Source organism: Phoenix dactylifera, unplaced genomic scaffold, assembly GCF_009389715.1.
Source record: "Phoenix dactylifera cultivar Barhee BC4 unplaced genomic scaffold, palm_55x_up_171113_PBpolish2nd_filt_p 000599F, whole genome shotgun sequence".
NCBI lineage: Eukaryota > Viridiplantae > Streptophyta > Magnoliopsida > Arecales > Arecaceae > Phoenix > Phoenix dactylifera.
The window spans coordinates 192,884-264,972 of NW_024067996.1; the positions used below are offsets into that span (position 1 = coordinate 192,884).

Consider the following 72,089-nt stretch of genomic DNA (forward strand, 5'->3'; position numbering starts at 1 on the left):
TTTTTTAATTATATTTTTCTAGCGTCTCAAATCACATCCATGTCTCATGCCATTAAATTCACTGGGTTGCATGGCGCTACCATGCAATGCCGTGCGCACCCCTCCATTTCTCAAGCGCAACGACAATGGCGTGGGGTCTCGCAACTCCGCGTGCCCTTTGCCGCGTTCCTCGCCTCGGGGTTCATCGAGACCCTTTCACAAGCTCGTTTACAAAGTATAAACTATAATTACGTGAGCATCGTATAAACTAATTAGTAGTGAGTGGTGACTTTGGATGGAGAGTCCCACCAACAACTATTCAACATTTTCTTCTTTTTTTTTTTAGTGAGCTTTCCACTTAGCATTTTGTTAATGGTGGTCCTGTTTAATCATACTGCAAACAGCACTTACTGCCCGTGAGCACAACAAACTCAAGAGCAGACCATTAATCACCTCAAATCACTATTAAAAATATAAAAAAGTGGATCTAGTGCACCAGGTCCTTCATCATTTGGCTAGTCGGCTTCCACAGGAAAAGAACTAGAATTCGGCTGGTCCATGTAATACCTGAGCTCATTGGGAAATGACTAGATCTCCATGGTGGAGTTGAACTCCACAAACCCCTCAGTTATTTTTTCTTAGGAGGAGGTATCCAAAGCTAAGAAGGTAACATGTAGAAATAGGCTCGCATCTTTTTTTTTTTTTTTTCAGTTGACTGCTCCCTGACCATCGGTCGCTACGATGCCTGTACGTCGGTCTTGCTAATGTTGTCATGGAGACATTGGGCAACCTCACGCTCAGAAAGCCCAAAGATTTCCACAGACTTGGACTTGGAACCATGAAACTAAATGGAGAGATGTTACTGAATTGGCTTTTGTATACGAGGAATAGTAAAATCGGCCAAAGGTAAACTGTTTCAATACTACGTATCCCTCCCTTCATAGAATGTCCTGATTTATATGGTAATAGTTCTCTTGAATCCAAAGAAATTTTCTATGCTTCAAATTTTGAATTAGCGCCGTTGCAAGCTTAGATGTTCTTAGAGTGGCTTAGCCAATGGGAAGTTACCAGGCTGCCAACTGCCTCTTAGCTAAAGATACCTGTCAGTCTTTTAGCGAGGGCTATAAAAAGCCTGTACCATGAACACTAATGACAAAAGAAGAGCCAAACTTATCAGCAGACGTACAAATGGACATCTCACCCTTCAGAAAGAACAATCCAACAATCTTTCATTTTCCTCTGTTAAAGGCACCGCTCGCTTACCAGCTTTACCACAGGAAGGGACCAAGACATTATAGCAGATACTGTGGAACCCACTTGTCAACAATAATATTATGTACAAATATATATATATATATATATATATATATATATATATATATATATATATATATATATATATAGAATTGAATCATGAACATAGTCTAGGGACTGATCTCGAGCTACCAGGACTGGATACCTCAGTCTTCATGATCTTTGCCATCTGCGTTCGCATTTTTTTGCAAATCTTCTCCAATTCCATTACCCTGCATTGCATTCCTTGCAGATGGGCTTTGAGCTTCTCATTCTCCATTGGCAAATTGAGCTTCTTTGCATAAAGAATGATCTGCTCACCATCGTCACATTGATTTTTCTCATACTCATTTCCCTTGAGAGGAGAACTGAAAGATTTTAAGTGGTTGGTGTCTTCGAGTAGGCTCTTGAGCTTCAATTGTTGAGAAATTAGTGCTTGGACTGCTGTCCTCTTAGGAACTTTTGAGTTCCATGCAAGATGCTTGCAGGATTCCACTGAAAGCTTCTCGCAGTTTATGGCACAACATATATTCATCTTCTCTTCCTCAGATAATTGAGCATGAACCTGAGTATATATCAAAGGATAATGGACGCAGCAGAGAGAAAAACTTCAGATCAAATATTTGAAGTGGCAACCAAAAGTTTTTGAAGAATTAAAATTAGTTCATTATTAACTAAAATTCTAGAATTCCCCTTGAATCTATCCAATTGGACTAGTAATAGTGAGAGCTCAGAGTATTAGCCTTACTATTTTTGTTTGGTTTTTAATTTGAATCACCTAGAACATAAATTGGAAGAACTTATGTGAACACTGAGATGAAAATTTTGATCACATAAATGACTCACCTCAAGGTAAATGACGATTGCTTGGTACATGGCATCATGAGAATCTCTTGCAGCATCAGGTAGGGCTATAGTTAGTGCAATGAACTTTGGGGGCTTCAAACATGAGTCAGGAGCAACTTCTGCTAGGTATAAGTCAATTAAGCTCCCCACCTGCTTCAATCTAGTTACAGATGCTTGGCCTCCAGCACTAAGAAAAGATTTCACAAACCTTAAGACTAGATTTACATCATAAATACTTTCCATCCCAGCTGGGGCTGGCACAAGTAAATTGTCCAATGTTGCTTGATCAAGCTGACTTCCTATCATACTCTCCAATCTGCTCCTGCAACACTTGCTTAGATTCAGAGATGATGAGATCCGAAGAATTCCAAACAAGCTCTTGCAGGACACTGAGCTTCTATCAAGAGAGTAGAGCAAGTCGACCACAACTTCAGCGCATTTCTTCTTCTCATCAGAGGTGGCATTGGAAAATTTACATTTGATGTAGTAAAAGAGGAACCTACTGACCGTCGCATGATCTACTTTCTGAGAAACCATGCTCTTGATTATTTTCTTGATAGAGTCGGAGTTCAAAACCACAAGATCTTCAAACCACCAAACTCGGTAATTGCTGTTTTTAGTGCTAACGGTACTCCTTGTATCACATGAAAAGCGGAAAGTGAAGCTCTCCGGAGAGGAACCTGTAGGACTTGTATCACTGGCTGTCGTGATTCTTCCTACTAGAGTCTCTAATATTTTATCAACGATCCCCGAGGAGTTGGCTGCAGGGAAGAAATCTTGGCACTGTTTCAAGGCATTCACGATCTCGGACCACGTCCAATAAAGAATTCCCTCAAGAGATTTTTCAGTCAGCTCGATCAAGTTTGGGGAGGAAGAGACATCCTCGCTCATCTCCATAAACTGAGCTATGCAGTGGAGAACGCAGGTATTAGTGGGAGTTATCTGAATTCCGCCATTACTGTAGCAGAACCTGGTCATGAGCTCAAATGCCTCAGGCCCTCCTGGCAAGTCATGGAATATTACTTTCAGAACCTTAGTCGCTGCTGCATCTGATGGTTTGTTAAATAACTTCCTCAGCCTACCAGAGAATGATGAAAGGATTTCCTGCAAAGGGCCACAGAGTTATAACTCATATGAACAAAGTTATCCACCCAAATATAACAAAGGCTTTGTGTAGAAGGATATGATATGTGGTAACGTTTAGCAATTAGTATATTAAATTGTTATGAAAAGAGTTGAATGGTAATAATAGATCTTCTGATAGAACTATGGTAATAACAAATCGAATTCTTCTGATGAAGTTTAACTGTTTAAGGACACATCGAGGAAGTTATAGAAAAAAGAATTACCAAAAGATCCAAGATAGGTGTAGATAGCCATCTAAGGAAAAAAATTGCCGAAAATTGTTAGTAAAGTAGAAGAGGGGATTGGCATGAAATGCAAAACAATTCAGAACATCCCTAATCCCCTTCAAAGAATTGGAAATTTTTTTCGAAGACAGCCACCAAAAGCATTGAATTCATGAAGGAAGCTAAAGCCCATTACTAGAAGGTGTGCAGTAGCTATAGGCATTTACTAGAAGACAATGAAATAAGGAGAACAAGAAGGCAAAATCATTCCTTCATACATGGTAAGGAAGCAATGACACCACCCATGAGGCCAACTTTAATTGGACAGAGAGGTGGGACTGGAAAGGGAGATAAATGAGTACAACATTTAATCCTCGCATGAAGAGGTCTTAAATGAGAGCAAAAAAGAACCAAAGTCATTAAAACATATGCTCATAACTTGTGATAAAGCAATAGAAGCTATCAAAAAGAGGTAGCAGAACACAGAAGCAAACATTCCATAAGAAGAGAGGGTGAAGTTGATTGGCCAACAGAAGATGATACAGTGAAGAAAACCAAAGATGGCACCCAAAACAAAAAAAATGTCTGCAAGAGTAGAAATTGGATGAGACCAAAAGATGGTTGAAACGAAGGACAAAATTAAGAAGAGAATCTGATCGATTTCTCCATTAGCAGTTAAAAACAGTTCAAAAACTACCAAAAAATGACAAACCTCAAATTTCCCAAACAGTGGCCATTAGCCACCAAAAATAACCAAAGTAGCAAACAAGAAGACTTAAAATACCATTCTATTCATAGGAATGAAACCTTAAAGACAACAGTACATCAAACAAGGAATCGAGCAAAGATGAAAGAAAGAGACACTCCAAACCTTCAAAGAAAAGAACTTTTGGATTAAATCCTTTTTGACTGCCCCTTAAAAGTAAAAATCGCGTCTTTCTTTAATCAGGAAGAAACAGGGAATAACTTACATATCTGTGGCGAATGAAGTAAAGCCAATTCAGGAACTTGATCAAAATCCTAAATTTTCTTGAAGGTACTATGAAAAAAAACAAAGAGAAATATTTGGAAATACAGATACCAAATTATCCATTAGTACTGGTAGGAGAAAGAACTTACCTTACTCACTAAGAAGATCTCTTCCCCATTGACATCCACTTCAAGGTCACAAGTCACCTTCATTGCCTCCAAAAACAAATTTCACCCCAGAAGGGCTTCAAAAACAGTGATCTTTGGAACAGGTAACCAAACTCCAACTTCTAAGACCAATCTCTAGGACTGAAAAAGGATACAATGATGGAGATGGGAAAGGAGATGGAGGGAAAAGGAAACCCACAAAGCCAAATTCTCAGAAGGGCAACAAGACAAAGGGAAGGCAGAGCCCTTCTGGCTGGTCAAATGGAAGGGAAGAGAAGGGAAAGAAAAGAAAAGAAAAGAGAAAAGAAGTCACATTTTCTGAGACACCAAGGCCCAGAAGACAGATAGGAAGAGTGGGGAGAGAGGGTAGTAGTGTTGGGGAAGCGACCAATAGAGTTGGTGAGGAGAATCCTAACGTCTCTGGTAGTCTTTTCCAACTCCTAGTAAGTTTATAGAATGCTCTGTTCGGACCCCAAGCTTTGAGCTCAAGGAGACTCTTTCCTATGGCCTCTCTCCAGTCTTAAGCTCTCACCCATCTCAAGCCTTCTCACTGCCAAATCCCAGTTCTTCCTCATGCAATAAACAAATATAACCAGCCCAACAAACATCTTTCTTAGAAAGTGCCATGCTTTCCCATGTGAATAATTACCTGCCCAAAATGCCCCTCAAAATGGAGAGGAGAGAGAAGGATGACATCTTAATTTAAATTTTTTAAAAAATTATATAAGTTTATGAAAAAATTATATCCATATGGCCTTGCGCGCCACCAATCACAACCTCGAGATCCCATGAGACACTTATCTTGATTCTTGATATATTGCTATAGAAAAAGGTGGCTGGGATTCATGGCGTGCACAACTATGTGGTGTATGCTAATATAAAATATAATTTCTCCCATTTATATTGAAGTTGGTATCTGCGGATAACATCACTCCTTGGGACATCTCTTGGGTGGTTGTTTCCCGTGCGATTGTGATGTGCCCTGGTTTCATCTCCCCTTTCTCTTGAATCTTTTAGTAGCGACCTGAAATGAAACCATGGGTCATGTTTGAAGGTGTGACTCCATCCATTTTAGAAGACCGGCTTAGGTCTTAGAATCCAAAGGAAGTTGGATTACCGAATGGACCATGCGCGACTGGTTTGAAACAAAAGAAGCAACCTGACCTTAATCGACTCCACAACTCAATAGAGTCGGTTTGCCGTAAAGACCTTAATCTATTTATTAGGTAAACTCTGAAGATCGGAGATGGTGGCACTTTGAAATGTTTGAAACAGCACATGCTAAACGTGGCACATGGTGCTCCCCTTAGCCTTGGTGCGTTATTATATATATATATATATATATATATATGCTAAACAGGTAAGTCATTAGTGAAGCTTTCCTATTTCCCGTGGCTGGCTTTTCTACCCCTTCATAGCTAGCTTAGTTCTCACTAAATTTCTGTTTCCTTAAAGCATTAACTTGCTTACATAGGATGTAAATCATAAGAAAATTAACCCCAAAGCAAGCAAACCTACATGCATGCACTTGATGATATTATCCCATATAAATACTGATTTCAGCCAAGCTCTTCAATCCCTTGATAATTCAGCATGAGTGGAAACTTCAGAAGGGTTCCATTTCTTTTCTCAGAACAGAGAACCTATTTCTTTGAATTCACTTGAAAGGGGCCACTATTATTAAGCAACAAAAATTAAAAAGGACTATCCAAAATTGTCAAGCATTGTAAGCAGACGCAATTGAGAATCCAACTCCATTAATTTTAGCTCGACCATGTGGGCTTTACTTCATGATTCATCCTGTTGTAAGTCCAAATTCTTCAGAGGAGTAACAAATCATATTTTAGTATTCCTAACGACTAACGAGGCCTTCTTAGGTCCCCTTCTCTATTTAATGTTTATATTGAATGTTAGTTGTTAGGGGCATCAACCATGACCTAACTTGCATTCTATAACTTGTCTCAATAACTGATCGCTTAATTACTTCCCAATAATATATATCAAGCCATGCGTACAGGCCCGAGCTTGAATGGTGCGAGTGGTGGTGAAATGGTGGGTGGATATTTTGCCACGGCATGCTTGAGACGGAATAGACGTTGTGCATGGTAATGAGCCCTTGTAACGACCATTCCAGTCAAAAATTCAGAACAAACATTAAACATAAAAAAAAATTGCAAAAAAAATAATAATTGTGGAAAAAAAATTAATTTATTTAAAAAATACCGACCAAAATAATAAGTTCACTCTCTAGATGCTCCACATATAGAGTTTTTTCTCTTACCACAAAAGGCATCTCGGCAAACTCTCTTTGTTTATAAAATCATATTATCTCTCCCACTATAAGAAAATATTAATATCTCACACCAACTAAAAAGCAAACTCAAATATATTAAGTCTAAAGTTAAGCCTAACTAAAATGAACCTGCACTAAAAAACAAACTTTTCCAACTAGTATTGGAATGGAAAACAAAGATAAAGAGAATCCTAGTACAAATACAATAAGCAATAGACTTCCAACAAATTAGAATTCAAATTGCAAAAACTATTTCTATTTATCTGTTTATAATTGAAAACTACAAATACAATTGTACATGTTTAGTTGTTTGATGTTGAAAAATATATGGCAATTTTGCAAGTAATTTGGTAATGTTGCAATTTTGGAAATAATGAACCGTTTACCATTTCTAATAGTAATCATGTTATTTTTATAACTATAATAAGAAAGATAATATTATTACTAAATTATTATTCAATTATATATAACAAAAATTACTATAACAATTATATCACAATAAAATAATTTGATATTATAAAAATTAGATATATTTTTATAGTCCTAAATATATATTTATAATATATATTATTATAAATTGCTAGTAATCATCATATAATAGAAATTATAATATGATTATAAATGTTATATAGACAGATTAATCTAATAAGAATCATGCAATAATAAATAAATAAGTATATTATGATCATACTATTGTTAATGTTATAACAATAATTCTTGTAGTGACATAGCATCACAAAACTTATTCAATATTAGAATAAATATACATCAATATACTAATAAATTTATATTTTATAAGATATTTACTATAATAATAATATTTATATTAATGAAATAATTAATATATATTTAATATACTAAAATATACAATATTAAAATTCAACAATTGAGAATGGTGAGGGGAATCCTTTCAAGGCTGCTTCAAATTGCAACTAATCTTCTAGTTGGAAATGTGGCCAATTTTATTTGTAGTTTCAATTACAAAATTTGGGTTCCTTTTTGCAATTCAAATGCAGCATGAGTTGTAGTTGGAGATACCCAAGTAATCGCTTTGGGCACTTGCAATTTAATTGCAACATTTACAACTAGAATCTGCCTAAGTACAGGTAAATATACAACCTCTTATTCTAATTAGGTACCAAAACTTCTTGCATCCTTGGCACCTATCTTCCTAGGCACCATGTAGTGTATGTTGTGAGAGAGCAAGTGGAACATATAAATCAAAATACCTAAACTAGCAGATGAAGATGTGGGTTTGGATCCACTCCATAGGTCATATTAGGGGTGGCAATCTAAAGGTTAAGTTCAACTCAGGTTGATATCATAGATCAAGGCCTATAGGACTTGATCAAACCCGACCTAACTAGCCAGTACATCAAGAATGCCTAACCCAAACCTAACCCACAGCCAACAGGCTAACTCTTTGACTTGGTCTGATCTCATTTTGAATGGTTAGACTAATTATTTTCAAAGGTTTTGGACAAAATTATCCTACCTCCATCTAAGTCTAGGCAATTGGACCTCTTGTGGGAACTTCTTTTGCCCATACGACCTTTGAGGAATCAGATGTGTTGGTCTGGAAATTTAGCAGAAGTGTAATATTCTCTGTAAAGCTCTCTATAAATTCATCCACAATGGTGGTACCTTTCGTCCATTCTACAAGGCTATCTGGAAAGCGACAATATCAGAAAAGACAGATGGTTGTGGTTAGTTTTAAAGAACAAATCGCATACAGAAAATATGTTGGCCAAGAAGATTGGACAGTTAGTTCAGGATGCCCTTTATGCAAATCGAGATCAAAGAACAGAACTCATCATTTTACCAAGTGCTCTTTCATTAATAGCATTTAGTGCTCTCTCAAAATCTATCTCAATTTGAAAGGTTGGCCTCCAAGTCTTGAAATCCTTTGCACTTCATGGAAAACCAAGAAAATTCACTCCTACATCAGAAGAGCATGGGATCAACTAGTAATCGCTCTTTATTGGCAGATTTGGGGCGATAAAAACTCCTACGTAATTCTTAGAAGGAGATCTTCAGTTCATACAGTGTTGTGTAGAATTCTACACACCTTCAAGCTTTGGGAGTCCATCTGCTCAGCCGAGCAGCTCAATGATCACAATAAAATCTTGTCCACCATATCTCCCTTATTACTAACCCCACAATGTACCCCTTTTGTGCTCCTTCTCTATGGTCTCCCTTTCTTTTGATTTTGTATCTAATCTTTTCCATCAATAAATGTGGCAAAAGTACTTTAATTCCTCTGTTTCTTATCAAAATTTTAAAAAAATTAAAAAAATAAAAAAAATATAAATCATATATTTCTAAATAAATACATCACATATGTATACATCTCTAACTCAATAAGTTGAGGGGTCCTACCCTAAAGTTCGAGACCTGACCCATTGGCCATCTATGATTGGTTAAACTGTACCCCGCAAACCCAATGTGCCAAGTAAGACAACTTGGGTCCACATTGGATAAAAGAGGTTGGTCAAAAATTGCCACCCCTAGGTCATATGGCCAACCTAGCATCAACCATTGTCCATTGACACATAGTTACCTTGATAATAGGTTGTATCCCCCTTTCACTTTCAAAAGGAAAGAGAATAAAGAAAAAAAACTATTGAAGTATTTCTTAAAATCAATTTTCCTCCGCACATCATACAATTGAACTTTTAGGGTTGTATTACGTTACCTTGATAATTGTCCGTCTTCCCTCCATGAAACAAAATAGGTTTGGAGAAACTTTCTTCCAATAGAGGAAGACGATTTTTTGTTTGCTCCTTCATTACTCATGGTACTATAAATAGTATAGACCGTACACGGTATTCATGTCTTGCCGCCCCATCTTTTCTCATGTCTAAATGTGAGAATTAGGCCCACCTTCGGTTTGAACGAATGGTACATCAATGGTGGGCGACAATAATTGATAATTGATGGAGGCATCTAAAAGTTGGAGAATGAATTAAACATTGTTAAATAGCTTGTGATTCATGAAATTGCAATAATATCCATTAGAGCATATGAAAGTTTCTTGACGTACGTATTGCTGGCCTAGCAACTCACCATTTCTACTCTAATTGAAGCTAAGGCTGTTGGCTGGCCATTAGTCTATACCATATATTAAGATAAGCATGCTATATATTAAGACAAGCATCAATGGACACGCCCAAATGAAGAATACAAGAATGAAGAGGACATAACAATCCACCACCTCTGTGAGAGAAAAAAACAACCGATAAACATAGTAATAAAGCGTTTATTTGGATGGCATCACTCCTCGCCACTGGGACAGAGATGGGCCTTCGACTTCAAGTGGAGCCAGCCCTCAGATAGATGGGATTGGCATACAGAAGAAAGATGAGGATTAGTCCTTTCAGAAGGAGGAGAAGAGTATGGTAATAGAGATGCCTTACCAGTCACAGTACAAGGAGGATATAATCCCATCTGTTACTAGGAACTAGTAATGCTACAGGGCCCAAATGTTCAGCCACAGCATTTCTTTCAGCACTGGCTGCTGCATGGAATTAGGAGTCATGGGGTAGAAAATCTTCTGTTCAGAGGGTTGGATCTTGCAGCATTTCTGCTCAGAAGTAGCACCACACAGTTGATGTTGTGCGGGAATATTTAAAGATGAGCAGTGCTTGTGTAACGCGTGCATTGACTGCTATTTTGAAAGTGCTCCTAATGCTCCCAATGTCTAAACTTCAGCAGGTTGTGGGCCAAGAGGAGATGCATGTAGATGTGAAATTTTAATTATCACTTATTAAGTGGGTCATGCATTTAATGATCTGCCTCGTTCAATGATTCGGTTCAATATATTTGAAGAAAAAAATTAGAAATTTTGTATAAAGTTTGTGGTGGAAGCAGAAATTTTGTTTCGTTTTAGAAAAGTATAATAGAGATGATATTGTGGGACTAGAATTTTGTTGAGAGACGATGATATTTCTTATACTCTAATTTTTTTTAATTATAATGGAATCTCTACTTTATTTTCACCTATGGATATAGGTCAGAACTATGTGAATCTATGCGTATTGTATTTTTTCTTTCTTTTTATCTTTTTGGACATCTTTAGTTTTCTTTGTTTTCATCTAGATCGTTCCAACATTAGTTTCGTATAATGGTTTTTTCTTTTTTTGAAAAAAAAATGTAACATGTTTTCTTTTCTTAAAGGGAATATCATTTTTTTTTCATAGAGAAGTAACATGCCCATGCCTCTTGTGCAGCGTTTTAATAATGCTGTAAGTGGTATTCCCAAATAACCGGCCTTTTGTGGAGCTGCCTGTCGACTTTCATCATTACAGAAATAACCCCCATTATTTCTCATTTCGGACTAGCTTTGTTTATTTGGAAATAAAAGAATAGGCATTATTACATCCAACCTTATTTGTTGTTCTAGTAAAAAAGTGTCCACTGGATTAAAATAATTTTTTAGCTGATATTGAAACTTGAATTTTAACTTAATTTGTCACATAGTTGAACAATGAAAATAACAATTATTATTTTTTATAAATATTGATTATTATAATAAGTCGATAGTGAAAAAACAACTTATATAATTAAATCACTTGTCCAGAAACATCTCTTCGATTGGATTTCAACAAGAAAATGGTGTGGACTGAGCCCAAATTTGCACTAACAACTCTAGTTGAGGTCAAATAATTGAAGTTCCATGGCATTTGTCTTGAAAAATAGGTCACAAGATCCTTAGAAGCACATACAGACCCTTAACAAGCAAATCCCTAAGAACTGCCGATTGGACTTGTTTTACCCATTTTCACCTCTCGCCAATGCTTGCTATTTATTTTTTTAAAGAAAAATTGATGCGACAAGCACCATCATGTAACTATGAAAATTAGATGCTGCAAGCATAGAAGGCCACAGACAAGGAATAAAAAGAATATATATGAAAAAAAAGAAAGAGGAAGAAAGGGGAAAGGGAGGAAATGGGAAGGAACAATGAAATAAAGAAAAGGGCTTGCCCCAGCCCCACCCTAGCAATCTGGCCCAAATCCGACCCTATGGAAAGGCCCAAGCCTGAAATCCCCGCTACCATTGCCCAGTGCAAGCTTTTGTTCCTTTCTTTTCTTTTCTTTTCTTTTCTTTTTTTTTTTTTTCCTTTTTTTTTTCTTTTTTCCTTTTTTTTCTTCTTTTGCTAAACGAATGATTATACAGTTTTAGTACAAATATATCCAAAAAATTAGAGAACAAATAAGTCACGGAGTACTCTAGGCAACTCTCTCTCTCTCCAACCTACAGAGTTCTTTTGAAGTGATCAGCCACATACGAGGGCTACCCAATCTGCAACCCAATTAGTCTATCTATAAATATGTTTGGCTTGGAATGCCGTGCTGCCACTAACCATAGTTCTGAGGTCTCGAAGCAAGGGGTGGCACCTACCCATACCGCCCGATGCCCCTGCTTTTGTTGCTTCTTCGCCGGCAACGTCTCATGTGGACCGTCTCATGGACTCAGGAAAGAGAGCTTTTATTTTCCAAATTATAGGAATATGGTTATCATCCATAGAACAATCCCGCCTCATTCTTTGGTTGAAGACTTCACTCACTATAATCCTCTACTTAAATCCTAGATTCCAGCAGCATAAGATATCATCTCCCCTGTCCGACCAATGGAGTTTGCTCAATTTGATCGGCGATCGGGGGCGGGAAGCATTGATGGACTAGATCTTTATTCCACCCACCCTCTCTTGCTATGAAGTTAACACTTGGCTTGGATTCAAGCAAATCAATATTACAACATGAGGGCATCTGATAGAATGTCCTACAAGAGAACCAAGGTTCAGTTTCATAATTAATTTAATTGCCTTGACCAATAGACCAAATAAAACCATCACAAATCAATTTTGAAGCCATGCAAATCTCCTTCCAAACTATTGACGCACCCTTGGGCATTACATTAGATCTCCAATCTCTTTTAAAATAGTATTATGTGAGGACTCATGTGGATGTGTGTTTAATCCCATATTGACTATGCACTGGATAGATCTTGGATATTTATGCAAAGCCAAAAAATCCAAATAATATCTTCTAACTAGCTTTTTTGGATGAAGACATACGGCATATTTCTATTAGAACTAACTATGGGCTAATCTCAGTGTTTATGATTATATTCAAAAAGATTTGAACCTTTAGCCTGACGAGGATTTTAGAGCTTAAATCGGAGAAGTATGTGAGGACCCATATAAGTATATATTTAATTCTATATCGACTATATACTTAGTAGATTTTGGATACTTATATAGGAAGACAAGGCAAACAGGTTCCATCAATTATACCCTCCAGCTAGCTTTTTTTTTTAAAAAAAACTTGGGCCAAAGGCAAACAGGTTCCATGACTATTCTTCCAGCTATCTTACTTAACAAAGCCTCCCACCATTTCTCCGTACGTGGTATTCCTAAACACTACAGGCCCTTGGGTTTACAACTATCCTCCAAGGCCAGCGTATGTAAGGTCCTATTGGCATCATGATTGTTCTCGGCCAGCTGAAGGAGAAGAGTTGGTCCAACGTTATTACAAGACCAAGGCTTGCGCTGTTAATTAGTTGGTTCTTCGTTTCTGAGCCTTTGAGACTGAAAGGAGCTGGCTCCTTGTCATGCCTACACACATCATGAAAGAGCAAAGACTTGGTTCTCTTGCTCCATGCTAGTCCAACATAAAGGACAGTTGGAGTTCTCTTTAAAGAGCATGTCACTCTTTGATTATTGGTAAGCGTAAGTGGAGTGACCAAAATGATGACTATGATTAACCTGGATATCTTAAGGTAATGAGACTGTTTTGTTGGGTTTTGTGCACTTGGAACCTCTCATTTGAATGGTCAAAAATCATTCATGCTTCAATAAGAAGGGCAAACAGCCATTATGATAAAACCTCTCATTACTTTGGCCTAAAATCAAAAAGAAAGAAGAAAAGTAAAAAGAAAATTACTACAAGTTATTTATTGTTACACTGGACAATACCGAGACATGCATGGTAATCAATTAGAGGCGCTTGAATGCCTCGTTATGGCCATACAAAATTGCCTTGTTACCGGTTCCTAATTCTTACTAGTTTATAAGCTTCTTTTGTCAAATATTCTTGAGTCATGTCAAAATGTGGTACCAAAAGAGGCAGGCAAACAACATAAGTCATTGCATTGCATTATGTAATGTTGGATACTTTCTTCTCATTTAATTCTTTCTGCATAATATTAACCAAGCCTTTTTCATTTGATCTAGTACCGAAGAGATTGCTAGAATCCTATACCTTCACAGATAGTTTAAGAACATGAAGACAACATCACACACCACCACATGAAACAATGGAGTATCCAAATTATATATGCATGGTTATTCCCACCGGAGATCGGTGTTATCTTATATCATTGAGGGATGCCAATTAACAGATCCAAGTCCTCTTGGCCTTCCAGAGATGTGCCAGTAGGCTAAATTTGTTTTGTATAAGCTTAAATTTTCCTGTCCAGACCTCGCATGTTGTATTAACCAAGCTGTTCGAATTTGGCCTGACCGAACTGTGCTTGATGCCTAGGTGGAACACTGGGAACGTTGAGCTACCAACACTGCCATGACTTTGGAGAAGCCACCGCCGTTTCTCTCAAAAAAGAGGACAAGTTCGCATGGTGGTGCAATTGTTGTGCTGCATGACATGCAGCATGAGAAATGAACACACTACATGAATGAATATATCGGAGTTCGAAGCTACTTGTCATGCCTTTGTCGCTTGGTAGTAGCTAAGGCAACATTGCACCTTGACCATATTCAAAATTCTCAATAGGTCCTGTTAAAACAAGGGGGGAAGATGAAATTTATGTATCTTGTATTTCCCGTTACAACAACGATATGTACGTCAATATATAGCCTAGCAATGCGGCCAATAAGAAAAGTATATCGGGACTAATAAGGTAATTTTAATCATATTTGGACTAATAGAGTAACAGACCCCAAGCAATGACTCAACCCGAAAATAATTTAAATTAGGATTTAATCTAAGATTGGCCTGTTGGCATTCCCTGTATCTTTGTTTGAGCTAACCTTGGAGCAAACTTCAAAAGGGTGTGCCCCTTGAGGCTGTCATAGGCTCAATTGCCTGTACTCCGGCCCAAACTTTGCCCATTTACCTAGCAACACACAAGTGTATGCTATTAGTCCCAAGTTTTGGCCCAGCCTATCTAAATGTTAGGATTAAAAGTTACAAACAGGGGGTCGCTTGGATTGTAGGAGACTTTTCATGGCATCCGCCACTGGCTAAGATATCATAGAAACGGTGTTGAAGAACATATGGGGGAAACATAATAGTTTTGAGCCATTCCCATGCGATCCCTCTTAAGAGGGACTAAGTATAAATATTATTCATTTTTCTCCCTGAGGAACATGAGTGGAACAGTCGTTTGCATCAGGAGCTGCTAATAACCAAGTTTGCTTGATCTAGAGCTGAAATGGCCGAAAAATGGGCCTAAGTTTGTGGATCAGCTCAATTAAAACCTATCATTCTATAAAAATAGGCCTAAGCTTTTTAATCTAGGGTGCAAATGAGTCAAACAACTCACGAGCTCTTTGACCGCGACTCGGACCCAGACTCGACCCGACTTGACTACTACCAAGCTCGAGTTGTTTGAACTGTTTTTTGAGTTAAGCTTGAGTAGCAAAATACTCGGCTCAAAGCTTGCGGGCTTAGTCGAGTATATTTATTTTTAATAGCATTATATTTTATTCATAATATATTATTAATTTAATAGTTTAAAATATATTATTACATTATATTTTATTTTAACTATATTTTTTTAATTAAGATCAAGGTTTGAATTCAAGCTCGAGTACAGCTTAGTTTATATTTGAGTTAAACCAAATCAATCTCAAGTATTGTTTTTTTTTTTTTTTTGATTAAGTTGAATTCGAGCTTGGATTTAAGACTCAATCAATCTTGAGTCGAGTTTTGAGCCTGAGCACTTTAAGTTGAGTTGATTTCAAGCCTCTAGCTATTCAACTTAGCTATATATGCTCAATTGCACCCCTAGTTTAGCCATCACACATACACATATAGGAATATGTGCACTCAAATTATATTTCCTCACCGGTTACCAGGCGGCATCAGGTAGAGTGGTATCTGATCTCGGCCCTCATCTTGGGCCTACTGGTTCGGTTAAGTGACGCAGGCTCAATTAAGGTTTGTGGCCATAAAGAAAGCTCTCTCCTTTCTTTCTTCTCGGCAGTGTCTAGTGTTTGAAGCACATTCTTTTTAGGAAAAGAGGTAACATAAGTTATTGCTTCATCTTTCTTTTCAAAAAATAAAGTAAGATATGTCCACCGACTCTATCAAGGTGCCGCCGATCTAATTTCCACTTGCAATCCATCTTCTTCCAAACAAATTTTATTAAGGAAGTGGGCAGAGAAGGTTGGTGTGAAAACCTCCAAACTGTAAAGCATCTTGCACGTCTTCTCTTTCCGTCTTACATTATTGGCTTGACTTACCCCCCATCAGCTAACAAAAAGGTTCATGAGAGGGCCATCAAGCTCCTCCACTCTTTGTTGCATCTATAATTAAAGAGGCTACCAATAAAGAGGGAAGGTTCATGAAGAGTGTTGCATTCCTAGAAAGAAGGTTAGCAGATGCTGGCGTTGCATCCATGACCTCTAAAAGTTTCTTATGTGATTGTGTGAAGCTATATATGCTTTGAGATGAATGGAACTGCCCTCAGGTTGATGGGATAGACACAGCATTAGTTTCCAAGCACTTGATCAATCACTTTTCTGAGTCATGACAATGTTAATGGAACATTTAGCACATGTAGATGCTCTTATGATGGCATCCTCATCAGCTATCTAGCCAATTAGGCTTATGATCAGAAGTAAAGCAGAGAGAATGGAGCTTTAAAAGTTCTTGACTTGAGTGACGTTCATTCAGTAAGAGAAGTCTCCTAAAAGTCGCAACCTTGAGCACATGCCCTTGCCGTGAGAAAATGGACGAACATCATATATATTATCATTGGGTAAAAGATTGTTTCAGAATTTCACATCCAACCACTATGCCACCACTTTGCCAAAGATGGCTCCTGGCCATAATATAATGGGCAACTTGTGTTTACGTGATAATGACCACAACGACCTTTACAATTCCTGTACAAAACTAAGTTGTGTAAGACCAGCAATGCCACTAACACAAAGCCTTTTTTTTTTTTTTTATTCCAGTGAACAAATATATCTTCGCAGGCAGGCACCAGTGTCCTTCCAGGAGCTTGCTCATGGCTTCATCTTATGCATGCATGCTTCCCCGTTCTATGGATGAGAAAAATATATATTGGAGGTGCTAGTAGAAGAAATTGCACGATAAGGGCAAAATCTATATAGATCTTAGGAAGTGCTTACTGCACAAAGATCGATGCTCTGGGCAAGTAAGCAGCTATGATGAGTAGTCTGAGGTAGAAGCATCCCTTAACTATGTATTAGAAAATAAGCAAAAGAGACATCACCTTTTTAGAACGATGGTGGCAATGCTTCCTCATATCATGAAAATGATGGAAGAACTACTCATGTTAAACACTTTCAGTCATTAAACCAGAGAGATGGGAGCTTCATGTTGGAAAGAATAGATAAGAAGCTAGCTGGTTGGAAGAGGAAGACACTCACACTAGCAGGAAGATTAACTCTTATAAACTCAGTGCTTCATGCTACCCCAATTTTCTCTGGGGTAGTCAAGGAAACCAATCCAAGATTAAACATCTGGCCAACTGGGAATTTGTGTGCCGCCCAAAAAACTTGGAGTTAACTTTGATTTCTGGAGAACTTTGTTCTTTTTCAAGGCAAGGTTTCCACAATTTCCACTCCACTATCAACACATCTGGACCTTATGGAGAACAGGACTCAAAAGGAGATGTAAACATGAAGGTTCACCGGAGTTTAGCGCAATTTCAGATCTCAAGAGTCACCATTAATTGTAGCTAATGGTAGACCTACGTTTTGCATAAGGTTTTGTCATGGCTTCTGACTTGGTCTCCCAGGTCCCCCATTCCTTGTCTTTTTCATTGGATGGTAAGCGATCGTGGGACCCACGGTCATTAACCTCAGCCCGTACTATACTACAAAGCTGTGAAGCTCTTTCACGTAGTCATGTCATCTTAATTTAATAAAATTTTGGGGGAAGTGCTCCTTCCCTCAAAAAAAAAAAAAACGGAACGTCCCGAGACCAAAGGAGGAGGCCCCTCTCTCGGCTCACCAGTCGCAACTCACATATTTCATGTTCTAAATCAAAAAAGAAAAAGAAAAGAAAAACTGGGGAACGTCACAACAAATGTAATCATGCGTAGCCTCTTTGTGACAGCCTCATTGTGCTACAATTTTATGAGAACCCATGCACATATATATTTAGTACTATATTTATTATTTGCTGAAGAGATCTTAAATACTTATACACGACTAAGAAGCTCAAATAATACTTTCTGTTTAGCTATTTTGGGTAAGGTCCTGTGTTGTTACAAATGATATCAAAACAAACTCAGTTCATAGTCTACCTGGACTAGGAGACACTGCACCACGGTTAATGGAGGTTAACTACGGATTTATAGTGATACATGTGATTAGATTTAAATAGATTTAAACTCTTAGCCTGACGAGAACGTCAGGACTTAAACAGAAAAAGTATGTGAGGATCCGTACGGGCGTGTGTTTAGTCCCACATCAGTTATTCGCTAAGGAGATCTTGTGTACTTATATAGGACTAAGGAGCCTAAATAATACCTTCTAGCTAGCTATTTCGAGTGAGATCCTGAGTTGTTACAAGTTTTAGGACTTGATTGGTTCCAGTGGCTTGGTTAAATGTGATCTCTTATGGTTTGATGGATTAAAATTCTAGAAACACGCAGACACCACTTTATAGACTTAGAAGCAAAGATTTTGTACATGTGGCTGACCATCTTATTGGAGATTATGATCAGCTCCTTTTCCCTGGAACCTTCTCCATTTCTGTCCGCCACTTGTACCCTCCCACTAACCCAAACTATTACCAAAATCCACTGGTAGTGGCATTGCAATGTCTCTGATGGCTACCCAGACCTTGTCCAGAATTTCCTAGAAAATTGGAAGATCAACTGGGTCACATTACTACATGTCCTCAAACCCATCTTTAAACATGATATGAGCTTACCGGATTCTCGGATAAGCATCTAAGAGCCATCTAGTCAACTAGAAGCAATAATATAAGCTAGCATCTGCGGATGTGCTAAATTCTTCTTAAGGTTTCTTATGGTCAACTATGTCCCTAACCAAGCTTCCATAGCTTACAAGGTTTGTGCTATTTAATAATGTTTTGATTATAGTTAGTGGCACTAATTCTTTTTAAGATGATACACTGAAGTACTGTTCCTACCTGTCAACTGTCATAGGATGAGATCGAGGCAAAAACCATGGAGCTTGTGACACTCGTAGCCATTTGATGAGGCTTGATGAATAAAAGCAATACTCAGCTAGCGTACCCAAGGGAAAGGGTCACTTACATAACCCTCATTTTCAGGGAGTGACAGTTTTTAATTAATATTAAAGCTCCAATAATTTAGATGAAATGATGAAGGCAATTACACCGGAAGCTATGGCCAATCAATGAAAAGTTTGTTTGGCCATGTTACTTGGTTTAATTAATTGAGTGCGATGAACGTGGGCTGCTCTTAATAAAGACAGGATAAATAATAGGCCACAAAGTTTGTCTGATTATGGTGAAAGGCATAGCAAATCCATACTGATATCCATGAGGTCCTTTTCGATATCAGATGCAATTGTTTTTTACTTTGAATGTCATCTTCTAATCTCCAACTGTGTGGTGCGAGCACAATCACACACTGCAATCCATGAACCTAAGAATCTCCATGGCCACTGCTAGGTTTGACTATTTGCACAGTTAAACTCACGATTCAGTACTGCTTCCATGTTCGTATATAGGTTGATGTGCCTGGGAGCCGGCCACAGCTCATATAAAAAGCTGGCCAACCAAAGCTCTCCACGAAGCCTCTTAACTGACACTAGGGTTTGCCACATGGTAAGCTTAGAAGTACACAAACGAATCTTCAAATATCCAAAGTTCCACGGTTGGCAACACCTTAGCCATGATCCTTGGCGGTTTCCAACACCACACCAGCAAAACATGTGGGAGGTGATACGTGTGTGAAACGCTCGTGCCTAATTGTCAAAACATGCGGTGGCCTGCTAATCACAACCGACCCATGTGTCCGAATTTTTTAGCACCGGACATTGGCCCTTGTCTATACAATCCACTCTCTAGGGGACCTTCCAGGTAAGTACTTTTGTGCCCTAACAGACCATCATATTGATTATCCCGAAAATCTTTTTTGTTTCCTAAACATCATCCTGCCTTAGGTATTAGAAGATTCTCTGTCGGATACTCTCCAGCAAAAAACTTCTTTGTGTTTGTTGTTTTAGATTAGAGCTCGATCACAAACTAGGACCCCAGATGTAACCATCAATCCTAAGGCAGGCCTCGAATAGACTGCAACTTTTTACAACTCGAATACCTCACTGTCGAGTCCTCCAACATCTTCCTCCGCTCGGTGCCTAGGCCAAGCCAGTCCTCAGTAGCAACATAGGTGGACTTCTTTCAAAAAATTGTTTATTGGTGGACCTACAATCTGCCAAATGCTTAGCCATAGGAGTAGTTAAAATGTCTGAACATGAAAATTCCTACTACAAAAATCCTTAGAAGATACCGGTTTTGATAAATAAGCTTTATATAACCCATCATATGTGTTATCATTTTTTTTTCTCAAAGAGATGCATAACCTAGTTGGCTGTTGATCGATTAGGTAAAACTTGATTCGTAATTTTCATATGCAACTATCTTACAAAATTCGCCAATCATGCATATTTTGAGGCCTACAAGAGGACGTCTCTCCCCGGTGATAGGAGCATAGAGGTTATCGATGTGGCCTTTGGCAAAGGACGTCTCTGACTTCCTGTTGTCGATCTAGAGGTTCATGACCTCTAGAAGGCAGCCGAGCACCTCGATGGCCATGGCGATGTTGAGCTCCACATCTCCTCACTGTGCATCGATTGCTTTGCCCATTGTTCTGGTGGTGCGCATAGGCCAGAGTCACCAAAGATGGTGAACCGATGGCAAGGATCATCCTGAGGGCCTCAGAGACCAGTTCATGGAAGGACAAACTTTCTCATAGCAAATCAACAGCATGACTTCTAGAGGAGCACACATGGACATGGAGCTCGTAAGGAGGATCAAGAGCTCTCACGTTTCTTATAAGATTACGTAGAAGGTCTTATTTAGATTTTTTGTATAAATATCCAAGATCTACTCAATCATATCCGATGTAGAACTAATTAAATGTTTGTATAGATCCATTAGTTATTACAGATGGTATTGGATTACTTGAGCTGATCACGTGTTAATTATGGTGCCTGTAATTGGATTTATGATACTTGTTACTAAATTTGAATAAATTTAGAACCTTAGCCTGAATGCTAGGGCTTAAAATGTCAGTAGCATATGAGAATCCATGCATACATGTGGTTAGTCCTATATCTGCTATACAGTGAGTAGTTCTTAAATGCTTATATCGGACCAAAAAATTCAAATAATACTATCCACCTAACCTATTTGGGTGAGCTCCATGGTTGTTATATTTTCAAGTTGTTATCACTCAAAAAAAACAAACTCATATATACGTTGTTATCCTAGAGTTCAAGCACTTTCATCCGAGGAGGTATGGAGATCGTCGGTGGATCCGCCCTATCCCGAGGGCCGGTTTGGTGCGGCTTGGCTAGTGCAGCCTGCATTTGCCTTCTAAGTATGCGGTATATCCCAATCTGCTCATGAGCAACCCCATTAAAATATGCACATCATCCCAAGGTCTCCGGGATAATTTAGGAACAACAGCATAAACATGGGCATATCGTACGCTGACTTAACAATAATGGACGGCGGGGTAACAGTGATTCAAACTAAAAAGAACTAATTAAGATGTAATTTTCTCAATAGTGTATTATTTAAATGCAATTAATCCTACAGAGTGGATGCCGGCGAAGGTAGGCACGTCTTTAAATTTCCGAAATACCCTGGCCAGGCGCATTACGAGCGAGGGCATTTTGGTCAAACACATGGTCAACGAGGAGTCGAGGGATTCTCCATATAAGAGAGCACTCGGGAAACAAAATTCCGAGCTTCGTTCCGGGAGGCGGTGTCTTGCTCTACCCGGCCAGGGCCAACAATGGCAAATCTGTAAATATGCAGTAAACTCCTGTCACTGCGAGAAAACAAGAAAAAGGAGAGTGATGAGGCTTCTGGAGTTCGTCCCCTGTGGCCGTCCCGCGGCTCTGCCGGAGGACTCTCCGCCGAGCCCGAGGCTGACGGAGGAGGCGCCGCCGCCGAGCCCACGGCTGACGGAGGAGGCAGCGGCACCGCCGCTTTCCCCGACGACTTGCGCTTATGCTGAGAAGCCCCGGCGGAGACCCTCACACGGGTCGGCGTCGCCGTGGAGGCCGTCGCTCGTCGCTATCTCCGAGGACGGCACGACGGTGGCGACGGCGGGGGTCGCCGCGAAGGGTGCGGGTCGGGGCGGTGGAACGCGGATGTCGAGGGCCAAATCGACGGGGAGGGTTTTTGCTCGCAAGGAACGAGACGACTTCCGGTATATATCTCTCTCTCTTTCTCTCTGTAACCGGATAAGGAAGCCGGCGAGTAGAACAGCGGGCCGCGCGCCCGTGTGCTAGTAGTGCCCGCCACGTGGCCGCACGGCATGGTCGTGGCGTACGAGATCGGATGACGTGGAGCTACCAGGGCCGATGCCGCCTCGTCGGTGTTCCGGCCAGGGTAAGCCAAAAGCGTACCATAGAAATTCCATGTGGACATCCGAAGGGAGGAGGAGATCTCCTTTCCCTTCGTGGCCCGCTTTGAGATTCCCATTTCACACTATTTTTTGGCTTTCGGAGATATCGATAGAATGAATCAAGTTCTTTTGTTTTTTTGTTCCTTGTTTTTTTCGCGTGGCGATTCTCCAAGCCGAGAGTGGGTTGCATTGGGCATCCATCTGTTCAACGGAGTCATCTCTCTCTCTCTCGGTCTCTTTTATTAAATTTTTAAACCGGTGGAGGTTGCGACCAACCAGATGGTCACACCCACAGAGAGGAAAGAACTGGTCGAAACAACTTGCTTACTTTTGCCGTGCCAGCGTCTTTATTGTACAAAACAGCACACAGCCTTATATCAGTCGGGAAAACCAAATGGATGAGAGGGAGAGAGGGTGCGTTGGGTGGTATGGATGTGGCTTTATGTGGTATTTCTATCCACACCAAATGCTGTTTTCTAGCCTCTTAACCTTGCCAATTTCTCCTTAGGCATTTTTAGCTATGCACCAAGCCAATTATTTTGTTTTCTATGTGCCAACCACCAAGAAGAGTACATCTTAAATAAGGTCCGCGAAAAGAAGACAAGATGATTACTATGGTACATATGGTACAGGATATAATTTCTTCTAATTTAACGTAGCCTGTTAGACTTATAATCTGCCGATTTTATAACACTCCTCTGACTTTAGCATGCATGAGCAGTAGGTGACTTCATAATTGCAATACCGATGGCTGATTCCAGAGTCCATGCTGAAATTTATATTCAACGTGAAGTGCTAGCGGCACTGGCGTATTTTATTCTTTATTCATTCACTTCTCACCAGGGCATGAGTAGGCCTACTTCTAGGCTGAGAATAGTCAAAATTTTTATAGGTTTGGCCTGAGAATCCTGGTTAGACGATAAACTCTGGCTTGCACGCTAATCCATATGCATGATTACGTCCAAGTGGGGCTTCCACTTCGATTTGTTGGCAATCGAGTCCAAAGGGTAGCTTTGGACCCGATGCGTTGCATGTTTTTGACCCGGCCATGCCCAATAATTTGATGTGTGAGGGTAGACCTCGTCTTCCAGTGCTTCTTGTGAGCTGTAATTCGGCTGGCCACCCTCCATCTTTTATTGACAAGACGTTTGGCCTGTTCCTCTAGAGTTCGCCGGATTGGTCTAAAAATTCTCTTTCAAGTGAATAGAAGAACTTAGATAAAAATTTTTGGTTTTGCAGGCACTATGGAGTTCCCACGGTCATGCCTTCGTTTTCTCCCGCTGCCTTCTTGTTCTGAAGCTCTCCGTTTGAAGAACTAGAAGCAAAATGTCTTGTGCTTTCTTGACGTAAATGGAAAATTGTGACTTATGTGTTGTTTCTTAATAATGCAAATTTGTAGTGCTTCTGTGCATAATTCAATTGTTTTATAAGTCTACTTTTTGCTTATTTGCTTGCTGTGCAATATTGAAAGTTAGCTGCTTGGAATTCCCTGAGGGCATAAAGCCACAATATATAATAAATGGTTGCAAGCCCTTCAGTTCGGAAGACATGTCACTAAGGTCTTGGAGACTGTTGTCAGTTTAAGATTTAATTGTTTTCCATCTCTTCTATAGAATTCTAAATCTGCCAAAATATATATAATTTCTGTTAATGGATTAACAGAACTGCCTTCGGCCCTCATATTACCAGAAAATGCTGGTATGAATAACAGGCTTGAAGAAGCGGAAATCATATGTTTAAGGTCAAAATAATGGCTTAAAGCTTTCCCCTTTTCCACATCTTTAAGGAAACAAACCCCTGCCATGTTTTGAACGAATGCATTACCCTACTCTATAAATGCCATAGCAGCCTCAGAGGAAATAATCAGCTGATCAAAAGAGGTAAAGGAAAAACGCAACTTGCAGGCTTCGATTCCAAGTTGCAAACACCAATATAGAAGAAAGAGACATCAAAAAAACAAAAAAAAATATATCAACGTATGAAAATATGTCGAGAATTATCCCCAATAAAGAAATGTTTATGTAAAGCAGCTTGCAAGTCCTGGGCCCAAGAAGAAACTAGGACCCCCAGTTAGGAAGGAGGAAACCAAGAAGTAAAGAAACAACAATTCTAAGCATATCAGGTGACATGTTTTTTGGACCATCATCGTCAATGTAAACGGCTGAAATACCTCGTACACATTCTGGGCCAAATCTTTTAGGATTTTGATTAATGTCAGCAATGCACAATAATCTTCAAATTTCTCAGTTCAGCATCAGTTTCTATAAGACACAACTCTGTCATCAAAAAGATCAAAGCAACAGATTGAAAGATTTCTTCATTATCCATCTCCCTTGGTGAGAATGATGATGTAAAAACAGATTCTCTGGGGTCAAATAAAATCTGCAGCTTGGATCTTGCCTCTCAGAAGGCAACCCACCTAACCTCCCAGGGTTAATGAAAGAGAGAAGAACAAACAAGACCCATAATATCTGAAGATAGAATACCAGCAGCAGGTTGCCAGTGTTTTGCAGTAGGAATGAATTCCCGTGGACCACCCATTCTCTGATTCAAAAGAGATCAATAGCCATTCAACTGTCTTTGGGGGGGCCCGGAGTAATCTGTCAAACGGGAAAAGGGCACCTGAGTCCGGCTGGGAAGGTTCCTCTGGCCAGTGAAGCGGTTCTCAGGCCTGCAATCAGACACTGGCTTTGTGAAAGCTTGAGCAAGCTCCAACGCAGAGGCTGCTTTCCCAAAACGAGGCCCTGCGACATCAGGCTCCGGTTCCTCAACAGGCTTGCGCCAGCTGCCAGGATCTGGGCGTGGTTGTTCCAGTGGCTTTTCAATCTCTCTAGTTGTCCTCCAGCTGTTGTTCCTCCATGAACTCCTCTGCACATCCACTTTCTCGACATCAGGCCGATGGTCTTTTCTCTCAAGATCCCTTCCGGCCCTTTGTACAAGGGTAAAGGTCTCAGACCTTCCACCAGGCCGGGTGGTAGGACCGGGCTCCAGCTTTGGGTCAGTCTTCAGAAGGTCATTTTTAACCCTAAAAGACACCAGTAGACAAAGTCAGTTAGGATGCATTTAAACAATGTGATAAGATAAAAACTTCACGAAGGTGGCTAACTTGATACACTCCTAATTTAGCAACAACATTTAACTTTCGGACTATAACATGTTAGGAAAATACAAAAAGAACAGAAAAGTAGGCATTTTTCAGGTAACCAAAAACATTAACATTCTTTAAGGATAGAATACGCAAAGCAATTATTTCAATTTCAATCATAGAAAGTCCCCCAATGAAAGGAAAGAAAGCTAATAACAGATAGAGAATATTGACAGAATTTAACAAACTTATTTAAGCATACAAACATGAACCCGCATCTCAAACATGGCCATACTAGTTAAAGAAATAATAGACTTAAAAATAGACTATTTACATTAAAAATTCTAAAACTACAATTTTCTAAATGTCATTTACCATTCCTACTCCAAATTTAGAGTAAATAGGTATTTCCCTCTCCGGCAAAGTAGGTTGTACAATATAAATTGCACTTATATGCATCTAGGAATGCAGGTTAATTACTGATTTACAACCCATCAGTGCAGCAACATTTAATTGGAATTATCTCATATTAACTTTCTAGACAAGGTTCACCGTACCAGTCCACGCCATTTTATATAACATACTGATACCCAACCAACACTTGGTGCAAAGGTATATCGAGTCTACATACACCGAACCAACCCTCATACCAGACTAACGACATTATACCAGCATGGTACCAGTACGAGATCTGGTACCGAGACGATTAACCTTGTTCTAAACTCTAGAACAATAACTACAAAGACTATTACAGATTATAAAAGTACATAGCAAGTAAGATGCTTTTGTCAACGATTCCATAAAAGCACTTCCTGTGTTCTTTGAGCTAATAATGCATAGGTTATTCAAACCAATTGGAAAAAAAAAAATCGCATGTCATAACCAGCATTTAGCCATTGAAAACACTCAATACCTGTTAGCTGGTACAGTCATGTCAAGATCATTAGCAGCAAAAGCATTGACCCCGCGCTCCTTCAAAACCTGCAATAGATTCACCACCACAAATATATTCAGAAAAAAAAGCAAACATTAAAAACAAGGCATTTAGTGGGTGTGTGTCAATGCTGGGACAAAGAAGAAGCTCTCTTTTCACCATTTTAAATATGTTGGGGAGGGCAGAAACTTACAATTTCTCGCGGGCGAGCACCACCAAACACAGTTTGCCTACAGCAAGAAATAGACTACAAAATCGTTAAGCAGATGAATAACATTCCACATTTTCAAACAGTCATCATAAGTCATTTGGTTCACACTCCATAAGCCATTGAGCATTCTACATGGAATAACATGTGCTTGTGTGTGGGGGATGGGGGGAGGGGGGGAGAGAAATTTATGGCCTATTCTTCTAAGTTCTTCTTTTTTGATGGACCTATTCTTGGTAGGTTCAAAGTTGCAATAGGACATCTATCACAAGTTTTAATATGTCACAACTTGCAGCATATTAGAGCACATTGATTACAAAAGATTGTTAGCGGAAAACCTTTGAGTTGAATGGCTATAGGGACATGAAAATTTTTCATTTTCTGTATATAGCAGAGTCACTAAAATTTAGGATTTCAGCACATATGCACACAAATGCGTGCAAAAATAATCAGCATACACTCTTTTGGGAACTTCAGAGCACATGGATCAACTTACATATACATGCATGTGCAAACGCAGATACCAGCATAGTTACTGGTAATGAACACAAACAAAGACACAGCAGAAGTGAGAAGACATTAGAATGAATGCATGAATGAATAGATATGAACAAATGAATAAATGCATTTGGAACAGCAGATAATTGCCATGTTATTAACCCCTAATACATTAAAATAAAGTTAGCCGATCTTCAAGTGACAGATCAATTTTATAATTAAAAGAAACTGAAGATAACATCTGAAAGACCGGGACCTGCATATGAAACAAGAAGAAAGCATCATACATCCAAATTCATGTTTTATCACTTGGTATGTCCTTAGACCTGGCTTTGAAAGGTTACTTCCAAATTGAATCAAATAAAAGGAGGGGAAATTCAGATTAGCTATTTCCAGCATCTCCTTATTGTTTGAATTTGAAACCACCATAATCCACTTCAAGGATTGAGTGCTTTTCCTCTCCCATTCAAGAACTTAATGTGGTCAAGCCAGTGATACCAAGATCAGATAAATTAAGTGATCAATATTCCAACAAATGAATGATTCTCAAGTTCTTCAATCTCAAGTTAGTCAATCAATGGAAATAAGCAGGTTGAAGCATCAACCTCCATTCTCAATGGTCAATACCGCTTCCACCTAGTCCACAATGAATCCACACAAAAGATTTAAGGACTCGGCATGGGAACATAGACTCTAACTGCCTAAACAGACGCGCTACAAATCAGACAAAAAAGATGTATTAGAAACTTCCAACATACACAGAGATGGATAACTTATTTATACGATATATTCTTGAAAACTTGCAAAGTTAAGGCCCTTGCAAATTGACATGACTACATCATAATCTCAATTAACATATTATCATTGGTGCTTTGAAAGAATTTTATTTTCCATCACGGACTTGTTCCTTGTCAAACTTAGAATTTTAAGTGACAACCTCTTCTTCAAATGAGACACATTTATAAAAGATCTCTCTCATATCAATTAAAGAATCTTTGGGAGAATATATTGTCCTTCTAATATATGAAAACACACCGAGACACATGTAATGGTAAAAACCAGTAAGGGCGCATATCAAATTTTAGTTTATCAAAATTTATACTGCAGCACATCAAAGATCTTCAAATCCTCAACCATCTCATTCTTCCTACTCCAATTCTTTGATAAATATGTTACCCTTCAATTCCAATCCATAATATACATGACTACAAACTTCAGCGTGAACATGACTTACCTTGTATCTTACAAAACATTGTTAGAATGTAAGAGGACCTGGAAATCCTGTGAGAAAAATGGTTAAAAACTTCTTGGCTTCTAATGTTGTTGTGCTGGGGGGATCCAGGAATCAAAATTTGACAATCCTTCATCCTTTATTCTGAGATCAAATTCCGGAAGAGGGGGGGGGGGGGGGGGATCAACTCTTGGTTCAGTTGCAATTCAGTTGGTTCTGCTGGGGGTTGTTTGACATTGAAAAGAAGGGGATTCCGAGGTTCTCTGCTACCATGCAGTGGTTTGATAGAATGCTTAATCTTAGTTGGATTTTCACAGCATATGGACCTGCTGCTCATGGCCTCAAGAAATTATTCTGGAGAGAATTAAGGCAAATAAGATCCACCTCTTGTGGGCCCTGGATTGTGGCTGGTGACTTTAATGCTATATACAAGATGCAGGAAAGAAATGGACTAACACAAGCCAAAAAGATCTCAAAAGCCTTCCTCTCCTTTATCAGATTGAATCAGATGCTGGACCTTCCACTTAAGGGACACGATTTCACCTCGTGTAAGCATAGAGAGTCCCCGATCATGGAAAAGTTAGATTCTAGATCTCCACTAAATGGGATGACATATGTCCGCATACCTTTGAGGTCGCCCTTCCTAATCCCTGCTCTGATCATGTTCTCACCAAGCTATCTTTTGCAGTCCTGTTCAAAACCAAAAGTCTCTATTTTACAGAAGTTGGTTAACACATTATGAGATTTCAGATGTGGTCTCTCGGGCTTGGAACTCTTCTGGCTTCTTTGAGCATGCAGCTGTTAACCTAGTTCTTAAATTCAAGGCCAATGCTGTCTATTAAAGAGGGCATGGGATTGTCTTCTGACACCGACAAACTGGAGCATGTAGAGAGAAAGAACAACCGAGCGTTCAAATTCAAGGCCAATGCTGTCAACGAAGTGAGAAAGCAATGCCTTTTCTTGCTTCCAAGATGGATGTCATGCCATGAAGGAGGCTATCAAATACCTGTACAAGAGTCATGTCCATGATAAATATCAAAGGCCTGGTCTGGATCCCAAAGAGTTAAGACTTCAACCGAAACACTGCATTAACTTCGAGCCCCTATAACTTGTTGGATAAATAGGATCACCCAATTAACTTAGTTCTCCTTCTGGGGCACCAGGTTGCCTCACAAAAACTCTACATACTAAAACAGCTGTATAAATATGTAGATATTTAAACAACTCAATAAAAGAAAGATGAAAATTCTCCCATTTTATATTAAAAAAAATACAACAGCCCATATCCAAAGGAAATTTGATTCGATCACCTCTACTGATTGGAATGGAGCTGAGATCGTTGGTAAAAATGAAATTAAGAAGGTCCTCATAGAATTCTTCAAAAATATTTTCTATGTGCTCATGGTCCCTCCCCTTGACTCGGACTGAAATTGCGTCTATCCCCAGCCCCAATTGGTTCTCAGCAAGCTTGAATAGCCTCTCTCATTGGAGGAAATAAAACAAGCAGTTTTCAGCTTCAAAGATGACAAAAACCCAGGTCCAGATGGCTTCTCCATATGCTTTTTCCAGCATTTTTGAGATCTAATCAAGGATGACAGTTTCCACCTCTTCCAGCAAAGTTTTGATCATAACATTGATCTTGCAAGAATCAACTACACTATCCTCACCTTAGTTCCTAAAAAGGAGGCGGCAAAAACTCCATCTAACTTCAGGCCAATCAGTCTTATTCATAGCTACGCAAAACTAATATCAAAAGTACTTGCTTACCGGCTTCAACCCTTCTTGAAGGAGCTAATGGACGCTACTCGATCAGCCTACATCAAAGGAAGGTCAATTATGGACAATATTCTTTGTGCTAATGAAATCCTTCATCATACTAGGAGAGCAGAACGGGGTTATCTGCAAGCTAGACTTCTCAAAAGCCTTTGACAAAGTTGCTCCCAGTTATCTTCTTAGATTGCTTTAGCATAAAAATTTTCCACCAAGATGGAATTGTTGGTTGGAGAACCTCCTTTGGAACAAGGTTGCAATCAATGTAGATGGTGAGACAGGGGATTGGATCTTTTGCAGAAGGTGACTACGGCAAGATGACCCTCTCTCATTTCCTATTTATTCTATCAGTTGACCCTCTTTGCAGAATGCTTAATGCCGCAGCCTCAGCTAAGATTTTTGAAGGTTTGGGGAATTCTTGAATTTGTGGCGGGACAAAAATTCTTCAGTATGTAGATGATACATTAGTCTTTGCTTGGGCAAGAAAAGATTATATGGGTGTGTTGAAGACCATCCTCTACTGTTTTAAGCAAATCTCGGTGCTATCTATCGATTATCAAAAGAGTTCAATTTTTACTATTGCTCATAGCTCATCCCTCGGGGGTGGACTGTGCTTGCTGGCTTAACTGTCCATTGTGCCTCTCCTACTCAAATACCTTGCTCTACCACTGAGCAGAGGAGAACCTTCGAAAGAAGATTGGATGATTTGGTGTAGAGGATTGAGAACAGGCTCGCATCTTGGAAGAGTAAATATCTTTCTTCTAGGGAGCATCTCACCTTAATCAACTTGGTGCTCAATTTTATCCCTCTGTACTTCATGTCCCTGTTTAAGGTACCTGCTTAGGTCATCTAGAAGATCGATTGCTACAGAAGATCTTTCCTTTGGAGAGGCTCCTCTTCCTTAGGTTCTCTTGTAAAATTAACTAGAAAACTGTTTGTCAAAAAGGACTTGGTGTTAAGGGCATTGGCCACATGAACCCTTCACTACTTGCTAAATGGGGCTGGAGATTCCTTTCAAATGACCCAAGCTTATGGAGAAGGTAGATACCATTTGCATATCATAAGAAGGTTAGACTTTCTATGTGTTGGAAGCCTTTTCAGAAGATGCTCTAGCCTTTGGCATGACATTGTTACTGACCATCCGGCGTTTTGGAAGAGAACTAAATTCCAGATTGAAAATGGTCAAGGCACCCGTTTTGGAAAGAGAGCTAGATTTGCAACACACCATTACAAACTATCTTCTTCTTGTACAAAAACAGCTGCAGGAAGAATGGCACAGTTGCACACACTCTCAACTCAAGGTCAGGTATCTGGAGGATCAGGTTACCAATCTGCCCCACATTTGAGGTACACACATAATTTTGTTAGCTATCCTCTTTATTGCCTTTGGTTACATTGAATTCGGATGATGATCAATTGCTGTGGAAAATGAATGTTAAAGGAGTCTTCTCCACTGCATCTCTTTACCAATTCTTACTTACCAGAGAAATCAAATGCAGTTTCGCTTCATCTCTGTAGAGTTTACACGTGCCTCAAAAAATTAAATGGTTTCTTTGGCTTAGCTAGAAGAAAAGATCAATAACAAGAGTTTGCTTCAAAGGAAGCCAGGACAAAGCCTTGGGGGCTATGTACTCTGTCAACATGCATCTGAAACAGATGATTGTCTTTTTCGTAGCTGAGATTTCTTTGCTACTATTTGGAAGGCCATATGTCATTTGCTCCGTGTGCTGCATCCACAATCCTCCTTTGAAAATCTTTGCCTCATTTGAAGACAAAAAAAAAAAAAAAATCTAAACCTATTCAACCTGTTATTCTTATGCTACTTGCAGCTTTCGCCTGAGTTTGCTGGAGAGAAAGAAATGCGAGAATTTTATAAACAATTGATCTCTGTAGCTTCTGATGACCTCCAATGCTTCAATGATTGGTCAGCTCTTTGTAATCCTAATCAGATGCCTGCCTTTGGAGAGGTTTGGTCAAAAATGAACAACTTGCCGAATATGCTGTCTTAAATTGGCATGATCAAAGCTTCAGCCATGGCCAAAGAAAAACTTGTCTTCACAGTCCTCCATCTGTAAACCTTTTCTTCAGTTTGCTGATTTTTTCTATGTTGTAAATATTTACACTTTTGCTAATACAGGCCGGCTGAAGTTTTTTCCACCTCCCTTTCAATCAAAAAGAGTACCTAAAAATTACAAGTACAAGCAATATGTGCTAGGTGAGCTATGGAGGATGATCTAGCAGCCACTGTGAATCACACCCCTTGGTACATGATACTTGGGGCATGATGACTTGTACTGGCTGTTGAATCTATTGGGACCCATGTGGGCATCATTGATACATGTGAATGCAGGCATCTTCAAGAATCAAAAAGAAAAAAGATTCATCATTAAGATCCTTATGCTTCTATCTTTCCAAAATGCCTAGCAACAAAGGCAAATAGGTTTAGCGAGTTTTTTCCAAACACTTACAAATCTCAAAGAATATATTAACAGCCCAATCTTTAAGCTTCAGGTGATATTCAAAATGATGCAGCCATGAGGCTTTGTCAAGAGGTAAAGGGAAGCCTTGCTGCCACAAGTTGTAAACAGCTAAACCACATTATTTCTTCTACCCTTGTATATCTTTAAACAAAAAAAGAAAAGAAAAAAGAACTGTCCAACATTAATTACCTGAGCAACTAAATATAAACCAAACATTTTACAAAGATTGAGCTAACTATTAGGATATCAAATCTAAATCCATTAAGAATTCATTTGAACAAGTCTCATATCAGCCACACAGCCACATATGACATTATGTTTTAGTATTCGGAAAAGCTTATCGACATCATCAAGTTGCAGCTTTATGCAATTACTTTTATCTTTTAAGACACCCAAAGCATCTCTCCCATATTTATAAAATGTGTGACATGTTCTTACTCCATGGTTTTCTTCCTAAAATAGGGGGCAATAAATCATAAATTGAATTGACATCCCCTAGACAATTTAATCCATATTCCAAAGTTAATAACAGGAAATAATTAAACTATAACTCTTCAAATTGAATATGTTTGAGGACTTATCCAAGTAGATCCCAAGGAGACTTCCTTATGAAACAATGATATCTACTTAAGTCATAAACCCTCACAAAGAAAGCAGCCCGCATATCCATTTTCTAAGCAAAGCTTTACTCATAGTTCTCAGTTTTAGGATTCTCCTCCAAACTCCTCAGGTGCATAATCTTTCCTTGTTCTGAGATATTTCCATACTGAAATACTGCATCGAAGTCTCCACAATTGATGAAAGCATCTAGAAAGGAGACATCTAGTAGCAAAATGCTATGGAGCAAAGCCATCAGTCAGTAGCAACTTACCGCATAAAGAGAAGATTACCTATCCAACCTTCAAGTCTCATCTTAACTTTAGCCCAACAGTTCAGCTTAGCAAGTATAAAGGGAAGCCCCAAATAGGTGATGGAAGAATTCCGCAATATAGCATATCGGTTGAAAACCTATATAATTCTGTTCAAGGCTGATTCACAATGGAAATTCAATGTATTTTGCATTCAGAATAGATGAACTTAAGAGTACTAGAATAATATTTTAATGCAACTTCAATCATCGCTGGCTTAATAATAGATCAACATATCTTCAGCCTTCAACAAATTGAATGTTAGTCACTCTTTCTTCCATTTATCCTTCCTGTCTATGGATCCTTAGCCACCAGCATGAAGCCGACTTAATCATCAATTTGAGAATTTTGGAGGACATAAGAAGCAGATTAATGAAAATCAATTTCTATGTTTTACTTCCATTATATTCAAGATGCCATCAGCTTTTCATGTGTGTCATAAGATAGACATTGACCAATTAAGCCTACTAGCAGAATTGGCCCAAGTTTTTACCTCATCTCCAATGCTAAGATCATTGTGCATCAAATAGCAAAGAAATCTCAGTAACCAGAGCAGACACCATCCATGACTGCAAAAACTAGTAAGCAAAGAGAACAACTTAAGCAGACACGAGTAAAGCAAGATTTTTAACCTTGTTCGTTCAGCACTTTCATCTGACTGCTCAACAGGCAGGAAGCGGGGTTTCGGATTCAATCTTGGACGTTCAACTGCTTTACTCCCATCATCAGCCCCAGCAGAGGCCGCTTTCAGTGGATTTGTAGTTGGATGCATTTCATGAACGCTTTCAATCTGCACTGAGCTCACAGGTGGCTGATATCCCTGCATGATTGACCAGATAATAAGCAACACCCGTAATCAAACAAGACTATATTTAAACTACTTGAAAAAGAACCAATCTATTGAATGATTTGAGGAAGTGGGTAACTCAAATTTTAATGAGATCCAATCCGAAAGGGCACCAGGAGTAGGTAACTTTACCAAGTTACTATTATTAAAGAATTCAAACAACAGAATACCTGATTGTCAGCAATTCCCAGTGTCTCAGAGGAAGGCTCCGAAGGCTTCGTCCTGGGGAGTAGCTTCAGCTTCGGACGCTCCGATACTTCCACCAATCCTTGCTGATGCAACTGCGACCCACTGAATCTCCCCTCGCGGGACGTTGAACGAGCCCCTTCATCGTATAAGTTAGCTGCATTCCTCTCCACCTCTGGATAAACTGGAGATCTCACCCGCTCCTGGTCCCTCGCCCCATCAGTACAATATCCCATTAAAGCTCTTTCCTTGGCTTCAGGGTATTCCGTGGACCTCATCCTCTCTTTCTCGTAGTCCCGATCTCCAACACCAACGATTCGGACGCTCTCACCAAACCTCCGGTCGAAAACTTCCGTCTCCTGCAATCTGATGGCCTCACCCTCAGGCGGCTTCGACTGCCACCGTCCCGAAGACATCTTCTCGACCGCACTTGCCTGCGCGAGTCTCGAGGCGGGCCACATCGTGGTGGTGGAATGGGTGGGCAGCGGCTCGCTCACAGGTTCCTTCCTCGCAGCCCAAGCATTCGGAGGGGGACCAACGTTGCTGCCGGAAGACGGGGGGAACCCAGAGACAGGGGCGGCGGCATCCGGGCTCGAGATCGGGCGCTTCTGGTCCGCTGTGGCGGTGGGCCGGATGGGGTCGACGGCTGCGGGGCGGCGGGGGGCGGAGGAGGCGTCGAAGGGCTTGCGTTCGTCCTCGTCGAAGTGGCGGCCGATGTTAGCGGGATGGGAAAGAAACACGGGCGGCCGCTCGTCGAAGGCTCGGGTGCCACCGCCGGCGGATCCGGGTCGGGAGCGTTGGTGGTCGGACTTCCCGGCGGCGCCGACCGCGGCAGGGCCCCAGGGGGCAAGCCGATCCGGAGGCCTCACGGAGCTGCAAGAAAAGAAGATAAGAAAAGGATCAGAGAATTAGGTTTTGGGGAATTGGGAATGCAGGGTTGGGAAGTAAGAGGGTGTTCCCGAGAAGGGCTCGAGGTGGGGAGGGGAATTATGAGGAGGAGGAAGAGAAGAGTACACGCCGGGGGCGGACGGCAGTGGGAGGTTGGAAGGGATGGATCCGCCATGGAAGTCTTTGAGCGTCATCGTCGTCGATCCGCTGAAAGATTTCTTCTTGGACATTTTCTTTCTTTTTTGTTTGCCTTCTTTTCCCCTCTCTCCTTGTTTTTTGTTTTCGTTAATCTTTTTTCCCTTCTTTCTTCCTCTTCTTCTCGCCTCTTGGCAGGAGGAGGAGGTGAGGAAGGGGACTCGGAGGCGGCGGGGATGAGTTCTCGAGCTTTGTGATGGAGATGGCTCTGAGACGCGCCGAGAAAAGAAAAATTAGCGGGTTACAAGCGTTGCAATTTATCGTCCAAACCATCGATCCGATCGAACTATCTATTTTAAACAGATTTAGGTTTGATATAAATAAATTTAGATCAATCAAACTATCTAAATTTATTTATTAACTAGCTTGAATTCAGATTTAAACTTTCGGCTATTTAATTTATTTTTTATTTATTTAATAATTATCTAATCTATTTAAAATTTATCTAATTTGTTTGAAATCTATTTAATCCGATTTTCTTAATCTCTTTAAATCTATTTAACCCGTTAAAAATCTAGCTAATCAGTTTAATCTGTTTAATTGTTTGATAAATGGGTTGCATAAGTTAGGGTGTATTAACTATAGATTAGTTTTATGGTAGAAAAAATAAATAAATTTAATGCCATGTAAAGATTTTTATATAAGTATCCGAGACATAGTATTATTTCAGTGTATTTTATCCTTTATAAAATATTTCTGAAATAGTTGAGTTGAAAAAGAACTGTGAGAGAAATGAATTTATTGTATGAATTTTTTTCCGCTTGAATGAATCTCATTAAATTATGCTGTCATGGACATGGCAAATGCGTGTGGTTTCTTACAACACGTTACCTATAGGCCGCCATTCTCATGTTGCAACACTTTCTTCTCTTCTAAACTATTGATATCTTGTTATTTGTTTTATCATAGCTTTCACCATTGAAAAGGGATATGAAAACTTGTTCTTATGATGACTGGAAGAAAGCATATGATAAACTAATAAACTGCGATGAGAGGTAATTTGATGACTCTAAGAAATTAAGAATGAAAGGTGTAGATAAGCAACGATTTGTTGAAGTTGTAAATGCATAAAGGATACTCTGAATTGTCATGGAAATGTGCACTGGACAAATCATAAATATCAGGATTATTTGCAGTGCAACAGTCGAATTTCCCATCATGGTGGCCCTAAATCAGGGTTTGGCACTTAAATTTCTGTCACTTTATTTGCTATAGGTATTCTATAAGTTTACCGTACTTTTTTTGCGATTTGCACATGATTTAGTGTTAATCTATTAGATAAGGTTAAATGGTAAATAGAAACTCCACATAAAAAGCCTTAAAGGATGAGGACCTAAAAGCACTAAAATGAAGAGAGAAAGAGAGAAATGAAGATGATGCTCGATCATTGATAGGCTCATGGTGTTACGTGAAATTTTTAACATAATGACCATACCCACAATGTCGAGCTGATGTGTGCTAAAATTAGGAATGTAGGAATTTATATCAGGGGAAGGTGGGAAAGTTGCACCAGTTCAGGACGATGTGACAACCGAGTATTGAGAAGGCCATGGCAAGTAAGAGGTGCTTGAATTTGTAAAGGATGGTCTAAGTACAACCTATTGTAATGTTATTGGTGGTAGTGAGAGCTAAATAGCTCATAGCAGACAAAACTCGCAAATTAAGTTCATCAAGCTATCTCCGAAGGGTTGGAACAAGAGTTGATGGTTAAGATTGAACTCATCATCTTGTTTAATAGTGTTGGTGGAAAAATGGACTACCCCACAAATGCAATTATAGCACCCAAATCCGTCCGCCCTCGAGCTCATCAAGTGATCGGGCTCTTCCGCCCTCGAGCTCATCCAAGTGCTCGGGCTCTTCCGCTCTCGAGCTCATCTAAGTGATCGAGCTTATAGGCCGAGCCGAGCACAGAAGGCCGAGACCAGAAGGCCGAGACCAGAGAGCCGAGACCAGAAGGCCGAGACCAGAAGGCCGAGACCAGAGAGCGCCGACCAGAAAGGCAACCCCGCCGAGCCCATGCCTTAGCCAAATATCCAATCTCCGCCTAACCCTCCAAAGGATCTGACAACTAAATACATGACTCCACTTCAATCTGCCACCATCCCCAAGCCATCAAGGCATAAGATCTCTGCAGGTATTCGGCACGACCTGCCATTAATGCATGAGACTCCCTCAAGTCTCCGATGCACCCAGTCATTTAATGAGCACGGCCCAAGACGATCTCCGGATCACTGAACCATCAGAGCGTATGGCTCTCCCTGACCGCCGGTTCATTCGGTAATAAATGCACTTACCATCCACGGACCCCAGGCCCACCACAGCCGGCGGTTCAACCACTCCAACAGGTCCGATCGACCGTGACAACTCCCTGATTCCGGTCCGATTCGGTCCCGTTCTCCACTACACCATTAATGGGCCAAATCGTGCCCAATTATTACAAAAGAGGACAAACCTCCTGTCACCTCCCAGGTAACAAAAATCCTTCTATAAAAGGAAACCTGGGGGGAAAAGGAGGGGGGGCCCCCGGACAGAACCCTCCTGGACCAGGTGAAAAGAAGCAAACAGCACAGACACAATAGAGGATATCACCCTCTTCATCTTCTTCATCTTATCCAAATATTCCTGCTGTCTTCTCCATATACTCTCTTCCTTGCTCTCTCCACATATCTGCCCCCTCTGACTTAAGCATCGGAGGGCCGGCGCCGGGGAGCCCGGCCACCGGCTTTTTGCAGGACTTACACCCCTCCAGGAGGACGTCACCAGTCGGCGCGCCGCCGACCACCATCCCTGCAGCGAAGCTCCTCCTTCCCCGGCTTCGCGGTAGCCCCCGGGTCTAATTTCCAGCAACAAATAGTTTACCTAAATTACATCTTTGTTCAGTGTTAAATGACTCTCAACTACATCATTGACATGATGTGCTTAATTTTTTTTTTTTTTTAGATTATACATGAGAACAATTTTAAAAATAAATAAATAAATCAGTAATCTAGTGAACAAAGCAAAGGATGCCAATTGGCTGGGCTGAGTTGGTAGCCTCACTTTAATCATCAACCAGGCTTGTCCAGATCCTAGTTCAAAAAAATTAAATAAATAAAAACAAGAACAGAGAACAGAAAAAAACTAAAGTCATCCTTCTAAGAAGACTGTCCTGGCCTATGCAAGGACTACAACATCAGATGCAGCATTCCAATGTACATACATACAACGAAATAAATGACCCAGCAATACGTAGATACAACACTTTAGGATCACACAAAACTTGATGGGAATATCCGTTATTTGCTGACCTGTTTTCCTAAGCTCATCTGCCTAAAGTTCTGCAATCAGTGCCATGCAGAGGCTGAGATCAGGTTTCTATCCTTCCAACCCAATAACATTGCTCCATCTTTCTCCACCAATGTATACTTATCAGAGTAACATCCAAGCAGACTCTTTATCACCGAATTCACATAAGAGCTAAGTGGGAGAGGCTTGAATCCTGCCATGGTCAGCCTGGATCTCCACTTCCCGAGCAGCTCATGTCTCTCCACCCTCTCCTTCCCTTCGCATGCGATGATATTAACTATGTCCTTTGCCAGGCAGTGCTGCTCCACATTTATCCTCTGTTTGCTATCCCTTGGCAGCGTCACATCAATTGATTCGAACATTGCGTAGTAGTAATCCAATGTCTCCAAGAATCTCATCAAGAATGGGGTTGTGTTGGTGTTGGACTCCTGCTCCACCAAAGTAGTCACTTTTGGTGACAACCCCTTCACCATCCTCAGCAACCCATCCCTGGGGTTGTTCACATCAACGCTTTCATCGGGGGTGTGGTGGAGCTGAAGGGTAAAATTCACGGCAAGCGCTTCACCTGGTCGAATGTCTAGCATTTCTCTTGTGACATCTGGCCCAAAGACGGGAAGGCCATTGAACTCCAAAGGAATGTTGAACTTCTTGGACATATCAGATAGCATCTTCCCCACAAGCTGCAAACCATCTCCTCGGGCATATTCTGACTCTGCATCATCGATCCCCGTGATCCGAACATGTGGAGGACCCCCAGGCCTAGCAGCTAATGCTTGTATTAGGGTGACCCACTGAGTCCCTTGAGCAATTTGAAAGTCTATAATGTGGATTCTGTCCTCATGCCTCAGCGCTTCAGCAATTGCTCCATTGGCTGCCATGTAGCCAAATTTGAAGTAAGGGCAGATGTCATATAAGATCCGCATGTAAGAAAGAAGTTCCTTGCTTGCTGGTTTCTGGCACCTCAGGGCACGGTAGATGTTGGTGCCAGAAGACTCCTTCCTCGCCACCAGGCCTTCTAGCATGTAAGCACCCAGACGCTGGATAGGTTCTCCAATGATGGAGACAGAAGCACGGGCTTCTTGGACTAGCATTTCAAATTCATTTATCTTGTCCTCGGACAAAGCTTCAGCACATCTGATCAACATCTGTTTCACATCACTCTCTGGAAATTCCTTCATCTCTCTCAGACGTTTCTCAGGATGGACTTCATGGCTTGCTTTTGGAAATCTGCCAGAAGTGTACTGGGGCTGGATGACAGCAGGTGGTTCCATGCGAGACTCATGGCTCCAAGTCCTTGATCGCTGCTTTGTGAGCTGAGGCTGTTTGTTTTCGTCAGACTCCACATTAGTACTAGTAGTTGCCTCATCAGTATCAGGGGCCATTAGAACAGACTCAATTTTTTGTAGAGCGCGCCTCATGCATTGATTGGAAACTGCATAAGATGAATTAGATGGTACCTGGATACTCTCTGCAGGATGAATGTGGGTTTGCTCGGATGAGCTGTTGATTTCTAGTGGCGAGTACTGAGAAGGGCTAACCCCTGAGATGGTCTCTGTGGAGCTATACTGCTCCTGGCTGTTGCTTAGTATAGACAAAGTATCGCAATCGAACTGGCTGGAAAGAGGAGAGTTGGGTGAGTTGCCTAAACCAAGTTTAATGGAACCCGATGCCCGTTCACTGTATGCTAGAGTTCTTGGAGAAGGGAATTTGCGGGACGCATCTGCACCAGTCAATTCACATCTGAAAAGCTGATGCGAGTCCATGCTAGAAGGATGGGCATCAGTTATTCATGAGATTTCTGCATGGAAGAATGAGAACACAGTCACAGTCATGGAAGAATAAGAATGACACACATCTTAAATTTCAAGTGCGTATATTGTAAACAGCACATGGAGATGCTATGAATCAAATCAAGGGTCTAATCTACCATGCCAAACTTGGAAAATTAAGAACAACAAACAAACATATTAGCAGAACTGCAAAATCCACTTCTCCTATCAATTGATGACTCAGAAGTCAATTTAAAATGTTTAATATGCTTCATCATTAATTTCATAATTAGAACACAATGTCTATCATTCCATCTAGCATAATGTAAAGATTTCATTATTTTCTTAAGTTTAATTTCTTCCAAGCTGTGCATAACCTAATAATAAGATGCAAGTACATTATAATACTCTGATATAAGAAAATAAGGTCTTTCTCCTTATGAACACACAAGTAGTCTCTGTTCTTAACGTAAGCAACTCATTCCATGTCAATAAAGGGTCTCCTCTCTCCAGCTGTCTGACTGAATGGTATGCACTCCTTCCATCCATTTCTCAATTTCTCTTTACATCTTTTTTCTTCCCCATTCTCTCAGAATTTTTCTCCTGTAAGTTTCATCTTTTTCGACCATTGAAACCAAAACATCTGCCATTCCCCTCTTTTTCTTCTGTCCTTTCATTGTTGCTCATGATTTTTTTTTTCTTCTTCTTACATCTCAAATCAACAATAATATTATGTCAATTTTGATTAAAAGTAGATTTCGGCATAATGAATTTTAAGTAGCTTATATCTAGGAATATGTATAAGACCAAGGGTCTGTTCAGATGTCTGGCTTGAGAAGGTGGCAGCCACTGGCAACAGCTAATCCCTATTTTTTCAGATTCCTCCCAAAAAATGATTAGTCTTATCCCTGGAAAGTAGGGATTACTTGTCACTTGGCTTCCCATCTCTTCAAAGCACCCCATATCCTCTGTGTTTTTAAAACAACAGCTCCCCAGCATGCAAACAGCCCCTAAACATATGTACTATGGGCTATCTCTTAGCCATAAATACATCGTAGCCTTGATCGGAATTTATATTTCTGCTACAATCTCATTGTGTAGGGATTTTGGTTCAGTTTGTAATTAACTCCTAGATTACCTTTGTTTGGGTTCAAAAAGTCCCCTCTGATGCTTAAAGATTCCAACATAACTAGAAATTTTGATATTGCCCCAGTAACTAGAGATCACCCAACCGCACCAACAAAACTTCTCCCACTTTTTCTTACTTCCAAAATAAATGCCATGTAAAAACACATAACAATTAGGGAAACAGAAAATTTTGATGGATTTAAGTACAAGCAGCTAAACAATCAACACAAAACAAGAAGTAATATGCATACATACATACATATATAGGCATTCTTCTTCTAACAGCCAATTTTCTTTCTTGCGGTAACTAGAAATTTGTTTCTAATAAAAAATAACTCGTAAGATGTTGGACTGGAACTCAAAAAAAGTCAAAAAATAGCACACATACTGTTCCCACACATATTTCTTGTATTTTCCCCTTCATCGGCAACCCTTAGAATCAAAAGATTTATAAATTTCATAATCTTTAGCCTAGAAGCCAATAAATATATAGATAAAAAGATAGATAGATAGATAGATAAAACTATTATCTCAAATAACTCGGACAATTTCTAACCACTAAAAAAGTAGATATCTTTCTCCTCCAGATAAATTCCGGAAACGTTTCCGAACCATCAAAACTCCAAAGAAACTCCATCAAGAAGCAATTCTAGTCCAAAACCCTAAGTCCATCTCGCAAACAGAACCATTTCCTTAAGTAGTTATCGAATTCCAGCAAAATAACAAAATCTGCATACAACTTCAAATTTAACCAAACTTCCCCACCCCGCGCCCCCCAAACAACCCCCCCACAACAACAAAACACACAAAAAAAGGAAAAAAAGAGAGGAAATGACCAATCTTAGAATGAAAATTGCTAAAACATCCATCAAAATTGCGTGAAATCTCACCTGTAAGAACCCGATATCGAACGCTGATTCTCCTCTTGTTTTTTGTGCCGAAGTGACTCTCCTCTTCTTAATCCTCTCTCTACGTATAGATTCCTTCTCTCCTCTGGGAATTAGAGCTCAAGGGCTTCCGAGCTGCCGCTTTATAGGCACCCCGGGGAGCGACCGTACGACTAACGGCGTCACTCCCAGGCGCCGAATGGGTCCGCGTTACCGCGTCTAGACGGGCCCTGACATAACGGCACAGTGACGGCCCGACCGCCGACCATCCACCCCGTGCGCACGCGCCACGCGGCCAGCAAACTGCAGCCGTCCGATCGCCCCTCCCCCGCGCTCCCCTTATCCACGTGTGCAATGCAACGGGTTTATCGAGCATCCGCAAGGGAGCTGCCGCGCGTGCTCACGACACGCATGACGCCCGCTAGACGTTGCTTTGACACGCGGGTTGGCGACGCCCCCTCCAGGACTGTAGACTTTGACCTGACGTGGCAACCCCGCGTCGCACTCCTGACCGTCGGATCTCGATCGGACAGTCTGTGATCCCACGTATTAGCACGGTCCGTTTTGACTGTGTAGACCCCGTCTGGGCCGTCCGTTCGGTTGTCCCTGGATGGATAAGCTCGCGACGTCGACGTGGTTCGGGGGTTACACCCAAGAAAACGACAAATGGGAACGCGGAGATGTACCTCTAGGTTTCTGGAAGGACGCAATATGGATGCCTTTTCTATTTTTTTTTTATTTTTAACTTTTTTTATACAATAAATTCTCCTTCTCTCCTGACTGTTTTAATTGTGGGTCACAGGAGGAAATGCCGTTTTATGAATGTTAATTAAGCATGGGACCTAAACTTGGATTGCTATAGTTTTATATTAAAAGCTAAGAAGTTGGTAAGAATGCTCATTTGCTTGTCGAATAAAAATTAAAAAAAAGTAGAAAAGGAGTAGAAATTTGTAATAAAAAAATATAAAGGTTTACAGTGGATGGTAGCTGCACTAGAAAAGTGAAGCAGCGTGCATGGAAATGAATCCTTGTAAAATATATGTACTTTATTGGATTCAAATAGTAGGATTTGGTGTTTGATCACTATACGTCCACTTGAAACTTGCACACAGTAACGAGACTTCGCGAGTTGTTGCTTCAAGAGCTGCATGCCAGACTTTGGACTTCATACGAGTTAGTTGAGATTTAGAAAGATCTAGGGTTCGTATATGTAGTTTCTGAATCCAATTTGATTTATTTTACTCGAGAACCTCCACCTTCTAATTTCATCAAAATCAAATTTGATGGCCGCATAAGGAACAAGGATCAAATTGGTGGAGCAGATTTTATTTTTGGTAATTCCAAGTAATTTTTGTTGCAGCAGGAGGTTCTCATCTTCTTAATCCACTGGCTGAATTAAGGACCGCATGAAAAGGGTCGGTTATGCTATTATCGTCCTAAAACAGTTATATTCTAGATTAAGGCAGGAGGACTTCGGCAAGGATCTACTTATCCATTATTGTTGGATATTTGAAGATTAAAATCAAGTTTTACATCTTGTGTAGCCAAGTATTTACTCAGAGGTTAATAAAGCAGTTGATAGGGTGGCTTCTTTTGTTAATGTCACGCCCCGAACCCCGCACTCGGGTTCGGTACGCGACCGGCCGCATGAGCCTTAGAGCAGTGCCCTAAAGATTATGCAAGGCCTAAGATGAATAAAAATCCGATAATTCCACAGTTAATCACTTAATTCAAATAGACAAATCCGACATGTCCAGATAAACAAATTAGTTCAATTACAAGATCTTCAAATGTTCATCGACATCAAAGAAGGATAAACAAACTAACTAGCTAATGACTCTGGTACTCGCACTCTGTGCCCATCCCATCCAATTCTATGCATCCTGCAACTCTGATAAAAAAGAAGAAGAAGAGGGGGTGAGCTTTACAGCCCAGTAAGAATCCCTACACATCCATACCAACACAATAATAATATGAATTTGAAAAACCACAACAAATCGATGTACATTTCATGAAATCATAAACAGTTTCCAAAAGACTCAAATAATCAATATAATTATGTACATCAAACATCAATGAAAGTCCATAATTATACATCAAACATCAATAAAAGTCCAGCCACATAAGAATGATATAGTATATAATAGCTTATAAATCTTCGTTACTGTTTTCAATGCTTTTTCTTTCCATTCTATGTTAACTTGATTCGGATCAATTATCTTTCCGACTTTGGGCTACATCTCGGTCACGTTTTTGGCCCGTGACGGGGCAATCGATAGTATCATATTTCCGACCTGTGACGGAGCAATCGATGGTATCACATTTCCAGCCTGTGATGGGGCAATCAATAGTATCACATTTCCAACTAGTGACGGGGCAATCGATAATATCACATTTTCAGCCTGTGATGGGGCAATCAATACTAACGAGATAAGCCCAAAGTCCCTACTCATTTAACCAATTCACATACACACATCAATTCCTTTTTCCATCTTATATCCGGCCTAGACTAACCATGGTCACATTTCCGGCCCGTGACAGGGCAACCAATATAACATGGTTAGTCCATACCACCACATTCATAAATTCAATTATGCAGGTATAAGTTATACACATACATGCATCCATCATACTACCAATCACAAGCCAACACGATCAAAATATAATTAAATATAAAACTATTTTGCTTTGTCTGGATCATAGCATATCAAACATATATAATGCAAAAATATTTTTATCATGTAGGATTGGTATACAAAGATTCTTACTCTTTGTTGAAAACTCAGACAACTAATCACCCGCCCTCACGGCAATCTATGAATCGGAATGCGTAGGACTCTGCTCAACGTCCTCTCGTCCAATAGATTGTTCCTCTACAGAACCAAGTCATCATTAACATTTATCAAAGATATATGATGATCTAGAACCCCTGTTTGATCCTATAAAGGATCCTCTAGAATCTAGCATCCCCAGACTATCTAGAGTCCTCAAAGCCATGATCTCCCCAGATCCAAGTGTAAAGAGAGCACCCAACTAGAGACAAAAACAAAAAAATATAATAAGAGGAAGGGAATGGGAAGACCCTTTCCCTTTTTCTCTTCTTCCTTCTTCCCGATGGAAAGGGGAAAAGGGCGCTCGGCAGCAGACGGCCCACGGTCGGTGATGCCCCCTGGTCGTCGGCCTGCGGCAGTGCGTCGCCGGCCTGCGGCAGTGCCACGCCCGGCGACGGCCGGTAGGAACGAGAGAGAAGGCCGAACAGGGCTCGGCTTTCCCCCATCAGTCCGGCGACTTGCCGGCTGGATTCCAAGGAGTCGGTGGCCCAAAGACAAAGAAGAAGGAGGAGAGGTTGCTCACCTTACCTCCGGCGAGTTCCTCCGGCAAGATCGGCAGCGAACAACCCAAGTTTCTCACGGATCCCTTTTTTTTTCTTTCTTTTTCTTTTGAACGGCACCCGGTTGATGCCCTAGGATGAGGAGAAAGGAATCTTTTATAGATAGAGATTGATGCAAATTAGGTAGGATTTGATCTCCCTTTTTGTTTTTGTTTTTTTTTTTCCTTTCTCTTCCGGTGGATTCGGGAAGCAATTGAAACAGGGAAGGGAAGACTCTGTTCGGGAGTCTCCCTCCCGTTTCATGTGTCAGGCTGACCCAGGCCTCCCCTCAAAAATGTGGGTCCTTATAGTTAATCATAGTGGATCTAGGTTGTGGGAACCTCATCCGCATTACCAAGTTATCCTCGAGATCTTTTGGTGACTGATGCGAGTGGGTGTATCTATTGAAGAGTTATATGAGGCGATAGAACAACAACAACAAAAAAACTCCTGTGTCACCTACCTTTGCAGCAAAGTGATCTTTTGGAGTGCAAAATCTCATTGAGAAAATTCATAGTTTAAACTTAATTGTTATTTTTCTTTCAATATCTTTATTAACATTCTAATCAATTTTTTAGGAGCCGTATATGTGCACTCATTGTTAGGATCCCACATATGCCATGAAAATTCGAAATAATTTTCATGTTGCAGCGGAAAAACTATGCGGGATCCGTTCATCGCATGAACGTATTTTAAAACCATTCGTTTGTAGATAGATTAGAATTAAATTATTTTAAAATATTTTAAAATCATTAAGAAGATCAGATCTTCACCTTGTGCGGGTAGATGGTCTCCGCAAATCTGATTTACGTGGATTTGTAGAAGGTTCGATGGAAGCCGCACACGCGTCCGGCCTCTACGGGTATCCACCGAGGTAATGATTCGATCGAAGCCTACGTATCTCTCCGGGGTGCTAGCTCCCCTGCAGAGATGGCTTTTGATGGCTGAAGTCCTCCCTTTCAATCAACTCTTGAATGCTTAGGGAGGAGGAGGAAGAAAGACGGATCAAAGGGAACAAGAACAAAACACTTTCAGCCTTTTCCCTTTTCTTTTGTTGGCACCAAGAATGAAGAAGGTGGAGAGCCACCAAGGATTCTTCTTCCTCTTCTCTTGCTTGCGGATGAAAGGAGGAGGAAGGGGGTCCTTTTTGCTGCCGTGAACACCAAAAGAAGGATTAGAGGAGGGGCTGAACCCCTCCTCCTTTTATTTCTCCATGAGATAAGGATGAGCTCCTTATTTTTAGGAGCTCACCCTTATCTCCCCAATTCGGCAGCAAGGAGGGGCTTACGCCCCTCCTTTTTCTTCCACGCACTTCCCAAGGGGAGGGGCGTGGGCCCCTCCCTCATATCCCATTTTATTAGCCATTTAATCAAATTAAGTGGCAAGATGGTTTGGGTTCATTTTATGAGTCCAATCCTAGTCAAAATAGGATTTTTATGAACCCATTTCAATTTCCTCCAATTCCTAATCCAATTAGAATTTAATTGAGCCATGACTCTATTGAACTCTTCAATCCTAATCTAATTAGGAGTCATGAAATTAATTAAATTAAATTTAAAATTAATTAGGACTTAAAATAATCCTAATCTAATTAGGACTTATTAAATTTCAGCCCTAAGACAATTAGGACTTTAGAAATCCTATTCCAAATAGGATTCTAATTTAATTTGAAATCCTAATCCAATTAGGACTCCAAGGATCCTACTCCAAGTAGGACTCATGATCAAGTCCAATTAATTAAATTTAATTAATTAAATTAAATTGCAATTCGATTGCAATTGTTCCTTCTTCCAACCACTAACTCTTAGCGGGTTATCCATTTATCAATCTAATTGATTATTTGTGATTCCTAATCACATTCAACCATCGGATCGGTCAATACCTCTAATGTGTGTGACCCCATAGGTTCTATTCTGACTGGTAGTGAGATATATTGCGATCTCTATCACAATATCATTGAAAACTCCTTTCAATGGGTTGAAACAATTTCAACTCAACTCATCAGGGTTTATCGACCATCAAGATGATCCCTGTGAGTCTCACCATCCACCAGTGACACCTAGCAGTATGTAGTGGCCACCCAGCAGAATAGAATGATGAACCTCTAGGTGCAGTTATCGTATGATACAGTCCTTCTATCGTGGATCCCTACAGACCGGAGGTCATGGATAACTCGTCAAACCCCGTCGTCTGTCATATGTCTAGATTTATTTGACTTGAGTTCGATAGTGAAAAACTCTTTCTCCACTTTATATTACTGCCCTGGCCAAGGTCTTAGAACTCAGTCTAATAAATCACATAGGATCACTCCTCTTCTATCAAGGTCGATAGATTCCATGTAAGTGCATACCCTACTCCTACAGTGAACTTACTGCAGCCAATCTACACTACAAGGACCCATATGGCTAGAGACCATGTATACGTGTAGTCAAACTACAATAATCTCACTGTGAGTAGCCGAAGCACCGCAGGTCAAAGGACCAGTCATACTACTGCAACATCAAGCAAGTCACTGACGAGTGGATAGACATCCAAGTGACTTCTTGTCTTGGTCACGCTCAGTACCCTTGTTCTCTAACAAGCACCTGCACTATCACTTCAGTGTCCCTACACTGTGGACTCGAGTCTCGTCCATCCATAAGGAAAGCGATTTGTGCACTGATCGGATCGATCACCGTCCTCGTGATGATCCATTGATCATGAGTATTTAGAAATTAATCACCAATAATACATGGCTCAAATTCTCAACTCTTGAGAATATGTACCATCATCATATTAATTTCTTGGACGATTCATAGACACATAAACAATATGAATGAAAAGATGCCCATTTATTATTCGATAATAATAAAGTCAAGTACAAATTTATGTCCTAGAATTAATAATGTGTCCGCCAGATTGGCTTCTAGGACATACATCTAACACTCATAATAGCATATTTCCTCAGATTGCACATGCAAATGCAACACACTTATCTACAACTTGCTCAAATGTACAAGGAATCTCTGTGTATAAAGAATCTAGAAAATACAATCATCAATAAAGGACGGGTGGGTGGCTTCTTTGCCTCCCTTATCATCAATAGAGAGAGAGAGAGTGTGTGTGTACACAAATATATTAATATCTATTATATGGTAAATATCATACATTTGGCCTCTACCTCAAGTGAAAGATAAACCGAGTAGTAAATACTACTCCCCCTTTTATGAAAAGTGATTATATACTTTTTTTAAAGATGGATTGAAAAACTTTATCCTGGATGACTATGAAATCGTTAAGCCTTTTACAGAGGTTGTCATGTATTAATATTGGTAATGTCATAATTTTCATAATCATGTGAATTTAGAAGCAAGCTGAAAGAGTTGGATTTGGAAGTTGATCAAGTGTTGCCAAGCATCAAAAGTACTCGAGGAAAGCACAGTTGGCAACCATTTCTCACTAAGAGAATGGCTAGTTACTGAGGATAAAGCATTAGGTGTATTTATTAGCAAGGAGGATATCTATGGCTTGTTTGTACAATATCTTTATCCTCATCTTATCTGATATTACATATCTTGTGTCTGGAAATGATACCTTATCACCAAACTCCTAGTGGCGTTGAATTTGATGGCTAGTCATGATCTTTGTAATGACAGTAAGTTTATAGACCAAACATTTTGGAGTTTGAGATGTATGAATGACAAACTAGATATTACTGCAGCAATGGAATTCTACAAGATCACTTAAAATTTTTAGCTTACTTTCAATAGCTATGAGCCTATGACTATAGGAAAAGTTTAGAGGACCAAAGCAAGCTACACAAACCATAATTTGGTATAAAACCTCGACAAAGCAAGTTTAGATGCCCTAATTTCCCATCTATGAATAATGTATGATGAGTTCTTAAAGAAAGAAAAAAAAATGGAGAATGTATGATGGATGGATTTAGCACCTTACAACGACAATGGGAAAAGGGGGTGGAAAAGTGTGAGACAGCTCATGGATCACGCCTGACCCTTATTTTGCTTTTTTTTTAAAACAAAAATTACCTTTTTTTAGTGCTTTACCTGATAACAAAAATACCAGGTTGGGAGGTGACCCACAAGCTTCCTTGTTTTTCTTCCTCTTTTCTTTCATATGTGCAAGACAACCATGCTCTGCCATCCCTCCATCACATTTACGGAGATTAGAAATTTCAGGATCAAAATTTATTCTTATTGGTAAGCTTGGTAACCATAGGTGTTGATCAAGAAACCAATTGGAAAGAAAAATGTTAAGCTAGTTGCATTAATATAGTCTCCGCTTCACCACTGGTGCAGATTAATGTGTGTTCTGAGTGGAATTATTATGATCATTTTTTAGGACAGCGCAAGAAATAAAGCAAAAGATTGTTGATATGCTTTGGAAATCTCAAAATGAGCATGTTGTTTGCCTGTGTAACGCTTGATAGCCATCATTAGAAAATGGATATCTATCAAACAACACAATCTTACATGCCATATATTGCTGGAAATTGGACCCGGAGGCGACCACTGGCTGAGGAGGAGGAGCTCCGGTGGCGGGCGGTGCGTCGGCGGGCTGCGTCCTACGGAGGACCTGCAAAAAAAGTCGGTGGCCGGGGTTTCCGGCGCCGGTCCTCCGATGCTTAAGTCAGAGGGGGGCTTAATTTGGAGAAGGAGATGAGTTGTATATCGGAGTCTAAAAGTCCGAATCAAGAAGAAGAATCCCCCTTTAAAGAGGAAGAATTTTTCTTTTTATAGGAGGGATACAGGATTACCTATGATGTGACCGGGCGAATTAAATGAGTTACCGTCATGATTGAGTATGGTCATCTGAATTAATGCGTTGCCGTGGAGGACGGGACTGGAGCCAATGAATTGTTGTGGGTGACCGGACGTAGTTGAGTGAGTTGATGAGTTGCCGTGGATGGCCTGAGATTTTGAGTAACTCGAAGATCCGTGGAGACCATGCGCATTAATTGTTGACAGTCGTAGCAGGGTATGATCCTTGGTTGATGTGTCGTGCCGTGGCTGGCAAGCAAAATATGGTACGGTGAGACTGCTGCAGGGCATGGCCACAGCATGTAGACGACGAGCTCGGTCTTCTGAGCTTGGCCTGCATAAGCTCGGCCTGCACGAGCTCGGTCTTCTGAGCTCGGTCTGCATGAGCTCGGCTCGGCCTGCATGAGCTCGATCTTCTGAGCTCGGTTTGCATGAGCTCGGTCTGCATGAGCTCGGCTCGGCCTGCATGAGCTCGATCTGCATGAACTCGGCTCGGCCTGCATGAGCTCGGCCTGCATGAGCTCGGCTCGGCCTGCATGAGCTTAGCCTTCTGAGCTCGGTCTGCATGAGCTCGGCTCAGCCTGCATGAGCTCGGTCTTCTGAGCTCGGCCTGCATGAGCTCGGCTCGGCCTGCATGAGGTCAGGCTTGCTGTCGGATTTGGATGTTTTAATTGTACTTATGGGGTGGTTCATTTTTCCCCCCAACACCATACACAATGCATCATTGTTGATAACCGTCTAGATTTTGATGGTGATTATCAGATGCTGCACAACTATAGTATGTGTTGGGGGAAAAAATGGACCACCCCACAAGTACAATTAAAGCACCCAAATCCGACAGCATGCCGAGCTCATGCAGGCCGAGCCGAGCTCAGAAGGTCGAGCTCAAGCAGGTCGAGCTCATGCAGGCCGAGCTGAGCTCAAGCAGGCCGAGCTCATGCAGGACGAGCTGAGCTCATGCAGACCGAGCTTAGAAGGCTGGGCTCATGCAGGCCGAGCCGAGCTCATGCAGATCGAGCTCAGAAAACCGAGCCCATGCAGGCCGAGCTCATGCAGACCGAGCTCAGAAGACCGAGCTCATGCAGGCCGAGCTCAAAAGACCGAGCTCGTCGTCCACATGCTGCGGCCACGCCCTGCAGCAGTCTCACCGTACCGTGCTTTGCTTGCCGGCCATGCCACGACACATCAACCAGGGACCATACCCTGCTACGACTGTCAACAATTAATGCGCATGGTCTTCACGGATCTCCGAGTTACTCAAAATCTCAGGTCATCCACGACAACTCATTGACTCACTCAACTACATCCGATCATCCACAACAACTCATTGGCTCCAGTCCCATCCTCCACGGCAACGCATTAATTTAGATGACTACACTCAATCATGACGGTAACTCATTTAATTCGTCCGGTTACATCACAGGTAACCCTGTATCCCTCCTATAAAAGAAAAACCTCTCCCTCTTAGGAAGGGCTGGACTCTACAAAACTAGAGAGGATAATCTCTCTCCCCTTACACATTAGCCCCCTCTGACTTAAGCATCGGAGGGCCGGCGCCAGAAACCCCGGCCACTGGCTTTTTGCAGGTCCCCCGGAGGACGCCGCCTGCCGACGGACCGCCATCCGCCATCTCTTGCCGGAGCTCCCTCCTTCTCAGCTAGTGGTCGCCCTGGGTCCAATTTCCAGCAACAGTTGGCGCTAGAGGAAGGGCCCGAGTCGTGGCCATGAAGCTAAGGAGTAAGGGAGCCTCTAACGCCTCCCGGCATTGCGTACCAAGTCCTGGACACTCAATCCAGAACCCATCACCAAGGCCTCTGGCGGATCCAGTCCCCCAAGTTCAACCAGAGCAGTTCAATCTGCTTGTTCAACAAGTCCAAGCATTCACTGTGGCCGTTCGAGGCCTACAGCAAGTAGAAGACCAACCCCTACTCTCTCCTTATGAGCATGAGTCCTCAGGATGCTGCTCGCGGTGTCATTTCTCTGTAAAGCGTTGCCACCACCGAAGCTCCCACCAAGCTCGACCCCCCAAGCCGGGAGGGCTTGTCCCGCATCCATTATCCTGAGAGCTCGCGCCGAAGCCCGACGCCTCGAGTACGGGAGCACCCATCTAAGGCGGGGTCTGCCCCATGCCAAGCTGCAACAGGAGCCCCACCCGAGCTCAGCAGAAAAGTCGAGGACTTGGAGCGGCAGATGCAGATGCTTCAAGACCGAGGCCCAAAGCGAGATGCCGACCTTGATTTTACAACAGAGTCTCCATTTTCTCAATGGATCATGGATGAGTCAATCCCCCAGAGGTTCAAGATGCCACAGATTAAGCTATATGATGGCTCATCCGATCCTCTGGATCATTTGGAGGGCTACAAGGCCCTTATGACACTCCAAGGAGTTACAGACGCTCTACTCTACAAAGCCTTCCCAGCGACTCTCCGCAAGGCAGCTTATCTTTGGTTCTCCGGACTAAAGCCCAGCTCGATTCTCTCCTTTGAACAGCTGGGCAGGCAGCTCGCCACCCATTTTGCCGCTAGTCGGCGTCAGCGCCGGACCTCAGACTCCCTCTTCGCCATCAAGCAGAAGGAGGGAGAATCCTTAAAAGACTACATCAGTCGCTTTACGTCGGCCATATGGGAGGTTCGCGATCTCGACCAGTCAATCGCCATGTCGGCATTGAAGATTGGAGCTTCGTCCTACAAATTTCTCTTCTCCATCGAGAAGAGCTTCCCCACCGACTTTGTTGAAATATTGGTCTAAGCTTACAAGTACGTCAAGGTTGAGGAAGCCATGGCCTCTCGGCGGGAGGCAGCCGAACGACCTGCCAAGATGTAGAAGACGCGCCATGAGGAGCGCTCCCAACCAAGCAGCAGATCCCCCTGGCATGAGAAAGAGCCTCCTTGGCCCAAGAGCCTAGCTCACTCGAGGTCTCCCCTCCAAAAGTTTCAGACATACACTCCCCTCACATCCACCCGAGCAGAGATCCTCATGGAGATTGAGGGTCAGGGCTACCTCCGACCTCCATTGAGGATGTGACCGACAGAGTCGCGGAAGCACTCGAAAAAGTACTGCCACTTCCACCGAGATCGCGGCCATGATACGAAGGATTGCTACGAGCTCCGTGATGAGATCGAGGCACTTGTCCGCCGAGGTCGGTTGAGTTGTTTTGTCCATGATCATGCCTACAGGAGAGAGCCTGAGGAACAAAACCCAATACCGCGTGAGGAGCGGGACGACAACTGACCTCTCACGGGCATCAACAATATCATCAGAGGGCGGGCGAGTAGAGGCGTCTGAAGCATCGAGCTCGAAAGAAGGAGCTTCCTCAAAGCATCCGTGCCTTGCGAAAGTCATCTTCTTTTCCGATGAAGACCAAAGGATTTTATGACGACGCTGTAGCTATTTTCTTCATCATTGCAAGGCTTTAAAAAGGATTTTAGTACATAATGAAAGCTCGGCTGATGCCTTATTTTATAATGCCTTCCAAAGGATAAGCGCTCTTCTGGCTAGATTCACAGTAGATTCCATCCCAAGAAAGTACTATGAAGTTAAATCCTCTCATGGTCCAGAAGGCCGAGCTCATGCAGGCCGAGCCGAGCTCAGAAGACCGAGCTCATGCAGACCGACCTCAGAAGACCGAGCTCGTGCAGGCCGAACTCATGAGGCTGAGCTCAGAAGACCGAGCTCATGAGGCCGAGCTCACGCAAGCCGAGCTCATGCAGGTCGAGCTCAGAAGAACGAGCTCCAAAGGCTAACCTCAGAAGGCCAGTGCTGAGCCAAGTCCTGAGGGACTTCAAAACTTGAGAGCCATCAAAATATCTCCAAAAGGTACAGAATACCATTTTGGCTTCAAATAATTTCAATATTTTATCTATTTCCAGGTGGGAGAATCCAAAAAACGACCTACGGGTATCTCTATCTCCAACGTCGTCCCGCTCCGAATAAGGATGCACGATCGCCAACAGACGAAGTCCGTCTCCTGTATGTGTCTCCAATGATGCCTCGATCAAGCTCGGAACGCCTATTCGACGCCATTCGACGACATTCGACGCCCTTCGATGACATTCGACGCCATTCGACGACATTCGACGCCATTCAACGACATTCGACGCCCTTCGACGCCATCCAATGCCACTTCGACGACATCCGACGCCATTTCAACGCCATTCGATGCCATTCGATGCCATTCAACACTATTCGACGCCCTTCAACGCCATTCGACGCCTCCTACGACAACACGCCCCGATCTGAGTGAAGGCATCCTACTGAGTCGACCACAAGCCAAAGAAAGCTGCTGAAGTCGATCTCAGAGCAAAGTCGCTTAGCTCCACTTGGACAGCTCGGCTTAACGCCGTTAGCTCCGACTGCACGAGAGGTACACCCTACTTAGCACATACATCTCCATAGACATTTGGCTATATTACAGGACGATCGACGACTGAACTACTTCCTTCGTCCGAGCCAAAAAGCAGTTCGAACTCAGAAGTCGGGAGGTAGTGTTGGAGAAAAAAATGGACCACCCCCAAGTACAATTAAAGCATCCAAATCCGACAGCAGGCCGAGCTCATGCAGGCCGAGCTCAAGCAGGCCGAGCTCATGCAGGCCGAGCTCAAGCAGGTCGAGCTCATGCAGGCCGAGCTCAGAAGGCTAAGCTCATGCAGGCCGAGCCGAGCTCATGCAGACCGAGCTCATGCTGGCCGAGCTCATGCAGGCTGAGCTCAGAAGACCGAGCTCGTCATCCACATGCTGCGGCCACGCCCTGCAGCAGTCTCGCCGTACCATGCTTTGCTTGCCGGCCACGCCACGACACATCAACCAGGGACCATACCCTGCTACGACTGTCAACAATTAATGTGCATGGTCTCCACGAATCTCCGAGTTACTCAAAATCTCAGGTCATCCACGGCAATTCATCGACTCACTCAACTACGTCCGGTCACCCACAACAACTCATTGGCTCCAGGGCAACGCATTAATTCAGATGACCACACTCAATCATGACGGTAACTCATTTAATTCGCTCGGTCACATCACAGGTAACCATGTATCCCTCCTATAAAAGGAAAACCTCTCCCTCTTAGAAAGGGCTGGACTCTACAAAACTAGAGAGGATAATCTCTCTCCCCTTACGCATTAGCCCCCTCTGACTTAAGCATCGGAGGGCCTGCGCCGGAAACTCTGACCACCGGCTTTTTGCAGGTCCTCCGAAGGACGCCGCCCGCCGACGGACTGCCACCCATCATCTCTTGCCGGAGCTCCCTCCTTCTCAGCCAGTGGCCACCCTCGGATTCAATTTCCAGCAACAGTATGCATTGTATAGGATCCAAGGTCCTACTAAATTACACTCATGGCACTATTAGTCTTAAATTGGGTACACGCTTAACTCAAGACAAGCTATCCTTGATAGCCTATCTGGTCGTCATGCCATACATAATGCATTGTTGTTGATAGCCTCTCGGATGCCGCACAACTATGGTATGCACTAGGATACTAAATTACACTCAGGGCGCCATTAGTTTTAAATTGGGTACATGCTTAACCCAGGACAAGCTATCCTTGATAGCCTATCTGGTCGTTGGAACATCCAATACCAAAAATCGACATGCTAAATTTAGTGGTGCTGTTAACGGGCAAGACGCCAGCCAACTTTCGGCCACGAAACATGGCATGCTCCGTTGCACGCCTCGTAGTTTATTCTCCCAACAACCGCTCTTTAGAGCCCCAGAAGAGGACAAGGGCAGGGTCCCCTTGTCACGTGACATGTGGCTTGAAATCGTGGGCGAGGACGGCTTTGCTCGGTGGAGGTTGTCGGCATGGAAATGGCCTCGCGTGGAATATATTATCCATGGTGGAAGCCACTTCAGGCTTTATTCCGTTCTCTAGCGTCCAGTAAGAAGCGAATTTGGCCGTGCTCCCACTGATGCATGCGTCACCTGGTCATGAGAAATAGGGTCGAATGTCAGGGAATCAGGGAATCGATAAGCTTCCTTTTTTTACTGGTTTTCAAGAAAAGACGCGAGAGTATCATGGGAAGCGCACTAACTATAAAAGGACGAAAACGACCTCTAAATTTTTATCTTAAAATATACATACCTAAAGTTGATAGGTTAAGACTCAGCACCATATTTGGCAAATGAGATTAATTTTGGATAGGGATTGCAATTGGGTCTAACGGATACGAAATAGATTAAATGTTTGTGGATCCTGATAGGAGAAAAAAATGGATCGTCCAGCCCACAACTAAAAGACCGCCAAGTTTCGGCTCAGTAAATATCAACGCCAATCGGCTGAATCTTCACTTCGGCTCAGAGTCAGCTCGACTTTGGGACTCCGCCAAAAGTTCCACCAACTTCAGATATTCGCCGACTTTCCTGACCAAGCTCGAGGTGCCTTCAGATATTCGCCGACTCCCCCGACCAAGCTCGGGGTGCCTTTAGACATTCGCCAACCCGCCCCGACCAAGCTCAGGGCGCCTACCTCAGTAGTACGCTCCGACCTTCGAGCTCGGGGCGCTCCATCGAGCACACCTCAGAACCCGAGAAGCCGAGCTACTCTCAGCACCCGTTAAGCTGACCTCGCCAAATGCATGATGCGACCTCTCAATGAGCTCGACCTCGCCAACGACCACACCCATGTGCGCACCTACGCCCACCTACATGGCCGTACATTACAACATTATCGTGCTACGTCTCCATAGCCAGCCTTCAACAATCAGACGATACCTTGACTACTCCGGCCATACCCTATTGTGACTGTCAACACCTTACCGTTCTCAAGAACGGGCAGTACTACATACCACCAACCAGCTTAATCTGTGCGCCATCAGGCTCAGAGCCACGCCTCCTCATGATGAGGGCCGACAGTGCCTCTGCCACCTGAGCCTCTCCACCGAGACTATAAATAGCCCAGTCAGGTAACTTCTAAGGGACTCCTTTTTTGGCCGGACCAAATTGATCCCACTCTAACTTGATCGTCGGAGGATCCTCACCGAAAATACCGGTGAGACTTTGTGCAGGTCCACGGCCGTCGCGTAGGAAATGGCTCTTGTCTTCTCCTTCTAACCAACGGCGACTCCCTCGACTCCACCGGCATGGTCATCCTCGGGCCAAATTTGAACCATGTCCCAATTTCAAAAATCTAATGTTATACTTGACTATTTTATTAAATATATAATCCAAATCGATCTACAACATATTGAATTAAGTTAAATAGGTTAAAAAAATTAGCATCGCCGTCCTTAATTTTGGAAGAACATCACTTGTAAAGAGATAGTTTATTTCATGAGACGACTTTTTTTGGTATATAGTTGAAAGGATAAGCGAAGAAAATAGGTGGATGTAAGGTTGAAAGTGGACTGGTATATATAAAATTACCTATGCAGATCTTACACGACACATAAGTAACTAAGGTTCAAAGTTATGGTTATTAAACCCACATAAAGACTAACTTGATCATGGGCCCTGGTTACTAATTTGGCCAGATTTATATTAAAATATTTGAGACAAAAATTATTTAAAATAAAAATATAACATAAAATATTTATATGTTTTGTATCAAATACCATTATTACTCTTCGATTATAGCACAAATAAAAATAATCATAAATTGTCTATTATTACAGGGCAGGTAAAAAAAGTATATATAAATATAGGATTATGTAGAAGTTATAAATATTTTTAAATATCTTTAACAATAAATCTTAGAAAATATCATAAAAAATTAAGTATATTTATTTTTTATTTTTATTAAAAAATAAATTATTTTTTATAAAAATAATGATTATAATAAAAATATTATAATATACATAAAATGATTATTAATGACTTGAGTATAAGCAAGTAAAATAAACTACCTACATAAAATAAGAATACATGTTGTAGACTTCTAGTCTGATAGTTGAGGGCTTGTCATTTAAACCGATCTCTAGTTTGTAACCAATGACGTTTGATTTTGTCCAACCTATTTTCAGTCCTGATCGAGTGCACTAGTTTTTATAATAATTTAAATTTTGTCATAAAGATAAAATTGCCTTTCTGCTTTTTTGTCTATTAAAAAGTAGGTAGGACAAAATAATAACCCGAGAGGAAAATTTTTCCTACACCATGAGATAATTCTATTCATGAAAATGAAGGAATAAATTTTTATCCTTTCTCTCTCTTGGTGTTTCCATTTATTCGAATAAGACTATTCCGTGGTTAGTTTGAAGCATTTGCGGGAATCCCGTCACTTATCCCATCTACCAAGCATAGCCTATATTTAGTCTCAAAAACTCTGAGAGAATGTTGTCATTCTCTATGGCTGCATTTGATGGAGGAGGAAAATTTTGGAAGGATAGCTCTTGTACTGTAAAAAGAATAGGTTATTCCATGAGATAAATCTTTTTTGGATATTTGGTTGGAGGAATAAATGTAGAGAATGAATACATGCATCGACTTTTGTAGCATTTTAGATTTTACCATAATGATCAAACTGCTTTCTCGCTTTTTTGCATATTCAAAGTTGATGAGGGCAAAATAGCATTTGAATGGTATAAGTTTTTCATATTCTGCTAATCCACCAAAATATCCAAATAGAGTTATCACTTCGCTACCTTACTTTTTGTCAAACTTATTCGAATAGATCTACCATAAGATACTTTCAGGTTTTGATCACCCACTTGTCCCCCCTACACAACCTAGCCTAAAATGTTTACTTGGTTGTGATATCAACCATATACAGAAGCTCCAATATGACCAAACTTAGGCTAAGTATCAATTGATGCTGCTAAGGTAAGGGTAAAATTAACAAGTCCAATAGAAAAAATTTGAATGTCATTCGTTGGTCCTCGTCAATTTTTATTTAAGAGGAAAGGCTTTATGTTTGGACTGTTTGATGTTTCCTTGGCATTGCTTGCATATTGACTGGGGAAAGTATTAAATTCATAGCACTAGAAAACAATATTTAAACTGATATGATTTATAGATACATCTGTTATGTCATCCTATGGCGTCACTTCTAGCAGAAATTTGCTTGTACACTGAATCAAGTCTTCAGTCCTGCTTTTACCTTATTTTCTCTTAGACAAAGAGCAGTTGAATCTGCTAATATTATTATTTTATTAAAAAAATATCCTAGAGGTATTCTGAGTATAATAATTGTCTTCGAATTCGGTCGTCATAGCTAGACTTCCTTCCGGTTGACTAATAAAAATAAAATATATAATATAATAAGATTAAGAACATGTAAAAAAATAGTTCGACGGCAGAATAATAAAAAATTTAACACTTTTTATTTAATTTTTTAAATATTTTTAAATAAAAAAAAAATTAAAAGCCAACCACCCAGATGTTGACTGGTTCTATCTGAATAGCTTATTGTGGTCCAAATATTTGTCTTGTACTTTGATTCAACTTTGCCTTATAATATACGAACGAGGAAGAGTAATTATCCCAGGAAATTTCATCGCAACGCTTCCTATTCAATGCAATGCTCCTGGTCTTCACCATAGTTAGCAATGGTGCAAAATTTTATTAATTTCCCCCTGCTTCATTGTTATCATTTGGCGACTTAGAACTATTATTGCTTTCAATCTATTTCTTTTGACCTGTTTCCTGAATTGAATTGATCCGCATACTGTTCTTTGCCTTGTTCTCTATAAATCATTATGAGAAGATGATAGGAAACAAGGGAGTACTTAGAAGCCAAGGAGAAGAGCGAGCTGCGTCTGAAGTCCACTTGGGTCAAAGTCTTCCTCTTGTACTCACTCATTCAAATCCCTTGAAGTCTCCTGTGGTTTCTTTGACCATACTGAAGTTGGCTCCGAGAAATTTCTCCAACGCTTCTTAGATGTCTTGACCTCAATTAATTGATAAGACTACCTGTCTGCTATATTAAAATTATGGAATTTATGAACTAAATATTGACTCTCAGCATGAAGTATTGGACTTCTTGTTAGAGAAAAAAAAGTTCATTTTCTTGCAAGCTACATACATGGATCAGATTCATGGCTCAACCATGAAGTCCATACTTACCTAGTTGAACTTTGTGATAAATATTCATTCTTATTGTTGAATATATATATATATATATATATATATATATATATATATATTTATTTATTTATATATATATATTTATATATATATATTTGTCTGTCTGTTACAATGTATAAGAGCTTTTATATAGACTAAGAGGCTAACGAAGTTTGCTAAAGTCGATTAAGTTTGGCACAATCAATCACAAATCAATCAAGATGAAGTTTAGTAAAACCGATTAAGTTTGGCACAATCAATCATAAATCAATCAAGGTGAAGTTTAGTAAGGCCGACTAAGTTTGACACAATCAATCCATTAATGGATTCTAGCATTCCCCCTTAAACTCAAGGTGGTAAAGTGGACACTAATTTGAGTTTGGAAACAAGAGATCGAAAGATGCCAGGAGGATGAGCTTTGGTGAGGACGTCTGCAAGCTGATCAACCGTGAAAACTAGATCACGAATATACCAAAAAACTAGCGTACTAGATCAAGAGTAGGAGTAGGAGCTGCTGAGGTTTGGAGCGAAACCATGCCTGCCAAGTTTACCTTCACCAAGCTTTTGACAGTATGGTTTGACGCGCTGCTGCTAGAGTGTTGCGGACCCCCCTCAAACACCACCGTCGGATCCCACAACCAAGGAGGAGACCGCGCCCGGATGATGCCAAAGGAGGGTTGTGCAACGGCCAAACTCAAGATCCGGGCCAATTACTATGCTTGGAGAGGTGGCTGGACCTTAGCCAAGCCTCTTCCCACTTGGCCAAGCCTTGGCCATGCCATTTCACACTTGGCAAAGCCTTGGCCAAGTCAAGGATCCCAATGCTTGGCCAAGCATCTCCAAGGTCGGCCAAGACATGGCCAAACATGCCAAAGGCACAGCGCACCCATGCGCGGCCCAAGCCGTGCCCGTCCGAGCCCACCGCGCACAGCCCCGGGCCTTGCCGCGGCCAAAACCTGCTGCAAACTATGCTACGGACGAGGTTCAGGCCAAAGAACCTCGCCAGCTACAGTGTGCCGGACGAGGCTCATGCCAAAGAACCTCGCCTGCTACAGTGCCGCGCGCCAGCCAGCCCGCTGCGCCTGCCGCCTGCCAAGGCTTTGCCACAGCCATGCCTTGCCCAGCCTGCTGCAATGCCCTGCCAGCCCTGCACCAGCCTTGCCAAAGGCCATGCTAGCCTAGCCATGCCTGCTGCTAGCCATGACAGCCTTGCCAGCCATGCTGCCAGCCCATGCCACGGCCTAGCCAAAGGCCAATACTGCAGCTACCATGCCAAGGCTGCAGCCTTGAGCCACATGTCACCTAGGCCTTGGCCATGCCTAGGCCCTATGAAACCATGCCTTAGCCATCCAATTTCTGTTGGGAATATACTGTCCCAGAAAATTTTAAATCTATAATACTCTACTTCAATAAATAATAGGCAGAAATAGGCTTAGAGAAAATAAATAGAGAAAGTGGAAAAATGGAACCCGAGATGCTGAGGCGTGGTATGTTGGTCACTTTCCTTGAAGTAGATTTCGCCGCCTTACAGTGCACTAGGCTTAGATGGCGTTCTACTCCTGAGATACAACAGCCTCTCGCACTGTTCCTTCTACCTCAATGATTTGCACGGATCAAAGAAGCTTTCGAACCCAGAATCAGTATGCAGCAAGCCCGTTGATTGAAAGAAAAACAGCAAATAGGGAGAATAGAAGTTCTCTGTTTTTAATTTTATATATATCCTGTCTAATCCGAAGAGGTCTATTTATAGACTTCTTCAGGACAGACGCGACCCAAAACCGATCCAACGGTCAAAACCGGTAAGAAAGTTTGAAAAAACACTGGGAGTTTGGCCAGCGGATGCGAGGTTGGTTGCGAAGAGGTGCTAACGAGGAAGCAACGTGTCTCCTCGTGCTATGGGTGCGAGGCACGGCCCACGCACCTCTTGGCTCATCGTACCTGTTGTCCGACCTCGGCTCCTCTGGGCTCATCACACCTATGGTCCGACCTCGGCCTCGGCTCTTCGCGCTTCAGTTGAGGTGGGTCGGACGAGCACAGGCACACAGAACCTCGGACGAGCAGGGGCAGGGCCCAGCGAGCACAAGCACATGCGCAAAGAACCTTCGCTCGGACAAGCACAGGCACAGCTCGGCTGCAGAGAACCTCGGCTCGGACAAGCTCGGCTGCAGAGAACCTCGGCTCGGACAAGCACATGTCCAGCTCGGCTGCAGAGAACCTCGGCTCGGACAAGCACAGGCCCAACGAGCACAAGAGAACCGAGCTCGGCTCGGACAAGGAGGGAACATCCCAACGAGCACAAGAAAACCAAGCTTTACGTAATAGAAATAAAAAGGAGGGAATGGGAATCGAACCTGTTATCTCATCCCCACCCAAACAACACACCAACCACCAAGCCAAACTCCCTTATTAACATATATGTATAATATATATATTTTAAGTATGAAAACTTTTAATCATTATTTAATAAAAATCTAACATTCCCCCACCTGATTAAAATGTTTTCAAAACTTTATAAAATAAAAAATAGTCAAACCGGGCTTGTTTATGTCACGACTTCAATAAAGGTAGCTTGCGGCTTTGAACCTTTACCTAGTGAAAGTATATTTTCATCTGAAAGGTATAGTGGTAGCTAAAAAGCTTTGAACCAAATCCTTTGGTTCAGATTTTTATATACTTCACCCATGACAAATGCAAATACTGGGTTCATTATGGGTGGTGCTTTTTCTGGCCTTATGCACCAATATCTCAGTTTCATGAGTGCTCTAGGGGTTAAACCCTTATCCCCATAGACTGCGGCCACACAGTCACACTCACATAGGTGAGTCCTCCAAGGGTGCTCGCAGCACGACACCTTGCCATAGACTCGGACTCATTCAGAGTTTTAAACTCTTCCGTATACCTCTGCTGTATTTAGCACTCACATCACAGGGAGAGACCAAATGACATAAAGTCATTTTATAATAGTGCTAACTAATCATTTAAACAACTTGTTTTTCCCGTTGAACCTTTCATCTTGGGATCTCCAGTCAGAATAGGTTGGGTTGCCATTGTCAATGATTCCTTATGGGTTTCAGTCCCATCCCCTTTGATGTTTCTATGACTTTGCTTCTAGCCAGTCCTTTAGTTAAAGGATCTGCTAGGTTATCTTTAGATCCAACAAATTCCAAAGTTATGATACCATTTTTAATTAGGTATCTAATAGTCTTATGTCTCACACTAATGTGTCTTCTGTTTCTCTTGTTATACTCAGTATTTCTACAAGTATTAATTGCAGCTTCATTATCACATAACAAAGAGATAGCAGGTATAGGCTTTTCCATAATAGGTATTTCAGACATAAGATTCTTAAACCATTCTCCTTCTTGACTTGCAGAATCTAAGGCTACAATCTCAGCCTCCATAGTGGATCTTGTGATCACAGTTTGTTTGGATGATCTCCAAGCAACAGCTGCACCACCCAACATGAATATGTATCCACTAGTTCCTTTTCGGTTCACTGAATCAGTGATCCAACTAGCATCACTGTATCCTTCAAGTACAGTAGGAAATCTTGAGTAATGTAAACCATAATACATGGTACCTCTCAAGTATCTAAGTACTCTATCCAGTGCTTCTCAGTGACTAAGACTAGGGCAACTATTAAACCTACTGAGCTTTCCTATAGCATAAGAAATGTCAGGTCTACTTGTATTTGCAACATACATCAGTGTCCCAATAATTTGAGCAAATTTCTCTTGGGCCACTGGATCACCTTTATTGCACTTCAAGTTCAAACCATGCTCATAAGGTGTACTCACTGGTTTACAGTTGTACTTATCAAATTTCTTCAATATTTTCTCAATATATTGTGATTGATCAAAGATTATACCATCAGGTATTCTGGTAATCCTGTTACCAAGAATTACCTCTGCCTGACCTAAATCTTTCATATCAAAATTATTAGATAAGAAAGTTTTGATATCAGTCACCATATTCATATCAGTACCAAAAATTAAAATATCATCAACATATAAACACAAGATAATACATGAATCATTTTCTAACTTTGAATATAAGCACTTATCTGATTCATTTGCTTTAAAGCCATAAGAAACAATTATTTTATCAAATTTCCTATGCCATTGCTTAGGAGCTTGTTTTAAACCATAGAGGGATTTGACTAACCTACAAACTTTTCTTTCCTGTCCTTGAGCCACATATCCCTCTGGCTGATCCATATAGATCTCTTCCTCTAAATCACCATGAAGGAAGGCAGTCTTGACATCCATTTGATGAATTATCAAATTATGGATTGAAGCCAGTGCAATTAAAGTACGAATTGTGGTTATCCTAGTTACAGGAGAATATGTATCAAAGTAGTCAATACCCTCTTTCTGAGAAAAGCCCTTAGCAACTAATCTTGCTTTATATTTTTCAATAGAACCATCAGGTTTTAATTTCTTCTTAAATATCCATTTACAACCTATAGCCTTACTACCAGGTGGTAAGTCAGTTAAAAACCATGTTTTATTAGTCATAAGTGAATTCATTTCACTATTAATAGCTTCCTTCCAAAACATAGAATCTAATGAGTTCATAGCATCTTTATAAGTTTTAGGATCATCTTCAACCATAAAAGTATAGAAATCAGATCCAAAATCTTTCTTTTTCCTAATTCTTTTTCCTTTACCAAGTTCATTAATATCATTAAGTTCATTTTTATTTTCATTATTAGGAATAATTAGAGAATTAGATGGCGAACTACAAGATGCATCATTAGATCTATCTATTACATGCTTTTCTATTTTATCCTTAAATGGAAAAATGTCTTCAAAGAAAGAAGCATCTTTAGATTCAATTATAGTATTCTTATCTATGCCATTAATATCAGAATTAATGACTAAGAACCTATAAGTAACACTATTAAGAGAATAACCAAGAAACACAGCATCAAAAGTATTAGGTCCTAATTTTCTTTTCTTGATTAAAGGAATATTAACCTTAGCCAAACAACCCCAAACTTTTACAAAGTTTAGGTTAGGTTTTCTTCCTTTCCAAAGTTCATAAGGAGATTTATTAGAACCTTTAAATAGAACCCTATTAAGCAGGAAACATGCAGTAAGCATTGCTTCCCCCCACCAAACCTCAGGTAAACCTGAGTTGGCAAGCAAAGATCTTATCATATCTTGCAGAGTCCTATTTTTCCTTTCAGCCACTCCATTAGACTGAGGTGAATAGGGAGGTGTAACTTCATGTAGAATTCCATTAACTCTACAGAATTCATTCAAGTCATTAGAGGTGTATTCTCCTCCTCTGTCTGACCTGAGAATCTTTATTCTCTTGTCAAGTTGATTTTCTACTAAAGATTTATAAGTCTTAAACATCTCAAATGCTTCATCTTTAAATTTCATTAAATAAACTTGACAATACTTAGAATAATCATCTATGAAGGTAATGAAATACCTTCTACCCCCTTTAGTCAAAGTTCCATTTAGATCGCATACATCTGAATGTATTAATTCTAATAAAGTTGAATTTCTATTTACTATTTTAAATGGTTTTCTAGGTTGTTTAGATTGAACACAAATTTGACACCTTTCCTTTTCATTTAATGAAACATTAGGCAATAAACCAGAGCTAATCATTCTTTTAATAGTATTATTATTCACATGTCCTAATCAAGCATGCCAAAGAGATGAAGAACATATTGAAAACACAATTTTATTATTATTATCAGAAGAAAAATCCAAAGATACATTATTTATTACATACAAGCCATCACACTCATAGCCTTTGCCTACAAATATTCCATTCTTTGTTATAATCACTTTCTTAGATTGAAATAACAAAGAATAACCACTCCTATTTAGAAGAGATCCACTGATCAGATTCCTCCTTCCATCGGGCACATGGTACACATTAAATAGTGTAAGCACATTTCCAGACGTAAGCCTTAGAAGTACTTTTCCAGTTCCAAGCACTCGTGCCGAGGTGGAGTTCCCCATAGTTACTGTTAGGCCACTCCGGACCTGATAAGTAGTAAAAAGGGTATGATCAGTACACATATGAACATTCGCACCTGTATCCACTAACCAATCGGTAGAGCAAATTGCCAAATTTAATTCTGGACTTAAAGTTACATACCGATCATCAGTACTAGTAGGACCAGTACTGGATAGCACCATGTTGGTTTGTGGATTTGCAGGTTGAGAAGGCGCATGTTCATAGTTCTGATACTTCTTCTTCTTCATCCGGCATACTCGAGCCATATGACCGAGTTTCCCACAATTGTAGCAAATCGGCTTCCGATCATTCTTATTGATATGATGTTTTGGCTTCATAGGTTTTCTTTTGTTTCTAGGTCCACCCTTTTCAAATTTGGAGTTCTTGAACTTATGGGTCTTATTTTGGCCTTCTACAAAGTTCACCTTGGTTAGAAGCTCAGGATTCGTGAGTTGCTCATTATCTTTCTCACGGTGTTGTTCTTGGATCCTAATGGCAGACAATAGAGTTTTCATTGTCATATCCTCGATTTTATGTTTCAGGGATAACCCAAAGTCTTTCCAAGAAGGTGGGAGCTTGTCAATGGTACAAGCAACTTGAAGGCTCTCAGTTATACCCATTCCCCTTAAGCCTAATTCATGATAAATCACTGTTAACTCATGGGCTTGGTCAACTACGGGCTTGGTGTCAACCATCTTATAAGACAGGAATTGACTAGTAGCATACTTGTCCATTCCGGCATCTTGGATACCATATTTCTTATTAAGATCATCCCAAATCTCCTTGGAGGTTTTAAAAGTGCAGTAGACATCAAAAAGGGGATCAGTAAGATAGGACAGAATCCTTCCCCTACACAGGTAGTCTTTCTTCTTAAATTCCTCCAAATTACAAGTTCTAGCTGGTTCATTCTCTTCCTCATTTGGAGGAGAGTCAAAGATTATGGAAAATAACCCAAGTGTGGTTAAGAAGATTTCCATCTTCTGTCTCCAACGCTTAAAGTTATTTCCATTAAATTTTCAGGAGGAACCGGGTCACTTGCATTGGCCATTGGGGTAACTCTAAGTACTAGCCTATTATATGTAGGAAGAAATCTACTTCAAGAATGTTGGAAATATACTGTCCCAGAAAATTTTAAATTTATAATACTCTACTTCAATAAATAATAGGCAGAAATAGGCTTAGAGAAAATAAATAGAGAAAGTGGAAAAATGGAACCCGAGATGCTGAGGCGTGGTATGTTGGTCACTTTCCTTGAAGTAGATTTCGCCGCCTTACAGTGCACTAGGCTTAGATGGCGTTCTACTCCTGAGATACAACAGCCTCTCGCACTGTTCCTTCTACCTCAATGATTTGCACGGATCAAAGAAACTTTCGAACCCAGAATCAGTATGCAGCAAGCCCGTTGATTGAAAGAAAAACAGCAAATAGGAAGAATAGAAGTTCTCTGTTTTTAATTTTATATATATCCTGTCTAATCCGAAGAGGTCTATTTATAGACTTCTTCGGGACAGACGCGACCCAAAACCGATCCAACGGTCAAAACCGGTAAGAAAGTTTGAAAAAACACTGGGAGTATGGCCAGCGGATGCGAGGTTGGTTGCGAAGAGGTGCTAACGAGGAAGCAACGTGGCTCCTCGTGCTATGGGTGCGAGGCACGGCCCACGCACCTCTTGGCTCATCGTACCCGTTGTCCGACCTCGGCTCCTCTGGGCTCATCACACCTGTGGTCCGACCTCGGCCTCGGCTCTTCGCGCTTCAGTTGAGGTGGGTCGGACGAGCACAGGCACACAGAACCTCGGACGAGCAGGGGCAGGGCCCAGCGAGCACAAGCACATGCGCAAAGAACCTTCGCTCGGACAAGCACAGGCACAGCTCGGCTGCAGAGAACCTCGGCTCGGACAAGCACATGTCCAGCTCGGCTGCAGAGAACCTCGGCTCGGACAAGCACAGGCACAGAGAACCTCGGCTCGGACAAGCACAGGCCCAACAAGCACAAGAGAACCGAGCTCGGCTCGGACAAGGAGGGAACATCCCAACGAGCACAAGAAAACCAAGCTTTACGTAATAGAAATAAAAAGGAGGGAATGGAATCGAACCTGTTATCTCATCCCCACCCAAACAACACACCAACCACCAAGCCAAACTCCCTTATTAACATATATGTATAATATATATATATTTTAAGTATGAAAACTTTTAATCATTATTTAATAAAAATCTAACAATTTCGGTATCCATGTGAAGACTTGTAAAGCTATAAATAAGCCATAAAGGGACATCTTTGGAGATCTTTTGTCATCTTGAGAGTCTTGTATTTTTGGCCTTAGGCTTGGGAGGGATTGGGCTAGTGAGAACCCATCATAGTTCCACTAGGTTATGCTTGTAAACTTCATTTTGGGAATAGAATCAACCTTAATCTTTCCTCCACATATACTTGAATTGTTTGGTTGTTTCATTCAAGCCAAGGGTCGGGCCAAGCTGCAGCCAGTAGACCCGCCCCTTGCCTTGATTCTCTTGGTTTCTAAGTGCTCGGCACACAACTGGCGTTACCCATTTGGCCCGCATCCGTACATCTTGAGGCATCCGAAAGGAACATAAGGCAAAGGATTTGGTGTGGCGACTTAGGGCGGAGAGTCGCTCTCCATCAATGGTGCTTTCATTGAGAGATTTCGTCGGAAGAAGTTCCTAGAGAAGCTCCGTCGAAGATCTCTCTCCAAAGAGGTAACGCCTTAAACCCTCAACAAAATTTCAGATTTGGGGTCCGAATTAGATAAGTGCTTATTTTCATTTTTTGCATGCCCTAGAAAGTGAGGTTCATGAGGATCTAAAATCAGAAAGGATCTAAGGGATAGGGAAGAAAAGGAGAGGAAAAATGAGTTCATGAGGATGAGAGAAGAAAGAAGAAAAGAAGAGAGAAGAAGGGAGAAAGAAGTGAGGAGAGATGAAGAAAAAAGAAGAGAAGAAAAGATAAGGAGTTGGGAGTATAGGAGTACTCAAGGAGCAAGTAGCTATGCTAGCCACCATAGGGAGCATGGCTATGGGGAAAGTAGGTGGAGAGAGGGCCAATTGATGATAATAAGAAGGGAGTTAGAGAAGGCCCGGGAGTGTATGAAGCTTCGGGCAAGCCATGATCATATGAGACAACCCAACAAGGAGCTTTCCCATGCTCAAAAGCTTGAGGGCCTATCCGAGGAAAACAAGATGAGACAAGTGGGAAGCAAAGATGAAGCCACCAAGACTGAAAATTTAGAGGGAGAAAGTGAAGAGCTTGGGCTTGATGGTGAGGCCGAACATAGCACTAAAAAGGAGGAGGCCGACCCCCCTTTACATACCTTGTCGAGGGTGGAAGGACCGTCCATCTTTCAAGCTTCAACGGAGGAGGTATTTTGGCCTTACTTAAGAAAGCTTTCTCTTTATTCATATGATAATATTTTGATCCCTTCCCAACCCATAGAGCAACACAAGGAACATGTGGAGGTTGTGATGTCCGTTTTGGATATGCACCACTTCCCCATCAAGCTTGCAATACATACCCTCACCCAACCGAAGTTGAAGAGCTTTGCCGTCATTACTTTGGGAAAGGAAATGGAGGATGATCAATCAAAATTTGAGGCCATGATTAATTGGCCCTTGCCCAAGGTTGAGCCGGCATTAAAAAGATCCTTGGAGTTTTATCGGCCAACAACATGATGAAAGCAACCAGCAAGAAGAGAAGATGGAGGGCCTACCTCCGAAGGTTCGAAGGTTGCTTGAAGCTCATCGGGGGGTTTTGAAAGAGGAGAAAGCAAGGAGAAAGATATAGCAAGTGTTCATCCATTGGGGAGGAAGGATGCTTGAGAAGACTATGCCAAGATTCTCCAGCGGTATCCACACCTTATCCCTGAGGACAAGGATAGTTTTCAAGGGAGGGGGAATGTTGCGGACCCCCCTCATACACCACCGTCGGATCCCACAACCAAGAAGGAGCCTGCGCCCGAATGATGCCAAAGGAGGGCTGTGCAACGGCTAAACTCAAGATCCGGGCCAATTACTTTGCTTGGAGGGGTGGCCGGATCTTAGCCAAGCCTCTTCACACTTGGCCAAGCCTTGGCCAAGCCACTTCACACTTGGCAAAGCCTTGACCAAGTCAAGGATCCCAATGCTTGGCCAAGCATCTCCAAGGTCGGCCAAGCATGTCAAAGGCACGGCGCACCCATGCGCGGCCCAAGCCGCGCCCGTCCGAGCCCACCGCGCGTAGCCCTGGGCTTTGCCGTGGCCAAAACCTGCTGCAAACCATGCTGCGGACGAGGTTCAGGCCAAAGAACCTCGCCAGCTACAGTGTGCCGGGCGAGGTTCATGCCAAAGAACCTCGCCTGCTACAGTGCCGCGCGCCAGCATGCCCGTGCGCGCCCGCCCGCGCGCCCGTCTGACCTGCCAGCGCCCCTGGCGAGGTTCAGCCCAGCGAACCTCGCCGCAAGTCGCGCGCCTGCCTGATAGTGGCCTGCGCGCGCCCGACGGCGGCCTACGCACCCACGCGCGCCCGCCCGACAGCGGCCTACGCGCGCTGCCTGCCGCGCCTTGCCACGACCCAGCGCCCTGCCGTGCCTCGTCGCTCGTGCCGTGACCTATCGCGCCTCGGCGCTCGTGCCGCAACCTGCCGCGCCCCTGCCACGCCACAGTTCCCCCTGCCGCGCGCCCAGATGCCCTGGCGCCCTGCCGCGCACCCAACGCCCCTGTCGCGCCCAGGCGCCCTGCCAGCACCTCCTGCCGTGCCCTGCCGCGCCCAGCCACGCCCCTGCCGCGCGCCCAGGCACCCATTCCAGCCTGTGCCCAACCCCTGGCCGCCCTGTTGCCGTGCCCAACGCCCTGTCCAGCCTGCTGCCGACCAGCCCGCTGCCCCTGCCGCCTGCCAAGGCCTTGCCCCAGCCATGCCTTGTCCAGCCTGCTGC

General features: G+C 41.6%; 4 protein-coding genes across 4 annotated transcripts; 1 reads left to right on the top strand and 3 right to left on the bottom strand.

Annotated features, from left to right (window-relative positions):
* Positions 1-1,204: 1,204 nt before the first annotated feature.
* On the bottom strand, positions 1,205-5,161 carry LOC120106667 (BTB/POZ domain-containing protein At3g22104-like). Its single transcript, XM_039119694.1, has 3 exons — positions 4,587-5,161; positions 2,119-3,222; positions 1,205-1,837 (listed from the first exon to the last, which is right to left on the bottom strand). Exons 1-3 carry the CDS (start codon positions 4,647-4,649, stop codon positions 1,391-1,393), a joined length of 1,614 nt encoding a protein of 537 aa, XP_038975622.1. The 5' UTR covers positions 4,650-5,161; the 3' UTR covers positions 1,205-1,390.
* Positions 5,162-22,076: 16,915 nt separating this feature from the next.
* LOC103712629 (translation initiation factor IF-2) lies at positions 22,077-24,292 on the top strand. The gene is made up of 2 exons (XM_008799201.4): positions 22,077-22,554; positions 23,992-24,292. The coding sequence occupies exons 1-2, from the start codon at positions 22,199-22,201 to the stop codon at positions 24,047-24,049; spliced, it is 414 nt and encodes a 137-aa protein (XP_008797423.2). The 5' UTR covers positions 22,077-22,198; the 3' UTR covers positions 24,050-24,292.
* Positions 24,293-24,846: 554 nt separating this feature from the next.
* Positions 24,847-36,224, bottom strand: LOC103712631. Its single transcript, XM_008799202.4, has 6 exons — positions 35,914-36,224; positions 34,884-35,772; positions 34,499-34,686; positions 26,965-27,001; positions 26,751-26,818; positions 24,847-25,777 (listed from the first exon to the last, which is right to left on the bottom strand). Exons 1-6 carry the CDS (start codon positions 36,015-36,017, stop codon positions 25,312-25,314), a joined length of 1,752 nt encoding a protein of 583 aa, XP_008797424.1. The 5' UTR covers positions 36,018-36,224; the 3' UTR covers positions 24,847-25,311.
* Positions 36,225-38,972: 2,748 nt separating this feature from the next.
* LOC120106668 (chitin-inducible gibberellin-responsive protein 1-like) lies at positions 38,973-42,940 on the bottom strand. Its single transcript, XM_039119696.1, has 2 exons — positions 40,725-42,940; positions 38,973-40,586 (listed from the first exon to the last, which is right to left on the bottom strand). The coding sequence occupies exons 1-2, from the start codon at positions 41,028-41,030 to the stop codon at positions 39,306-39,308; spliced, it is 1,587 nt and encodes a 528-aa protein (XP_038975624.1). The 5' UTR covers positions 41,031-42,940; the 3' UTR covers positions 38,973-39,305.
* Between the last annotated feature and the right edge of the window lie 29,149 nt (positions 42,941-72,089).

What these genes read in the sequence shown, in the direction of transcription:
- LOC120106667 (XM_039119694.1), bottom strand. Translation starts at nt 4,649, where the DNA reads ATGAAGGTGACTTGTGACCTTGAAGTGGATGTCAATGGGGAAGAGATC. An exon ending in AGATCTTCTTAGTGAGTAAG is followed by an intron (nt 3,223 to 4,586) that starts GTAAGTTCTTTC and finishes GGCCCTTTGCAG; the next exon opens with GAAATCCTTTCATCATTCTC. An exon ending in CAATCGTCATTTACCTTGAG is followed by an intron (nt 1,838 to 2,118) that starts GTGAGTCATTTA and finishes ATATATACTCAG; the next exon opens with GTTCATGCTCAATTATCTGA.
- LOC103712629 (XM_008799201.4), top strand. Translation starts at nt 22,199, where the DNA reads ATGAGGCTTCTGGAGTTCGTCCCCTGTGGCCGTCCCGCGGCTCTGCCG. An exon ending in AAGGAACGAGACGACTTCCG is followed by an intron (nt 22,555 to 23,991) that starts GTATATATCTCT and finishes TTGGTTTTGCAG; the next exon opens with GCACTATGGAGTTCCCACGG.
- LOC103712631 (XM_008799202.4), bottom strand. Translation starts at nt 36,017, where the DNA reads ATGTCCAAGAAGAAATCTTTCAGCGGATCGACGACGATGACGCTCAAA. An exon ending in TGGGAATTGCTGACAATCAG is followed by an intron (nt 34,687 to 34,883) that starts GTATTCTGTTGT and finishes TCAATCATGCAG; the next exon opens with GGATATCAGCCACCTGTGAG. An exon ending in GTGCTCGCCCGCGAGAAATT is followed by an intron (nt 26,819 to 26,964) that starts GTAAGTTTCTGC and finishes AATCTATTGCAG; the next exon opens with GTTTTGAAGGAGCGCGGGGT.
- LOC120106668 (XM_039119696.1), bottom strand. Translation starts at nt 41,030, where the DNA reads ATGGACTCGCATCAGCTTTTCAGATGTGAATTGACTGGTGCAGATGCG. An exon ending in ATCCTGCAGAGAGTATCCAG is followed by an intron (nt 40,587 to 40,724) that starts GTACCATCTAAT and finishes GAAAACAAACAG; the next exon opens with CCTCAGCTCACAAAGCAGCG.